General features: G+C 47.0%; 1 protein-coding gene across 1 annotated transcript; it reads left to right on the forward strand.

Annotated features, from left to right (window-relative positions):
• Positions 1-45,177: 45,177 nt before the first annotated feature.
• On the forward strand, positions 45,178-56,829 carry LOC140411260 (transcription factor Sox-12-like). Its single transcript, XM_072500386.1, has one exon. It carries the CDS (start codon positions 45,316-45,318, stop codon positions 46,345-46,347), a length of 1,032 nt encoding a protein of 343 aa, XP_072356487.1. The 5' UTR covers positions 45,178-45,315; the 3' UTR covers positions 46,348-56,829.
• Positions 56,830-72,089: the final 15,260 nt, after the last annotated feature.

Consider the following 72,089-nt stretch of genomic DNA (forward strand, 5'->3'; position numbering starts at 1 on the left):
GGTTAATGATATGCCAACGCATTTAATGTACAATTTGCATGGCCACGCTGGCATGTGGTGTGGAACACATACATACTGCTGTTGAGGCAGCGGAGCGTGGCATTCCATACCACGGCCAGTGACGGCCTCGATTTCCAGCGGACACGCTATTCTCCACTTGATCGTACTTTGTGATTCCAACATCGATGGACGGAGAACCCCACCATAAGTTTTACCCTGACTCAAGCTGAGAACATTTCTGTGTTAAGTTTCTTATTTGGAGGAGTTGATGATCTGGTGATCATGAAACTGGGCTAGTAACCTCAAGGCTCAGGCTGATTCTCTGGGTAGACAGCTTCAAATCACCACAGCAGCTGGTGGAATTTAAATTAAATCCATAAAATCTGGAATTGAAAGCTCGACTTGGTAATGGTGACCATGACATTATCATTGCTTGCCATTAAAAACCCATCTGCTTCACTGATGTCCTTTGGGGAAGAAAATCTGCCATCCTTCCCTGGTCTGGCCTACATGTGACTCCAGAGCCACAGCAATGGGTTTGACTCTTAACTACCCTCTGAAATGGCCGAGCAAGCCACTCAGTTGACAGATAATTAGGGATGGGCAACAAATGCTGGCCTTGCCAGAGACACCCACATCCTGGAAAAAGAGTAAAAAGAAAATCTGAATCTTGTAACTTCAAGGTTATGTGGTGGAATGGATGGCAGATGAAATTCAGCGCAGGAAGGTTTGAGGTGATAGGTGTTGGTAAGATGAATAAGGTGAGCCAATACCTGCTAAACGATACCGTTTCAGTATGTGTGCTGCCGAAGCGAGCACTAAACGGTACCGTTTTAATGCAGTTTTAGTAAGGGGGCAAAACTGAGAGAACGGAGGGCATTTGTGCACAAGTCTTTGAAGATGGCACAACAAATTAACACGGCAGTTAATAAAGCATCTGGATCCTAAGCTTTATAAATAGAGCCATACGTTATCAATTCCAGAAGGTGGTGTCAAACCTATCTCAAACAACAACAGGTGCAGTCAACGGGAAATCCCGTTAAAAATGGCGGGATCAGTAATTCCCATTGGCGAGTCACCTCCGCCACCGAAAAACACTTGATGGGTCGGTGGGTTAATCCCACCCTATGAAGGGTTTAGATGGAGTAAATAAGGAGAAATTGTTTCCAGTGGCTGACAGGCCAATAGCAAGTGATAACTAGTCTATGATTTGTGCTATGGTGATTAACTCTGTGTTAAGTCTATTTAGGGTGATTGGCAAAACAATCAGAAGTGAATGAAAGAAAAGCTTCTTCATGCAACAAGTGATCAGGATTTGTGATATATAATGCCTGATAGTGTGGAAGAGCCAATGCTGACTCAATGGGCCACATAGTCTCTCTCTGTGCTGTACTGTTCAATGATTTCATGACTTTAGATGCCAATGAATATGAATTAAAAATTAGCTTTGCCTAACTCTATTTTTGGGCCATAGAAGTCAACAGGACATTAAATTATTCAATGAGAATTAAGTGGCTTTCCTTATTGTTTGTATTCAGGAGCTGATTGTTAGTATATGTGAGATCTTTTTAGAAGCACTAATAGAAACAAATTTACCTGAGGAGGGGAATAATTTCATTATCTCTGGTAGATGACACATCGGGACAGTAATGATGGGAAGATATGTAATGGCTAGAGCTCAATACCTGTGACAGGAGAAGCTTATTTTGGCACAAAGATAATAAACAATTTTAATTTACTTGTTTAACTCCAGTTCAGTTTCTGGGATTGACACTTGAACTTTATATAGTGGACAGAATGTTTACTGTAGCCACTGACAAAGGTCACATTGTAAGATTATGAACTGTTTTATCCAAATGTCTTGCAAATAATCTACCTTTGTAAGCAAAGCACCCGGAAGAAAATACCTCCTGTAGACTCTGTGTTATATCCCCCATGGAGGCCATGGGGTTTGGACCATTCGTTTCCCCGTGACCTCCACAGAATATGAACTTTCCCGTTAATGGGGTGGGACTTTTCCTTAAACAAAGGAAGTTCTGATATTATGAAAACTCCGGCCTGAGTGCAGGTCAGGGAGGGAGGCGCTTCGGGGTGAGGAGATTTGTGTATAGTAAATAAAAGAGTATTGTTTGCATCCCTGTGTCTGCGTGGGTTTCCTCCGGGTGCTCCGGTTTCTTCCCACAAGTCCCAAAAGACGTGCTGTTAGGTAATTTGGACATTCTGAATTCTCCCTACGTGTACCCGAACAGGCGACTAGGGGCTTCTCACAGTAACTTCATTGCAGTGTTAACAGAAGCCTACTTGTGACAATAAAGATGATTATTATTCATGCTTATTCTCTTGCTGCAGATTCTACATTCTGTTTTTAGATTTTTTTAGTCTCTCTTGTGTTTCGTATTCCATTTTCCTTTCATGGCAAGGCCTACATTTGTTGCCCATCCCAAATTTCGCATGAATTGAATGGCTTGCTTGACCAATTCCATTTCAGAGGGCAGATTGCTGTGCATATATGGAGGCCAGACCAGGTAAGGGTGGCAGATTTCTTTTCCTGAAGAACATTAGTGAACCAGATGAATTTTTATGACAATTTGTCCTGAGACTAGTGCTATATTCCGGGAAACATTGTTTTTAAATTTTAGAGTATCCAATTCTTTCTTTTTCTAATTAAGGGGCAATTTAGCATGGCCAATCCACCTACTCAGCACATCTTTTTGGGCTGTGGGGGGGGGGTGAGACTCATGCAGACACAAGGAGAATGTGCAAATTCCACATGGACAGTGACCCGGGGCCAGGATCGAACACCGGGTCCTCGGCACCATGAGGCAGCAGTGCTAACCACTGCACCACCGTGCCATCTTTATACCAGCTAATATTAATTGAATTTAAATTCCACCAGCTGCCGTTGAGGGATTTGAACCTGTGTCCCCAGAGCATTAGCTTGAGCTTCTGGATTACGGGTCCAGTGACATTACCACTACACCACCATCTTTGCATTATTATTCTAAATAGTTAACTTGTAAATAAATCTGACTTTGATTTTCCTGAATAGGACAATTTTACAATGATGTATTCATGTGAGGCTTTATTAACAGGGGCATGAGAATACATGCAATGGGGTTATGGTGAACTTGTCTAGGACACTAGCTTGGCTTCAGATAAATTATTGCACCCAGTGCAGGGCACTGCACTTTAGGAAGGATGGGAAGGCATTGGAGAGAGTGAGGAAAACATTCACGGGAATGGTTCCAGGGATGAGGGGTTTCCGTTATCGGAACATAGGAATTAGGAGCAGAAGTCGGCAAATCAGCCCCTCGATCCTGCTCCGCCATTCAATCAGATCATGGCTGATCTCTTCCTTGGCTTAAATCCACCTCCCTATCTGGTCCCCATGTCCCTTTAACATGTTGTTTTAATCAGAAATATAGCTATCTCCTTGAAACCATTGAATGACTCAGACTCCACTCCACGATGGGGCAGCAAGTTTCACAAATTCATCACCCTCTGCGAGAAGTAGTTCCTCCGCATCTCGGTTCTAAATCCACCAACTCTCAACCTATATCTGTGACCTCTCATTCTAATTGCCTCACAAGGGGCAACATTTGGTCTACGTTTACTTATCAATCCCTCTCAGTATTTTAAATACCTCAATCAGATCCCCACTCATTCTTTTAAACTCCAATCTCTCCTCATCCGTCAACCCTTTCATCCCCGGAATCAATCTGGTCAACCTCCTCTGAACTGCCTCCAATGCCACCACAACCTTCCCTAAATAAGGAGAGCAAAACTAGACACAATGCTCCAGGTGTGGTCTCACCAATGCCCTGTACAGTTGCAACAACACGTCACTCCTTTTCTACTCCAGTCTTTTTGCGATAAACGCTAACATTGCATTTGCCTTTTTAATTACATGCTATACCTGCATAGCGACTTTCTGCGATTCATGAACAAAGGCACCCAGATCCCTCTGCCCAAATGCATTTTGAATCTGCTTTCCATTTAGATAATAATTAGCCTTTCTATTTTGTCGACCAAAATGGAAAACTCACACTTATCCACATTAAACACATCTGCCATTTTTGGCCCAATCTCCAGCTTATCTATATACGTCTGTTAGGTCTTTATCTCCTCTTCACTGCCTGCTTTCCCACCTATTTTAGTATAATCTGCAAATTTCGCTGTGTTACACTCTTTCCCTACTTACAAATCACTTATATAGATTGTAAACAGTTGAGGTCCGTAGACTGATCCCTGTGGAACCCCACTATTTACAGTTTGCCAGCCAGAGAAGGACCCATTTATCTTGACCCTCTGCTTTCTGTCAGTCAGCCAATGCTGAATCCAATCTAGTACTCTATTCCCAATCCCCTGCGATCTCATCTTCTGGATCAGTCTTTTATGTTGCACCTTGTCAAACATCTTCTGGAAGTCCAGATGTACCAAATCTTCAGGTTCCCCATTATCCACCTTGCTGGTTACATCCTCAAAGAACCTAAACAAATTTGTCAAGCATGACTTACCCCTCATAAAACCATGCTGATGGGCAGCATGCTGGTGCAGTGGGTAGCACAGCTGCCACATGGCGCTGAGGTCCCAGGTTCGCTCCTTGCTCTGGGTCACTGTCCGTGTGGAGTTTGCACATTCTTCCCGTGTTTGCGTGGGTTTCACCCCCACAACCCAAAGATATGCAGGATAGGTAGATTGGCCACGCTAAATTGAACCTTAATTGGAAAACAATTGGATGCTCAAAATGTATTAAAAAGTAAATAAATAAATAAAGCCATGCTGACAATGGTGGATTGAGCTTTACCTTTCCAAATGTTCAGTCATCTCCTCCTTAATGATTGATTCCAGCAACTTCCCCAACACAGAGGCCAGGCTAACCGGTCTATAGTTTCCTACTTTTTACTCTCCCTTTTTGAATAGAGGCGTCACATTAGCGTGTTTCCAATCCACCGGGACTCTTCCAGAATCCAGGGAATTCTGATATATCAAAACCAATGCATCCACTATCTCCGGTGCCACCTCCATTAATAACCTAGGGTCAGACCATTAGGTCTTGGAGACCCATCTACCTTTAATCCCATTAGGTTATTCAATACCATCTCGCCAGTGATGGCTATTGCACCAAGTTCCTCTGCATTAATTGCAGTTTTTAGAAATTTTTTATTATCCTCTATCGTGAAGACAGCTATAAAATATTGGTTCAGTGCCTCCGCCATAACATAGCAAAATTTGCAGATTATACTAAAATAGGTGGGAAAGCAGGCAGTGAAGAAGAGATAAAGATCTAACAGACATCTATAGATAAACTGGAGATTGGGCCAAAAATGGCAGATGAGTTTAATGTGGATAAGTGTGAGTTTTCCATTGTAGAGTGTTCCCTGTTATTACCTCATCAGTATCGTCCTCTAAAGGGCCCACATTTACTTTATCTTTTTTTTAAATAGATTTAGAGTACTCAGTTAATTTTTTCCAATTAAGGGGCAATTTGATGCGGCCAATCTACCTACACTGCACATCTTTGGGTTGTGTGGGCGAAACCCACGCCAACACGGGGAGAATGTGCAAACTCCACACGGACAGTGACCCAGAGCCGGGATCGAACCTGGGACCTCGGCGCAGTGAGGCAGCAGTGCTAACCACTGCGCCACCATGCTGCCCTCACATTTGCTTGAGCTATTCTCTTCCTCTTTATATACTTACAGAAGCGTATGAGAATAAATTGGAGAAGTTGGGACTTCCTTTAGAAAGAGACAGTTAAGAGAAGATTTGATAGAGGTACTCAAAATCCTGAGGGGTCTGGACAGAGTAGATAGGGAGCAACTGTTCCCCACGTGAAATGATCGAGAACGAGAGAACAGAGATCTAAAGTAATTGGCAAAGGTGACTTGAGGGGAACCTTTTTCACACATCAAGTGGTGCAGATCTGGAGTATGTACTGCCTGAGAGGGTGATAGTGACAGAGTCAACTGAGGCTTTCAAAGGAGAATTGGATGGTTTTCTGAAAAGGAAGATTGTGCAAATTTACATGGAGAAGGAGGGGGAGTGACACCAGGTGAATTGTCCATTTGAGGGGATAGTGCAGACACAATGGACTGAATGGCCTCCTTCTGTGCTGCAACCCATCTCTGATTCTGTAATTTATTTCAGAGTAGAAAGATGAACTCAGTGGGCATCCCGCATGATCTCCAAACCAGCGCACTGTAAGATAGGACCAGATTTTAACTCAAAATGAATGGATTTTGGGCAGCACGGTGGCGCAGTGGTTAGCATTGCTGCCTCACGGCGCCGTGGTCACAGATTCGATCCCGGCTCTGGGTCACTGTCCCTGTGGAGTTTGCACATTCTCCCCGTGATCGCGTGGGTTTCGCCCCCACAACCCAAAGATGTGCAGGGTAGGTGGATTAGCCTCGCTAAATTGCCCCTTAATTGGAAAAAAGGAATTGGGTACTCTAAATTTAAAAAATAAATAAATAAAATGAATGGATTTTGATTGAATTAAAATCTCGCTCATAGGAACATAAAGAGACCATTCAGTCCCTCAAGCCTGTTCCACACTTTGATTAGGCCATGGATGATCTGCGCCACTACTCTGTGGCAAACTCTCCTGCTCATAACTTGAATAAGGTCACAGCTTTTGAATTGTAAGATGCTCACTTTGCTTGTGGAAGCTCTCTCTTTCCTGTGAACACAAATTCAAAGAGTTGGGAACTTCTGAACATCACTGACTCTTTGATCTTGGACTGACGTTTGTGATAAGCATGAGGCAGGAGATTCTTACAAGGGAAGTAAAAATAACACACTGAGTCATTCCCAGGCTGCACTCACACACCTTCAAGTCACTGGTTAAATAACAACAACTTCTATTTATAAAGGTTTGTACAGAATAGAATCACTCCGAGAACTTCATATGGTGGAGAGCAGGATGATGAGCGTCAGGCAGGAAAGATTAAGGAAGTAATTAAAGATGTACGATTTGCTTTTGAACAGAGGGAGAGAGAGAGAGTAAAGCAGATTGGTTTAGGGAGGGAGGTGCAAGCAGCCACACGTTTAGTCCTGAAGCATCTGTTCCCGAAAGTAGAGTGGACGGATTTAAAGACATGTAGTAATTCAGAATCAGAGCAATGAAGAGTGAGGCCGAGGAGATAATGACATCAAGAAAGGCCTGGAAACTGGTTGTTTATCCAGCCAATGAACTTCAGTAATTCTGTTCTCGGGAATTTGAAGAGGATTGAAAGAAAGGTCGGGTTTCCTGAGGAATAATCTTGGGAAACCCTTTTGCATATTAGAATGTCATGCATGCTCATTAACAGCTACCTCACCAAAATTAAAATGGAAAGTCAGGAAGAAATTGGAACGTTCACTTTAACGACTGCATAAAAGAGGTGCTTAATATTCCATGATTCACAGTGAGTTGCCACTAAATTGTCCTCTTTGGGGGTGTCTGTAAATGGCAGCCTATACATCAGACCTACTTTTATCAGTGGAGGATGTCCAGGGAGGGAGAGTGCAGGATGTCCGGGGAGAGATGGTGCAGTATGTCTGGGGAGGGATAATGAAGGATTTCCAAGGAGGGACAGGGCAGGATGTCTGAGGAGAGATAATGCAGGTGTCCGGGGAAGAATAGTGCAGGATGTCCCGGTATGGGTAGCGCCAGGTGCCCAGGGAGGGATAGTGCCAGGTGTCCAGGGAGGGATAGTGCAGGATGTCCATGGAGGGACAGTGTGGGGTGTCCAAGCTGGGGGCTTTTGGGGGAAAACCTGGTGCCCCATTCAGTAAAATCATGGCTTATCTGTTTGTACTGAGTTCCATTTTTCCTGGTAAGCTTTGATTCCCTTTGTACCCAGTGATGCCCAAGGCTGCCTCCTGCACAGTTCAGTAATTCCTTGCATAACAGATGATGTGAGATAATAAATGGTGATAATAAAGGCTCACTTCATCCATTGGTGCTCAGCAATGAAGTCTGATGCCCTTAAATGCGCACGATCATTCGGCAACTGATAGCATGATGAAAATACAACATTTTTTTTTATTTTATAAATTTAGTGTACCCAATTAATTTTTTTCCAATTAAGGGGCAATTTAGCGTGTTCAATCCACCTACTTTGCACATCTTTGGGTTGTGGGGGCAAAACCCACGCAAACACAGGGAGAATGTGCAAACTCCACACAGACAGTGACCCAGAGCCGGGATCGAACCTGGGACCTCGGCGCCGTGAGGCAGCAGGGCTAACCCACTGCGCCACCATGCTGCCCTGAAAATAAATATTAACATGGTGCAATTATACACATATTGCCTCCCCATGTTTGCGTGGGTTTCGCCTCCACGACCCAAAATGTGCAGGGTAGGTGGATTGGCCACACTAAATTGCCCCTTAATTGGAAAAAATGAATTTGGTACTCTAAATTTATTTTTAAAATAAAAAAAATATTTACAATTGCGATAGTTATTTACATTGCTTGTACACCTTTGCCACCCCTTTTTACAATAAATTTAGAGTATCCAATATTTCTTTTCCAATTAAGGGGCAATTTAGCGTGGCCAATCCACCTACTCTGCACATCTTTGGGTTGTGGGTTGAGACCCACGCAAACACGGGGAGAATGTGCAAACTCCACACGGACAGTGACCCAGGGCCGGGATTGAACCTGGGTCCTTGGTGTCGTGTAGCAGCAGTGCCAACTACTGCGCCACCGTGCTGCCCTTCCTTTGCCACCTCTGTTTCCTTAATGTTTCTTTATCTTTCTTTTCACAACACCATGGTTGAGATTTTCTGTGACCAGGTGACATGGGGGCAGCAGGAAATTTAAGGAGAGCGTTTTGATGCATCCCTGACATCTGCAGCTGAGGTGGAGGCAGCCTGCTAACTGCTACACCCTGTTGACTGAGATGACTTTAATGGGTATCCTCTGGTGACCGGAGGCCCAGAGGGCCCTTGCCTGCAGATGGTCTCCATCTCGGATGTAGGTGCAACCTCCTTGGCCCGACCTGTTGGAGGCGATGGGGTTACTGGCAGAGGGGAAGCTAGGTGGAATTTCTGGGGTGAAGCCCTCAGGGTACCTGGCTTGAGCTCCTCCTCCCTGTGGATGCCTGATTGCACCTACCTGACACCCTGAGGAGAAGGGGCACCTGGAAAGAGGTCAAGGTGCCACGCTTTCCTCTCACTTAGCTACAGCTGCACAGCACCCATGGTTAGACATGAAGTCCACACAAGTCTGTGTGCATATCCGGAAGCCTCTGTGTGTTCTGCCGGACCTGGGTCTCCAAGGCGGCCGCAACCCTTTCCAAGCGCTCGCACCCCTGTGCCATGGCATGAGACAGAACATGGATGAACTCCTTTGGTCTTTGACCCATTTTGTGCATGGCCTCTGGCATCTCTGCCTGATGCTCCCCTGTCTGTCTCTGCACCTCCAACATGTCTCTTAGAGCCTGGTCCAGAGGCTCATCACCTCCATGGGGCTGAGCAGGGGCCTGGTCTCCAGCAGTCCTCCGAGACTATTATTTCTTCCACCAGCTGTGGAGCCCTGTCTGTGGTGTGTTCACCAGAGTGTGACCCCCGAGCCGACTCTAGAACATGCAGCCACCGAGGTGAGTGGAACTGTGCTGGTGGAGGTTGCAGATGAGTGCCGTGACAGTGCATCTTCTGAGGATTTGAAACATCTTCCCCGGAGATGAGTTTTGGGGCTGGGGCTGGGGCAGGTCTACGTTGATGGTTTTCCCACTTTTCTTTCTGGCACCTGGAATGGAGAGAAGAGAGATTTAGTGAATGACGAAACAGGTTCCTTCATTCAACATATGTGTTACTCAGTGAGTGCAGCTGACACATGCAGACTGGAGACATTCCCACTGGCTTCCTGAGGGAGTCCTATCTCACCTCCAGTACAGACACAATTCTGCTCTTCCCTGACTATCTCCACAGCCATTTCCTCACACGGGGCAAGGATTGTAATCTCCAGAGTTCCACCTCTGGTCTTGGAGCACTCACGCTTGTTGTGGGCGTTCTTCTCCTGAAGAAAGACAGGATGATTGATTGCCATCCCAATGTTTGCATGAGGAATTCAGGAGCATACATCCCTGTGGCAGCTGCTGAGCCCTCCCCAGTAAGTGATTAAGAGGCAAAGATCAGTCCTGCAACTGATATGAGATTGAGAGCATGAAGTGGCTGGCACACATTCAATGAAAATGTCCCATCTGCTGGTGAGTGCTGCAACCGAGACTTCTGTGTGATATTCCGGTGTACTCACACACTTAGATAGTGTCCTTATCAGTGTCAGTGTGCAGTGAGTGTATGGTGCATTTACCCTGGCGAAAAGAATGTTCTCGATGGTGGGGGAGTCCTGAACTTGGTGTCATAGTTTGAGGAGAAGGGGTGAAGCTTTTAGGACTGAGGTGAGCAGAAATTTCATCACCCAGAGAGTGGTGAATCTGTGGAATTCGCTGCCAAGAAAAGTAGTTGAGTCGAAAACATTGTGTAATTTCAAGATGGAATTAGACATAGCCCTTGGGGGTAAAGGGATCAAGAGATATGGGGGGAAGGTGGGATCAGCGTATTTAACTTGATGATCAGCCATGATCATAATGAATGGCGGAGCAGGCTCAAAGGGCCGAATAACCTCCTCCTGCTCTTATTTTCTATGTATGTTTCCATGAATGTTTCCAGCACTGCAGGGTATTTCTGTGCCGGACCTCATTGCCACTAACCTCCCATGCAACCTCTGTCCAGGCCGCCATGGTCACACACGAAGACCTCCTGCTGTCATCATGTGCTGGACGGACTGGAGGAAAGTCTCCAGGAAGTCTTCACTGAACCGCGTTTGTCGTTTTCTTCTCTGGGACATTATTGATATCTAAACTGAAGCTCCTGGCCTACAGTAAGTGAATGAGACTCAGGGTGCCTTTTAAATATGGTGCACCTGCCTCCTCCCTCCATGAGGGAGGACAGTAACTTCCTGCCTGCCATGCTAGGAGATCCAGCAAGCTCCTCGTGGGTGCATAGTCAGTGAACTGAGCAGCCTAAGACCATACATGATCAGCTGTCTGCCTCCCCAAGGGGAAATCATTCCTGCTTCCATGCCCGCCAGTGAACTTTGACTTGAGAAGCAAAGATGTCACCCAATATGTTTCGCTATCGAAAGTTTACATTTTCCATCAATTTGTCATTTTCTTTTTTAAAAATAAATTTAGAACATCCAATGATTTTTTTCCAATTAAGGAGTGATTTGGCCTGGTCAATCCACCTACCCTGCACATCTTTGGGTTGTGGGAGTGAGATCCACGCAGACACGGGGAAAATGTGCAAACGCCACACGGACAGTGACCTGGAGTTGGGAACGTACCTGGGTCTTTGGCGCCGTGAAGCAGCAGTGCTAACCACTGCCCCACCGTGCTGCCCCAATTTGTCATTTTCAACAAAGCTACACAAGTTTCTATGAAAACAAAAATTACATTTTGATAGATTTGTTTCTGCAATATATACACAGTTGCATCAAAACACACTGCATAATTTAAATTGTAATAGTATCAGAATGCAGTGCAGTATAATATTGAATATTTACAAACGGATACCCTCAAATTTGTGTGTTAAAATAATAAAGATCATTGGAAAGAATCAAGCAGCTTTATTGGATTTAATGTTTACAAATAATTTCATACTGAATAATTTTAAAATGCATTTGCTTGTAACATTTTACAATTTTTTTCGTATATTGTTTCCGAAGATTTTGAAATGAGGAATTCAATTTTCCTTTATTTACTTGATTTTGACAAAATCTGAATGTGAATAAACATAGTATGTATTGGTAGAAATTGTTAAAATATTTTATGCAGGTAAACCCTAATGTATACATTTTTATTTTTGTGCGTACCATGCCTTGCTAACACATTGAGTGAAGTAATTTGCATCACTCCGATGCCTAAGTGGGTGAGTATACATTTACTGTCGATGTTTCTTTCAGGCAGAAAAACAAGTTAAAAGGAATGAGGATGAAAGAGGAGACAAAGAAATGTAAAATTGTTTAATAAAGATGTAACTGAGAGAACTGAAGCTGAGTCAAGCTAGCGAGGATGTTGCTTTAATAGGTTCAGGTGCTACCTCGTAATGCCATGTTTATTGGTGCCTCTCGCTCTTTTATCGATGATTTCCACATGTTTGCACATTGCTGTCTTTGTCTGAAGGCTTTTTCATGTGGCTCAAACTGTGCTATAAAATCACCACGACATTCCATTTCCAGGCCATCCACCACTCCACCAGTTCAACTGAACAAAGGGAAGGTCAGATTCTGGCGCAAGGCCATGAAACATGCGATGCTAACACTTGACGCAAAGTTTTAGGTTCAGCATTTGGCTAATTTGGGGGACTTGAGTTCTACGTATACGGAGGACTGACAGAGAATTACATTAATGTGGAGAGTTGAAGAACCTCCCATGCAGGGTAACTGAAAGGTCGAAAAGACGTAAGGAGAGTATGTGTTTATCATGATGCATGTAGTGACAAGAAGCTGGTATTTAAAAAAAATATTTGCAGTCATTTTAGATAGTCTCCAATCCTTGAATTTGACATGATAACCAATTACAGGAACAAGGTGGTGATTAAACCTCCCACCACCATGATTTTTGCCATGCTATTCAGGTTATTATTTTAAGTGAATGAAAATTAAAGGGTTAAAAAGAGATGTGAAACATATGTGAAGAAGCTAGAAAGAAAGAGATTAAAGATTCTAAAAGTACTGAGGAGGTAAAAGAGTTAGGCTGAGAATTTCACATTGCCAGGGACAGGGATGAAAATAAACCTCTGTATTCTTTCCATTATTTTCCAACTGTAATAATGTAATGTTTCCTACTGGACAAACTTTGTTAATAGTAAAAACAGTAAATAGTATCGGATGCAGGCATTTATATTAAAAATATTGCTTGCTTCTTGTATATCCTTCCGGACATGAAATATTACCAACATATTCTAATAAGATTTATCAATGTTCAATAATCAAATATTCCCCAAGAAAGTACAATCATTATTTGTATTTTCCACAAGAAAAACGCTTCAAGCAAAATGGGCTTCAAGTCTCTCTGAATTTAGCAGAAAGAAAAATTTGATACGAATGCAACGAGCACAAAACTCACAGGCACGCTACCCACGGTTTCTATCCATTTGTATGCTGCGTACCTGAGACTTTGCCATCCTTGTGCGTTGTGTGGAAGACCCCACTGGACAGGCTGATTTCAAAAAGCTTACCCCACAGTTGCCAATAACACAGCGGGAAAATAAATCACCAAACTTATAAAAGGTTACGTTCGGTGGACGCCAAATATAACTTTCCAATAAAGAAAAGGCTGCATCCATCAGTGTTTTTGAAACTCATTTTACAAACTAAAGATGAAGTGACTTGTGTGCAGCGAGTAGGTATTTTAGGGATAGGAATGATAATTTAGCAAATGTGAAGTAATATATTAGATATCCCTCAACACAAACGATAAATATAGAATTATGCTGTTCAGCACAAGAGAGCTGTGAACACTCAGTCAGATTAAAACACAACTGTTTTGACCAGAATTTACATTAAACCATTTATAAATAATGTACTCCCAAGGCTGGATTTCAGCTATTTATTAAAGTATTCTGTGATGTAGCTGGGTTAAAATTTCATTCTCTGAGATTTTTTTATTTTTCCCATTGACATTTCAGGAAGTGCACATGTTCTACAATTTTGTTAATAAGTTAAAAATGTCAAAAAAAAAATGGACTTTTCTTTTGCTCTTTTCCAACCAGAGGGAAATCGAGCTTCCTCTAAAGTTTGTCTTTTCTACCACAAAACAACACATTGTGCTTGCACCAAATTTCAAGGAGTTTATTGGTCAAGTCAAACTCACCCTCACTCAGCAAATATCGTTTTCTCAGAGATCATTTCCTAAAATTACTCCTGCTTGTTTTCCATGTGAGATTTTGAATTTCAAATCCAATTTAGAATCCCTGCCTAACTGAAAATTTGTAACACACAGCTACTCATCCATAGGAAAATAGAAAAGCATTGATTTCTAAAAGTTACAAAAATAGGAAGATGTTGGACATTCTCAAGAACAGACCTAAAACCAATCTGACTCACCAAAATTCAGCTTGCGTATCTCCAGGTGAATAATGCACAATGGAAAACTATGCCACAACAAAACTCCATATTATTTGGCAAAAGTGCTGAAGTTTTAAACATTGAGCTTAACTTGGCTATTGAAGGAGCAGCAAAGGAGTGTGTGAAACAGCAACCCATCCTCCCCAATCATCCATCTCAGGGAACGGTGCAGAAGGAGTGGGGGAGGGGAGGTTTCTTATTCAAACCGCAAGTTCAGGCTGCAATAGGACCTGAAGCCATTATACCAGGAATGCTGCTCCTTTATCTCTATGTAAATTACTGACCAGAAGGGTCGTAGTGCAGGGTTACGAAGACGGAGGGCAAGTCATCCTGCTGTTGAGGGGCCATCCATAAATAGATATTCCCAAAAGTGGGTTTGGGATGTGAAAATCTACACTGAAATCCACTGGAGAAATCCAAGGACGACATTTGCCTAAAATTGTGAACAATTAGTCCAGTGATCTGAATATAACAAGTTTGCTTTTCCCCTCTACATTTTGCTGATTATATTTATATTCTTGTTCATTTTTCCACTTTTAGTTCTGGAGAAGGGTCTGCTAAATCTTCCTTCTCTTCCTCCCAATAGTTGCTGATTGATTTGTGCATCTTCAATTTTCTGTGCCTTTTTCAAATGTTCTACTTGAATTTTAATGAAAATTACAATGATGTATAAGAAGCACATTAAGAGGATTTAACTAGATTTTTAAAATAATCATTGTAAATATTGACTGCCTGATTTAGTCATCTATTCGCCGCCCAATCTCTATCCACTGAGAATGTTGTACTGTACATTTTCAAGCCCCAATTCTGCTATTGGCTGTACGCACTTTATAGATGGCAGACTGCAGAGAGGTCTGTGCCCCTCTGTGTTACTTACTCAGGTGGTCAGCAATTCACATGCATGGGCTCTTCATTCAGTTGCTCAGTTGCTTGACTCAAGTAAGTCAGATGGTTACTGAGTAAGATTTTGACTTAGTTGGATATCAATAGTAGCATTCAGATGGAAAAATAGGTACAACCGACTGGCAAAGGATTTAGTCTGTCTTCTACTTCTCAAAGGTCTCACAAAATTCAAATAAATCACATTGTTTACCCATACTACATTTTCACAAATTAGTTTCCTTAATACAATGTGATATATATTTAAGAATGGATTTTAATATTATGTACTAAGTATTACAAAGGCTGGGGCACTCAGACATAGAGGTTCACTGTCTGCATCATGTCCAGTCTATTCTCCCACAACTCCAACAGAATGATTCAGAAGTGCATGTCAAATAACATGTTAGATATCCCTCCACACACTGGATAAATCTAGAAGCTGCTACCCAAATCAACCTTTTCTTGTTAACTGCTTGCCTACTACTTTCACTGCTAGATTTAGTTTAATAGGTTTAGTTATTGATTATTTATTTGTGCAATGAAACATCACAGAATCCACACCCACAATTTAAAGGTAAAACAATCAGGGGATACATTTAACTGTACAGTCAACTTTTATAATCAGGTATTCATCATCAAGTACTAAATTGTATTGATAATTGATTTTACATCATTTTAATGTTATACTTTCTCCGCAGTGAGTGAAATTTATATGATGGTGATTATTTTCTTTGCAACTTAAGAGTTCTATGATTTTTCAGTGAACAATTAAGATAAAGGTTACCGTGACCTTCATATCCTAATGGACCTTACCACAGACATAAGTATGCATGGCTCATATATCTGCCCTGCATCATCACCATTGCCATGACTGAGTGCTTTGTGGCGATGTATATATTTAAGTTCAGGATTCTGTCTCAATTTTATGATTTTATGATTTTAACGTAAGTCCAACTTCTTAAACACCTGTTTTCGGTGGTGCAGTGGCTAGTACTGCTGCCTCACGGCGCCGAGGTCCCAGGTTCGATCTCGGCTCTGGGTCACTGTCTGTGTGGAGTTTGCTCATTCTCCCCGTGCTTGCGTGGGTTTCACCCCAACAACCCAAAAGATGTGCAGGGTAGGTGGATTGGCCACACTAAATTGCCCTTTAATTGGACAAAATTAATTGGGTAATTTATAAAAAACAAAATACCTGTTTTCTTCTTTCTGAAATCTCGGGAGGGTTTTTAAATTTTTAAGACAGTTCATTGATTAAGAAAACATATGAATTGCTACCAAGCTAGTTTATCCAATATCTCGAGTGGAAAAGAACTGCTCAAGGTCATTTAGGAGTAGGCTTCTCTTTTTGTCCTGGAAGCCAAATGGAAAATTAATAGATGAAATGAAAATGAAAATCGCTTATTGTCACAAGTAGGCTTCAAATGAAGTTACTGTGAAAAGCCCCTAGTCGCCACATTCTGGCACCGGTTCAGGGAGGCTGGTACAGGAATTGAACCGTGCTGCTGGTCTGCTTTCAAAGCCAGCGAGTTAGCCCTGTGCTAAACAGCCCCTCGGAATGAAAACAAGGAACCAGATAATTCTCAGGAGGTTTGATGAGCTTTTATTTAAGTGATCCAATCCTATGAAACCCAATTCTGGAACCTGATAATTCAAAATACCATCCTCTTTATCTTTTTAATTTTAGAAACAAAAACGTGCCATGTTTGGTCCCTAACATGTGCTGAGTTAGTGGCTGTTGGATGGTGTGACACGGTGGGGCTATGTCAGCATCCTGACATTAGGGAGGAGAAGATCAGTGAGGGTTTCCACTTCAGAATCTTATCCAGTGACCTTTGATGGAAGTGGGTATTTGCAGGAGCTGGTTGAGGACAGGACAGGTTTTACCGCGATGCCCCATGCGATTGAATAGCCTATAGGTGTTCACTCACAAGGTTCAAGTGCGTGTGAGTGTCAGCAGAAGTATACCTCAACAAGAAAAGATAAAGTTGGGAATTAGTGAGGGAGAGCAAAATCTTTTCATCCTCCTGCTCCATTGGCAACACTTTGTCTCAGCTCAAAGGTTGTTGATTCAAGTCCCATTTAGGGTCTTGAGCACAAATATGGGGATTCATGTGCTTTTGCTGTGCTGAGGGAGTTCTGCAGTGCCAATGCCATGCTGAGAGAGTGCTGCAGTGCCTGTGCCATGCTGAGGGAGTGCTGCAGTGCCAGTGCCATGCTGAGGGAGTGCTGCAGTGCCCGTGCCATGCTGAGGGAATGCTGCAGTGCCAGTGCCATGCTCTGGGAGTGCTGCCGTGCCAGTGCCATGCTGAAAGAGTGCTGCAATGCCAGTGCAATGCTGAGGGAGTGCTGCAGTGCCAGTGCCATGCTGAGGGAGTACTGCAGTGCCCGTGCCATGCTGAGGGAGTGCTGCAGTGCCAGTGCCATGCTGAGGGAGTGCTGCAGTGCCAGTTCCGTGCTGAGAGAGTGCAGCAGTGCCCGTGCCATGCTGAGCAGAGGGAGTGTTGCAGTGCCCGTGCTGTGCAAAGGGAATGCTGCAATGCCAGTGCCATGCAGAGAGAGAGCTGCAGTGCCCATGCCATGCTGAGAGAGTGCTTCAGTGCCAGTGGTGTGCAGAGGGAGTGCTGCAGTGCCAGTGCCATGCTGAGAGAGTGTAGCAGTGCCCATGCTGAGCAGAGGGAATGCTGCAGTGCCTGTGATGTGCTGAGTGAGTGCTGCAGTGCCAGTCCATGTTGAGGGAGTGCTGTAGTGCCCATGCTCAGCAGCGAGAGTGTTGCAGTGCCCGTGCCATGCTGACAAAGTGCTGCAGTGCCAGTACCATGCTGAGGGAGTGCTGCAGTGCCAGTGCCATGCTGAGAGAGTTCTGCAGTGCCAGTGCTGTGCTGAGGGAGTGCTGCAGTGTCAGTGCCATGCTGAGAGAGTGTAGCAGTGCCCATGCTGAGCAGAGGGAATGCTGCAGTGCCTGTGATGTGCTGAGTGAGTGCTGCAGTGCCAGTCCATGTTGAGGGAGTGCTGTAGTGCCCATGCTCAGCAGCGAGAGTGTTGCAGTGCCCGTGCCATGCTGACAAAGTGCTGCAGTGCCAGTACCATGCTGAGGGAGTGCTGCAGTGTCAGTGCCATGCTGAGAGAGTTCTGCAGTGCCAGTGCTGTGCTGAGGGAGTGCTCCAGTGCTGATACCGTGCTGAGTGAGTGCTGTAATGCCAGTGCCGTGCTGAGAGAGTCCTGTAGTGCCAGTTCTATGGTGAGGGAGTGCTGCAGTGCCAGTGCCATACTGAGGGAGTGCTGCAGTGCCAGTGCCATGCTAAGAGAATGCTGCAGTGCCAGTGCCGTGCTGAGAGTGTGCTGCAGTGCCAGTGCCATGCTGAGAGAGTGCTGCAGTGCCAGTGCCATGCTGAGAGAGTACTGTAGTGCCAGTGCTGAGAGAGTGCTGCAGTGTCAGTGCTGTGCTCAGGGAGTGCTCCAGTGCTGATACCGTGCTGAGTGAGTGCTGTAATGCCAGTGCCGTGCTGAGAGAGTCCTGTAGTGCCAGTGCTATGGTAAGGGAGTGCTGCAGTGCCAGTGCCATGCTGAAAGAGTTCGGCAGTGCCAGTGCCATGCTGAGAGAGTGCTGTAGTGCCAGTGCTGAGAGAGTGCTGCAGTGCTAGTGCCATGCTGAGAGAGTGCTGCAGTGCCAGTGCCATGCTGAAAGAGTGCTGTAGTGCCAGTGCTGAGAGAGTGCTGCAGTTCTAGTGCCATGCTGAGAGAGTGCTGCAGTGCCCATGCTGAGAGAGTGCTGCAGTTCTAGTGCCATGCTGAGAGAGTGCGACAGTGCCAGTGCTGAGGGAGTGCTGCAGTGCCAGTGCCATGCTGAGAGGGTGCTGCAGTGCCAGTGCCATGCTGAGAGAGCGCTGCAGTGCTAGTGCCATGCTGAGAGACTGCTGCAGTGCCAGTGCCATGCTGAGAGAGTGCTGCAGTGCTAGTGCCATGCTGAGAGGGTGCTGCAGTGCCAGTGCCATGCTGAGAGAGTGCTGTAGTGCCAGTGCTGAGAGAGTGCTGCAGTGCCAGTGCCATGCTGAGAGAGTGCTGTAGTGCCAGTGCTGAGAGAGTGCTGCAGTGCCACTGCCATGCTAACACACTCAGTGGTCTTCCTTCTATCTGGTGTTTTTACCACATAATTCACCTCACTTAATTTCCTTTCAATCTGATACGGTCCACAAAGCCTAGCTTTTAAAGGCTCCCCTGCCACTGGTAACAACACTAAAACTTTATCCCCACTGGCAAAACTACAAACTTTGGATTTCTTGTCCGCCATCCGTTTCATCACATTTTGTGCAACTTTCAAATGTTGTCTAGCCAATTCACCTGCTCTATTTAATCGTTCCCTAAAATTTGACACGTAATCCAATAGTGTAATTTCTGATTTCTCACCCACCAATTTTTCCTTAATCAATTTAAGTGGTCCTCTTACCGCATGACCAAAAATTAGTTCGAAAGGACTAAATTTGGTAGACTTATTAGGTGCATCCCGAATTGCAAACTATACGAATGGGATTCCTTTATCCCAATCCTCTGGATAATCTTGACAATACGCCCTCATCATTGTCTTTAATGTGCCGTGCTGAGGGTGTGCTGCAGTGCCAATGCCGTGCTGAGGACATGCTGGAGTGCCAGTGCCATGCTCTGGGAGTGCTGCCGTGCCAGTGCCATGTTGAAAGAGTGCTGCAATGCCAGTGCAATGCTGAGGGAGTGCTGCAGTGCCGTTGCCATGCTGTGCAATGGGAGTGCTGCAGTGCCAGTGCCATGATGAGGGAGTGCTGCGGTGCCCATCCCATGCTGAGCAGAGGGAGTGCTGCAGTGGCAGTGCCATGCTGAGAGAGTGCTGCAGTGCCAGTGCTGTGCTGAGAGAGTGCTGCAGTGCCAGTGCCGTGCTGAGAGAGTGCTGCAGTGCCAGTGCCATGCTGAGAGAGTGCTGCATGTGTTGGAGGTGCTACCTCTCAGGTGAGATAGTGAAACCAGGGGCTGTATTCTCCGGTTCCCTCGCTGCTTGTTTCTCTGCAGCACCCCATTCGCTGTTAACGGGATTCTCTTGTTGTGCTTGTTGTCAATGGGTTTCTCCTTGATGCCACCCCACTCCCCCGAGAAGTCTGCAGGCGGGGTTGCACTGACAGTGGGAAAGGTGAATCACAACAGCCGGAGATCGGTTGTCCTCTCAGGTGGATGTAAAAAGATCCCTTGGCATTGTGCTGAAGCAAAGCAGTGGAACTATCCTGCCTCCCTGGCCAATATTTATCTGTCATTCAACATACTAAAGCACAACCTCTCATCATAATACTGTTGACTGGAGTTCACTGTATGTAAACTAGCTGCTGTGTTACTTATATTACAAAAGTATCTACACTCAAAAGTAATTAATTGCCAGTATAGTGCTTGCGGAGGTTCCATGATCATGAAAGTCGCTGTAGAAATGCAAGTCTTTTTTTCTTGATAATCACTCTCATAATTATGTATGTGGCATGTAATGTAAACTTGTAAAAGAGGTTTTCTTTAATAAATTTAGAGTACCCAATTCATTTTTTCCAATTAAGGGGCAATTTAACGTGGCCAATCCACCTACCCTGCACATCTTTTGGGTTGTGGGGCGAAATCCACGCAAACATGGGAGAATGTGCAAACTCCACACGGACAGTGACCCGGGGCCGGGATCGAACCTGGGATCTCGACGCCATGAGGCTGCAGTTATCACTGCGCCACCGTGCTGCCCTTGAGGTTTACCTTTTAGCCTGTTTTTTAGTCATGTTCATTTCAAATTTCTTTACAGTAATGTCACAGTGATAGTATTGAATGAATTTTCCTGAAGATTAAGTAGGACTAATTATCAAAAGCATCATTCTTCAAATTGCGAGTAAATGATTTGAAGCGTGGCAGACTAATTTTGAAATTATATCCTAGTCACTAATACTGAAATTAATTCTCTATGAATTAACAAGTTTACTCCCAGGCATTATTTTCCTCAATAATAGGGAAAAATGTGTTGGTAGAAAGTTAAAAAAAAACTTCTGCATTATCAGACCAATCATCTGTAATTAATCCTGGCTGATTTGAATTTCGGCGGGAGCGGTGCGCAGGGGCCTTCTGGGAGGTGAGTAGTGAATTTAAAAACCCTTACCTGGTCCCGTGTCTGTTCTTCTTTTCTGTTTTATTTGTTTTTATATAAGGCGGGAACCGGAAGTTCGACCCGCGGACCTCTGGGACGTCCCCCCCCTCCCCCAACCAATAAATTCTGGTGGAGAGGAAACCCGAGACACTACACGTGTAGTGTCTCCCACCCGCCCTCCTCCTCTAACCTAATAATAAGACCCATTGGTGTGAGGTAAGTGCCATATTATATTATTATTATATTATTAGCATTGTGCAGGTCAAGGTTCGGAGGTGGAGGAGCAGTCTCTGTCAGCGAGAGAACCTGAGAACATCTAAGACACTCAGAAGGTAAGAAGGTAAGTAAGTGATTTTTACTTATTTTTACTTTTATACCTTTTTTCAAATTGTGTGTGTTGGGGGGAAACTGAAGTGACATCACAGAAAAGCTGTGGCCAGAGTGGCTAGTATTTGGTAACTAATTAAACATAATAACTTAATTATAATTTAGAGGGATATCTAAGCCAGAGATCGGAGAGTACTATAGTTAGCTATCGCATTTCTATTACAAATCTAGTGCTAAGAAACAGATAGTTGACAGTAACTTTGAAATTTAAAAAAAAATATTTTAAAAAAAGACAAATTTTAATTTTAATTAATTGACGCAATGTCAGTTAGAGGGGTGCTGTGCTCTGACTGTGAGATGTGGCAGGTCCGGGAGGCTTCCAGCGTCCCGGATGGCTTCATCTGCAGAAAGTGCACCCAACTGGAGCTCCTCACAGACCGCATGGTTCGGTTGGAGCAGCAATTGGATGCACTTAGGAGCATGCAGGTGGAGGAAAGCGTCATAGATCGCAGTTATGTAAATGTGGTCACACCCAAGGTGCAGGCAGAGAAATGGGTGACCACCAGAAAGGGCAGGCAGTCAGTGCAGGAATCCCCTGTGGTTGTCCCCCTCTCGAACAGATATACCCCTTTGGATACTGTCGGGGGGGATAGCCTATCAGGGGAAAACAGCAGCAGCCAGAGCAGTGGCACCACGGCTGGCTCTGATGTTCAGAAGGGAGGGTCAAAGCGCAGAAGAGTAATAGTAATAGGGGACTCTATAGTCAGGGACACAGATAGGCGCTTCTGTGGACGTGAAAGAGACTCCAGGATGGTATGTTGCCTCCCTGGTGCCAGGGTCCAGGATGTCTCCGAACGGGTAGAGGGCATCCTGAAGGGGGAGGGCAAACAGGCAGAGGTCGTTGTACATATTGGTACTAACGACATAGGCAGGAAGGGGCATGAGGTCCTGCAGCAGGAGTTCAGGGAGCTAGGCAGAAAGTTAAAAGACAGGACCTCGAGGGTTGTAATCTCGGGATTACTCCCTGTGCCACGTGCCAGTGAGGCTAGAAATAGGAAGATAGAGCAGCTAAACACGTGGCTAAACAGCTGGTGTAGGAGGGAGGGTTTCCATTATCTGGACCACTGGGAGCTCTTCCGGGGCAGGTGTGACCTGTATAAGAAGGACGGGTTGCATCTAAACCGGAGAGGCATAAATATCCTGGCCGCGAGGTTTGCTAATGTCACACGGGAGGGTTTAAACTAGTATGGCAGGGGGGTGGGCACGGGAGCAATAGGTCAGAAGGTGAGAGCATTGAGGGAGAACTAGGGAATAGGGACAGTGTGGCTCTGAGGCAGAGCAGACAGGGAGAAGTTGCTGAACACAGCGGGTCTGGTGGCCTGAAGTGCATATGTTTTAATGCAAGGAGCATTACGGGTAAGGCAGATGAACTTAGAGCTTGGATTAGTACTTGGAACTATGATGTTGTTGCCATTACAGAGACCTGGTTGAGGGAAGGGCAGGATTGGCAGCTAAACGTTCCAGGATTTAGATGTTTCAGGCGGGATAGAGGGGAATGTAAAAGGGGAGGTGGAGTTGCGCTACTTGTTCGGGAGAATATCACAGCTGTACTGCGAGAGGACACCTCAGAGGGCAGTGAGGCTATATGGGCAGAGATCAGGAATAAGAAGGGTGCAGTCACAATGTTGGGGGTATACTACAGGCCTCCCAACAGCCAGCGGGAGATAGAGGAGCAGATAGGTAGACAGATTTTGGAAAAGAGTAAAAACAACAGGGTTGTGGTGATGGGAGACTTCAACTTCCCCAATATTGACTGGGACTCACTTAGTGCCAGGGGCTTAGACGGGGCGGAGTTTGTAAGGAGCATCCAGGAGGGCTTCTTGAAACAATATGGAGACAGTCCAACTAGGGAAGGGGCGGTACTGGACCTGGTATTGGGGAATGAGCCCGGCCAGGTGGTAGATGTTTCAGTAGGGGAGCATTTCGGTAACAGTGACCACAATTCAGTAAGTTTTAAAGTACTGGTGGACAAGGATAAGAGTGGTCCGAGGATGAATGTGCTAAATTGGGGGAAGGCTAATTATAACAATATTAGGCGGGAACTGAAGAACATAGATTGGGGGCGGATGTTTGAGGGCAAATCAACATCTGACATGTGGGAGGCTTTCAAGTGTCAGTTGAAAGGAATACAGGACCGGCATGTTCCTGTGAGGAAGAAAGATAAATACGACAATTTTCGGGAACCTTGGATGACGAGTGATATTGTAGGCCTCGTCAAAAAGAAAAAGGAGGCATTTGTCAGGGCTAAAAGGCTGGGAACAGACGAAGCCTGTGTGGAATATAAGGAAAGTAGGAAGGAACTTAAGCAAGGAGTCAGGAGGGCTAGAAGGGGTCACAAAAAGTCATTGGCAAATAGGGTTAAGGAAAATCCCAAGGCTTTTTACACGTACATAAAAAGCAAGAGGGTAGCCAGGGAAAGGGTTGGCCCACTGAAGGATAGGCAAGGGAATCTATGTGTGGAGCCAGAGGAAATGGGCGAGGTACTAAATGAATACTTTGCATCAGTATTCACCAAAGAGAAGGAATTGGTAGATGTTGAGTCTGGAGAAGGGGGTGTAGATAGCCTGGGTCACATTGTGATCCAAAAAGACGAGGTGTTGGGTGTCTTAAAAAATATTAAGGTAGATAAGTCCCCAGGGCCTGATGGGATCTACCCCAGAATACTGAAGGAGGCTGGAGAGGAAATTGCTGAGGCCTTGACAGAAATCTTTGGATCCTCGCTGTCTTCAGGGGATGTCCCGGAGGACTGGAGAATAGCCAATGTTGTTCCTCTGTTTAAGAAGGGTAGCAAGGATAATCCCGGGAACTACAGGCCGGTGAGCCTTACTTCAGTGGTAGGGAAATTACTGGAGAGAATTCTTCGAGACAGGATCTACTCCCATTTGGAAGCAAATGGACGTATTAGTGAGAGGCAGCACAGTTTTGTGAAGGGGAGGTCGTGTCTCACTAACTTGATAGAGTTTTTCGATGAGGTCACTAAGATGATTGATGCAGGTAGGGCAGTAGATGTTGTCTATATGGACTTCAGTAAGGCCTTTGACAAGGTCCCTCATGGTAGTCTAGTACAAAAGGTGAAGTCACACGGGATCAGGGGTGAGCTGGCAAGGTGGATACAGAACTGGCTAGGCCATAGAAGGCAGAGAGTAGCAATGGAGGGATGCTTTTCTAATTGGAGGGCTGTGACCAGTGGTGTTCCACAGGGATCAGTGCTGGGACCTTTGCTCTTTGTAGTATATATAAATGATTTGGAGGAAAATGTAACTGGTCTGATTAGTAAGTTTGCAGACGACACAAAGGTTGGTGGAATTGCGGATAGCGATGAGGACTGTCGGAGGATACAGCAGGATTTAGATTGTCTGAAGACTTGGGCGGAGAGATGGCAGATGGAGTTTAATCTGGACAAATGTGAGATAATGCATTTTGGAAGGTCTAATGCAGGTAGGGAATATACAGTGAATGGTAGAACCCTCAAGAGTATTGAAAGTCAAAGAGATCTAGGAGTACAGGTCCACAGGTCATTGAAAGGGGCAACACAGGTGGAGAAGGTAGTCAAGAAGGCATACGGCATGCTTGCCTTCATTGGCCGGGGCATTGAGTATAAGAATTGGCAAGTCATGTTGCAGCTGTATTAAAGGGGCATCTTGACAAATATATGAATAGGATGGGAATAGAAGGATATGGACCCAGGAAGTGTAGAAGATTGTAGTTTAGTCGGGCAGCATGGTCGGCACGGGCTTGGAGGGCCGAAGGGCCTGTTCCTGTGCTGTACATTTCTTTGTTCTTTGTTCTTTGTTGACGTACTCAGAAGAAGGAATATATTTAATAAATAATCGTCCTTTTGTTGGGCAGCCCAGGACAAAATGGAAACTTTCAAAGCAAACGATAAACAGTGAGTGCGGGAACAGAGAGACCTGGGGGTGAATGTACTGAGATCCTTGAAGGTGCAAGAAGAGAGAGGCTGTTAAAAAAGCATTTGGATTCTAGTCTTTATTGATAAAGATATAAAGTATGACTACAAGGAGGTTATCTTAAATATTTATTAAACATTGGTTGGGCCTCAGTTGGAGTATTGTATTCAATTCTGAGTGTTCCACTTCAGGCCATAGAGACAATGCAGAAGAGATTTACTTAGAATGGTGTCTGGGATGAGGGACTTCAGTCATGTGAGAGAACAGAGAAGCTGGTTTCTCCCCTTAGAGTAGAGAAGGTTAAGAGGTGATTTGATAGAGGTATTCAAAATGATGAAAGGTCTGAGTTTCCACTGGCATCCAGGTTGGCAGCCAATAGTAACAGTCATAAGGTGTTTGGAGAAAATAATCATAAACAGCAGAAATTCTTTCACAGAGTGAATTGCTGTGAACAAATTCACTGCTGTGATGACAGTAGTTTTCTAAAGGGAATTGGACAAATATATAAAGAGAAGAAAATTACAGAGCTATGTGAAAAGAGTGGGGAACTGGGGCAAGTTTAATTGTCCTTTCAAAGAGCCAGTAAAGGCATGATGATGGGCTGAATGGCCTCCTTATGTTCTTTATCATTCTCAGATTCTATTCCCCCCAGGATTAATGGGGCATAATGCTTTATCCGCTAGTGAAGAAGATTGCATAATCAATAATAATAGGATATAAAAGTCTATCAGAATCCATTGCTTCCCATTTATTCACTCTATTTGAATTTAAAGGCAAGAAGAACCTTTGATTAAGTTGCAGCAACTTTGTGGCAATTGCAACCTCCAGTGTTTCATGTCCCACACAATAGTCACAGATTACCTACAGATACGAGGAGGTCAAGGTCTCTTTTTATTTGATGGATTGAGGTGTGGCAGGTCAGTCTTTTGGGCAGATCCATTTTCTGTGTAGCATCTGTGCTCAAACAGCACAGGTTCTGAGCCAGAACCCATGAACCCTGATTTAAAGATGTGCCTCATCTACCTAAACCATTTGTGTTTTGCCAGCTTCCCCAATTGATCAAGAGCAGCTTGTATCAAACCTTTAAGGTAGGAAATACAAGAAGGTGCTTCATGGAAAGGGGAAAAAAAGTGAGGGAATAAAAGAACTGTCTGTAAGACATGAGGCCTGATTTTAATCTAGATTGGAGTGGGTGAGGAGAGACATGCGGACAATGTTCCTGAGCAGAGCAGTCTGATGTCCGGCATATTTTAACCTCCAGTCTGGTGTCACCCAAAGCAAAACTGGTAGTAAGGCAGCAGTGGCCTGTTTAGCAACAGGAGGCTACCACCCAGGAAATAGAGAGCAGTCGTTGACAGTGAGTCACGGGGAAGGGGATTCCCGAGGGTCTTACATTCAGCAATGGGAGGGGAGTTTGGCACGGTCGCTGGGAATGTGTAAATGTTTTTTGCAGGACCCAGACAAGAATATATCAGGCGCGATATGGTCGCGTGTGTCTGGCAAGGATCCATGTGGGCCTGTTTGATCGCGGGAGAGGCCCAAATTGGGAACAGCGTGTGCACCGAGTGTTTGGTAATCTAGTCGGCCTGCTCCCATTGGTGGGATCCGGCTCCTGCCTAGACTCAGCGCGAAACTAATCGAGGACAATTAAGTACAATCGCCATCTCCTTAGTGAGATGGAAGCACGATCTAATGGCCTCCCGTGATCTAACTGGCTCCCCAGTGGGAGGTCATGCAGGCAACGTTTAGTACTAGTCCACATAAACCAGGTGTGGACCAGGTGGCATGGCACCTGGGGCTACTCCCTGACCATTGGATACCTCTAGGTGGTCAGGGACAGGGCAGGATGGCATCCAGGCTCTCCGTCTAGCACCCAGGCACCTTGGCAATGTCAGCCTGGCATATTGGCACTGCCACCCTGGCACTGTCCCGGATGCCACTGGCAGGATGGCAGGGACACTGTCAGGATGGTAGTGCCATGGTTCCTAGGTACCAGACAGAGAGCCTGGGTGATCTCCCCCCATCCCCACCCCGAACACTGTGCCAGCTACCCCAGTGCCCCAGGGCTGATTGGCCGATTTTGACGATGGTTACTCACCTCCTTGGATCCCCACAGCAGCTATTCTGCCAGTTTCACGTTTTTAAAAAGGTGTACTGATCGGCGCCCATGTGACCTCTTCCTGGGGAGGCGGTTAGATCACAGGACGCCATTCGATAGGGGGTTGTTCCCGTTAATTGTATGGAGATTGGCATTAAGTGGTGATTATTAGTTTCTCACCATGCCATGGCGGGATCCTGATTTCGTCAATGGGAGTGGGCTGGTTAGATCACTGGCACTTTCCCGATTTTGGTCTCTCCCGTGATCTAAGAACCTCGTCGTGCTCAAGCGACAGTGCGACGAGGCCGGTAGATCTAACCCTAAGTATGGGCTGACCTGGAAAGAAGCTCCCCAGGGCTCACGTAATTGACTAAGTGGTTAAATATCAGTGGGGAACTCACCAACAGAGATAGGGAGAAATACCCAGCCAAACCCAATTGAAATGACACTTAGAAATAATTCCATTAGGTCATGCCCCTTGCCCTTCTATTCCCATAAGGAGAATTAAAATTTGTAGAAGTGATTTATATGTTGATGCCTTAATTTTCTGCTCTTCAACATCGAGGGCCGAAGGGCCTGTACTGCGCTGTAATGTTCTATGTTCTATGTTCTAATTCCTGCTGCCATTGCCTCATGTGAAAGACACATAAGTTCACTGCTCAGATCAGAAGTTAAAAATGCATTCGAGGCTCAATGGTGTCAATGAATGATTGAGACATGGAGATGGTCCCAAGCTGCAAGGTCAGCCAGGAACGTTCTTCAGTGTTAGGTGGGCAAGAGAGACGGAGCGTGGCAGCTTTAAAAGCTCAGCACTAATCAGGATGGGAGTCTGCTCATCGTTGGTTGCCAGTGGGTTCTTCTTTTTAAAATGTATTTTATTACAAACGTGTATCAAAAACGTTACAACACATAACCACCCCAGGAAACATGCTTCCCAACACTCAACTATACAGTCTGTACAAATGTTTCCCTTCATTCACCCTCCCCCTCCCTCCCCATTACCCCCTTCCCTCCTGCCCCCCTCCCCTGTGACGAACAGCTCCTCAAACATGGCCATGAACATCCCCCACCTTGTCTCAAACCCCTCTGCTGAGCCCCTTAGCTCATACTTTATCTTCTCCAACATGTCACCTAACCAGGCCGCTGCCCCCAGTGGCAATGCCGACCGCCACTCCAGCAAGATTTGCCATCGGGCAATCAGAGAGGCGAAGGCCACGACATCAGCCTCACAAGGTTTTCCGAAACCCCAAATATCACCACCAAAGGATCCAGGTCCACCTCCTCGCCCACTATGCCAGTGGGATCTTCTGGTCCTGCCGCTGTCAATAGGATTTCCCATTAAATCAACCCAGGAAATCTGTGGCAGGGTTTCGCCGTTGACAGGACCAGATGATCTCACTGGCGACAAGGACCAAAAAATCCCCCCCCCCCCCCCCCCCACAGCCAGTCACAAAAAGCTTAATACTGTAGAAAGCTTAGAGGTGTATAGAGGTTAGAGGGGTGAAGTAAAAAAGGGAATTAGGAAAGCAAAGAGAGGATATGAAAAAATATGAGCAGGCAAAATTAAATAAAACCCTAATTTGTTTTGCCAGTACATTAAGAGAGAGAGAATAACTCAGGAAAGAGTAAGGTCTACCAAAGATGGACATGGTATCTTATGCCATGACAAACTGGCCAGCAGCCTAAAAAGCTAGGCCAGATACAGAATTGGGCAATCTAACTTAAACGGCAGCCAACAGCTTGAACCGCCAGCCCGGATAGGGATTCGGGCAGGCCTAATAAGCACAGACACTAATCAGAAGTGAACAAGGGCACGTCTGAGCTTGTCCTGGAAGTCGGGACCGGAGGTGATCGACTTTGGCCAGTTAAGGCCAATGTTTTGTATATTGGATGGTATCAGCCAGACTCACAGGCACTTCAGGTCAAGTATCAATCAGACTCAACACCATATATGGAAAAGGTTATGTGCACTCCATATACCTGAGAATGGACCCCTAGGAGTCTCCTGGCGTTTTCCATATATGGAATCAACAATCTCATTGGCTGCTGCCCATCTTCATTAACCTAATTGGCTGGAAGCCAGAGAACGTTCCAGAAAGGCGTGAAAGAGAGAAGGGAGGGGGTATAAGAAGAGTCATCTGGGAGTCACCTCCAGCAATGACTTCACCCCGAGTGGTGACTCCACCCCAGTGAAGAGTGAGAGTGACTTCCCTTGACATCAAGGCAGCATTTGACCGAGTATGGCATCAAGGAGCCCTAGCTAAACTGGAGTCAATGGAAATCAAGAGGGAACTGTTGGCTATCTGGACACAGTTAGCTATATGGATACAGTTAGCCTTCTGGACACTGTTAATAATGGCACTGTTAGCTATCTAGGCACTGTCAGGTATCTGGGCGCTGTTGTCTATCTGGACACTTAGCTATCTGGACACTTAACTATCCGGGCAGCGGAGTAGCCATGGTGACCAGTGTGCCTGTACTGGTTCCTGCAAGAGCTTTCCAATTAGCTACATTCCCCATCTCTTTCCTCATAGCCCTGCATTTTTCTACTTCAATTCTGTGTTAATCAAGACGTTCAATGGAGCATTAGTTGATTATTTGCATAGAAATAATGTGCAGAGGTACGGGGAAAAGACAGGAGAATGGCACTAAGTCATGATGTTCGTTTGAAGAGTTGGTGCTGATACGATAGGCACCATAACAAATCTGTGATTACGATTCTGCATCTAATGCTCTCTTGAAAACCTGGGGCATGATTCTCTGTCCCGCCAGCCTCGTTTTCCGGCAAGGCACACCCTGCTGGCAACAGGATTCTCCATTCCCGCAGCCAGCCAATGGGGTTTCCTATTTTGCGCTACTCCATGCCATCGGGAAACGTGCATGCGTGGGTGCGCTGCCAGCAGGGCGGAAGATCCTGCCGATGGAGAATCCCGGAGCTGAGCTTTCACTAAATGAACTGACCATGTTTTAACACTTTAGGCAAGTCAGGCATGTTGAAGGCTTTAGCCTCCCCACCTGATGGGCTGTATTTAATGTATTTGATGGGGGTCTTACCCATTGGGTGAAGCACTGAGGGAAAATTTCCAGCAGGTCCGTGGTGTTGGTCTGATGCAATTAATTTCCCATCAGGCACTTAACTGGCCATCATCAAATCTAAACTGGGATTGAAAATCCCAGGGATTGAATGCCCACTCCTCCATGAGCTGCTGTCCAATGAGATAAGGGCAGGGGAGTGCCTTTCAGAGCCCAGCCTTCAATAAGGCACAAAGTACCTACCAGCAATGAACAACCCCCCGGCCCTCGGCCCCGCCCCAATCCCCAAGTTCGGATGGTGAGCGGCTTGGAGGGGAACTTGCAGGTGGTGATGTTCCCAGGCATCTGCTGTCCTTGTCCTTCTAGTGGTAGAGGCCTAGAGTTTGGAAGGTGCGAAGGGCAGCACGGTGGCGCAGTGGGTTAGCCCTGATGCCTCATGGCGCCGAGGTCCCAGGTTCGATCCTGGCTCTGGGTCACTGTCTGTGTGGGGTTTGCACATTCTCCCCGTGTTTGCATGGGTTTCGCTCTCACAACCCAAAAAAGATGGATTGGCCACACTAAATTGTCCCTTAATTGGAAAAAATGAATTGGGTACTCTAAATTAGTTTTGTTTTTTAAAGATTTTTTAAGGTGCTGTCAGAGAAACCTAGGTGAGCAGCTGCAGTGCACTTTGTAGATGGTACTCTCTTCTGCCACTCTTCATCAGTAGTGGAGGGAGTTAGTGTTTAAGGTGGTGGATGGGGTGCCAATCAAGCAGGCAGCTTTGTCCTGGATGGTGTTGAACCTCTTGAGTGTGTTGGAGCTGCATTCATCCAAGCAAATGGGCATTATTTCATCAAACTCCTGACTTGTGACTTGTAGATGGTGGACAGAGTTTAGGGTGTCAGGAGATGAGTTAGTTACAACAGCATTCCCAACTTTCGGCCTGCCATTGTAGTCGCAATATTTATATGATTGGGGGCCAGGTTAGCACAGTTGGCTAGACAGCTGATTCATGATGCAGAGTGAAGCCAACAGTGCGGGTGCAATTCCCATACCAGCTGAGGTTATTCATGAAGGCCCCGCCTTCTCAACCTTGCCTCTCGCCTGAGGTGTGGTGACCCTCAGGTTAAACCACCACCAGTCAGCTGTCCCCTCAAAGGGGAAACAGGCTATGGTCATCTGGGACTATGGTTACTTTACTTACTTACATTATTTATATGATTGGTCCAGTTCACTTTCTGGTTAACGGTTATCTCCAGGATGTTCATAGTGGGAGATTCAATTGTGGTAATGCTGCTGTATGTCAAGGGATGATTCTCTCTTGTTGGAGGTGGTCATTGCCTGGTACTTGTGTGGCATGAATGTTACCTGCCACGTATCTTCCCAACCCTCAGTGTTGTCCAAGTCTAGTTGCATGTGGACGTGAACCGCTTCAGTTCATGTTGGGAGTGGGAATGTGTACTGATCACTTTTTGTAACCATCAGCAAACATCCTCATTTTTTTGCCGATAATCTCCGGTCATTGCGATTCACATTTCCCACCAGCATTGCACCCCGCCCATGGGTTTCACAGAAGTGTGGGATGGTTACAATGGGAAACCACATTGACAAGCGGTGGGAAGTTAGAATCCCGCCATCAGTGAATGGTGCGTTGCCGCGAAACACACGGCTGAGAAATCGGAGAATCCTGCCCCTAACCCCTTAAGTTAGAGAAAATGGGCGCAATTCTCCCGAAACGGCGCGATGTCCGCCGACTGGCGCCCAAAACGGCGCCAATCAGACGGGCATCGCGCCGCCCCAAAGGTGCGGAATGCTCCGCATCTTTGGGGGCCGAGCCCCAACATTGAGGGGCTAGGCCGACGCTGGAGGAATTTCCGCCCCGCCAGCTGGCGGAAACGGCCTTTGGTGCCCCGCCAGCTGGCGCGGAAATGACATGTCGGGGCGGCGCATGCGCGGGAGCGTCAGCGGCCGCTGACAGTTTCCCATGCATGCGCAGTGGGGGGAGTCTCTTCCGCCTCCGCCATGGTGGAGACCGTGACGGAGGCGGAAGGGAAAGAGTGCCCCCATGGCACAGGCCTGCCCGCAGATCGGTGGGCCCCGATCGCGGGCCAGGCCACCGTGGGGGCACCCCCTGGGGCCAGATCGCCCCGCGCCCCCCCCAGGACCCCGGAGCCCGTCCACGCCGCCTTGTCCCGCCGTTCAAAAGGTGGTTTAATCCACGCCGGCGGGACAGGCAATTTATCGGCGGGACTTCAGCCCATCCGGGCCGGAGAATCCAGCGGGGGGGCCCGCCAACCGGCGCGGCCCGATTCCCACCCCCACCGAATATCCGGTACCGGAGACTTCGGCAACCGGCGGGGGCAGGATTCACGGCAGCCCCCGGCGATTCTCCAACCCGGCGGGGGGTCGGAGAATGACGCCCAATGTCTTTGATGCTTGTCCTCCAACAGCCACAACCACCTTCCTTTTTGCTAGGTATGTGTCATAACCCCCGTAGAGGTCACAGTACAAGGACTATCAGATTCCCCATCACCTCCACAGAATATGAATTTCTTGGTAACGGGGGAAGGGTTTTCCCCCTTAACAAGATGAAACCCAAGGGCAGCATGGTGGCGCAGTGGGTTAGCCCTTCAGTCTCACGGTGGCGAGGTCCCAGGTTCGATCCCAGCTCTGGGTCACTGTCCATGTGGAGTTTTCACATTCTCCCCGTGTTTGCTTGGGTTTCGCCCTCACAATCCAAACATGTGCAGGTTCGGTGGATTAGCCTCGCTAAATTGCCCCTTAATTGGAAAAAATGAACTGGGTATTCTAAATATTTAAAAAACAAGGTGAAACCTCACCAGTATATAAATCCCAACTTGTGTACAGGTCTGGGAGGGAAACCCTTCGCGGAGTGGAAGTTATTGTACATTGAAATAAACTCAGTCTTTGTTTTCTACTTGCTTGTCTATGTGTGTGACTTTGGCGGATTCTACAGTATGACTCCAACCACTGAAGAGATCTCGCCCTGATTCCCATCAACTCCAGTTTTGTTAGGGTTCCTTGATGTCATTTTTGGCCACATGCTACCTTACCTTCAAGGGCAGCCACTGTCACCTCACCTCTGGAGTTCAGCTTTTTGGTTCATGGTTGAGCAAAGGCTGTGGTGAGATCAAGAGCCGAGTAGCCCTGGCAGAATCCAAACTAAGGGTTATTGCTTATTAAGTGTCATTTGATAGCGCTGTTGTTGACCCATTCCATCACTTTGCTGATGATCAAAATTAGACTGATGGCTCAGTAATTGTCTGGGTTGGGGCCATCTTTCCAATATGCTTCACCATTTTTGGTTTTATGTCATCTGCACTCTGTTCCCACCACCCTATGTGCTGCGCTCTGGGCCAGCCATCACCATGTTCTGCTACAAAAGCTGCCACCGCACACACCAGAGGCTGAGGCCGAAGGGAGAGAGCAAGGCCTGAGATCCAGGAGCAGGAATGTGGGGTGGCTGGAAAGCTGCTGGCCACCGAGCAAGTGGTGAAGTGTGAGTAACTGCGGTGGAAAGGGAAGGATCTACACCCCCAACACTCACGACTCCATCTGCAACCAGGGACAGAGAGTCAGCACCTGAAGACTGCCAGGAAAAGATCCAGGCTCCAAGGTCAGTTGCAGCCTTGCACAAGGAAGTGGACAGAGCCTTGAGTTGTTGAGTCACTGCTCCCGGCTGGGGTAGGGATGAGCATGAGGAATGGGGACCATTTAAAAGGTCACTGTCTGTGGTGAGGTGAGTACAGATTAACTTGCTTACCTTGCAGGTCAGCTGTTGAGTTCGGGAGTGAGAGCTGGGACCTTAGAATCAGCGCGGGAATTTTGAAAAAGCGCGGGGGCTGCGAGGCAGAGGGGACCAGTTAAAAGGTCGCTGTCTGTGGTGAGGTGAGTACAGATTAACAACTTACTTACCTTGCAGGCCAAGTCGATTTCAGCAGGAGCGGAGCAGGCTAGTCCATTTCAGTGGGGGCAGTGCGGAAGTGATTTCTGGGAGGTGTGTCTACTTCAATGCCAGGAGTATACGAAATAAGGTAGGGGAACTGGCAGCATGGGTTGGTACCTGGGACTTTGATGTTGCGGCCATTTCGGAGACATGGATAGAGCAGGGACAGGAATGGATGTTGCAGGTTCCGGGGTTTAGGTGTTTTAGTAAGCTCAGAGAAGGAGGCAAAAGAGGGGGAGGTGTGGCGCTGCTAGTCAAGAGCAGTATTACGGTGGCGGAGAGGATGCTAGATGGGGACTCATCTTCCGAGGTAGTATGGGCTGAGGTTAGAAACAGGAAAGGAGAGGTCACCCTGTTGGGAGGTTTCTATAGGCCTCCAAATAGTTCTAGGGATGTAGAGGAAAGGATGGCGAGGATGATCCTGGATAAGAGCGAAAGTAATAGGGTAGTTATTATGGGAGACTTTAACTTTCCAAATATTGACTGGAAAAGATATAGTTCGAGTACATTAGATGGGTCGTTTTTTGTACAGTGTGTGCAGGAGGGTTTCCTGACACAGTTTGTTGACAGGCCAACAAGAGGCGAGGCCACATTGGATTTGGTTTTGGGTAATGAACCAGGCCAGGTGTTGGATTTGGAGGTAGGTGAGCACTTTGGGGACAGTGACCACAATTCGGTGACGTTTACGTTAAGGATGGAAAGGGATAAGTATACACCGCAGGCAAGAGTTATAGCTGGGGGAAGGGAAATTATGATGCCATTAGACGTGACTTGGGGGGGATAAGGTGGAGAAGTAGGCTGCAAGTGTTGGACACACTGGATAAGTGGAGCTTGTTCAAGGATCAGCTACTGCGTGTTCTTGATAAGTATGTACCGGTCAGGCGGGGAGGAAGGTGCCGAGCGAGGGAACCGTGGTTTACCAAAGAAGTGGAATCTCTTGTTAAGAGGAAGAAGGAGGCCTATGTGAAGATGAGGTGTGAAGTTTCAGTTGGGGCGATGGATAGTTACAAGGTAGCGAGGAAGGATCTAAAGAGAGAGCTAAGACGAGCAAGGAGGGTACATGAGAAGTATTTGGCAGGAAGGATCAAGGAAAACCCAAAAGCTTTCTATAGGTATGTCAGGAATAAGCGAATGACTAGGGACAGAGTAGGACCAGTCAAGGACAGGGATGGGAAGTTGTGTGTAGAGTCTGAAGAGATAGGCGAGATACTAAATGAATATTTTTCGTCAGTATTCACTCAGGAAAAAGATAATGTTGTGGAGGAGAATGCTGAGCTCCAGGTAAATAGATTAGATGGCATTGAGGTACGTAGGGAAAAGGTGTTGGCAATTCTGGACAGGCTGAAAATAGATAAGTCCCCGGGACCTGATGGGATTTATCCTAGGATTCTCTGGGAGGCCAGGGAAGAGATTGCTGGACCATTGGCTTTGATTTTTATGGCATCATTGGATACAGGAATAGTGCCAGAGGACTGGAGGATAGCAAATGTGGTCCCTTTGTTCAAAAAGGGGAGCAGAGACAACCCCGGCAACTATAGACCGGTGAGCCTCACGTCTGTAGTGGGTAAGGTCTTGGAGGGGATTATAAGAGACAAGATTTATAATCATCTAGATAGGAATAATATGATCAGGGATAGTCAGCATGGCTTTGTGAAGGGTCGGTCATGCCTCACAAACCTTATTGAGTTCTTTGAGAAGGTGACTGAACAGGTAGACGAGGGTAGAGCAGTTGATGTGGTGTATATGGATTTCAGCAAAGCGTTTGATAAGGTTCCCCACGGTAGGCTATTGCAGAAAATACGGAGGCTGGGGATTGAGGGTGATTTAGAGATGTGGATCAGAAATTGGCTAGCTGAAAGAAGACAGAGGGTGGTGGTTGATGGGAAATGTTCAGAATGGAGTTCTGTCACAAGTGGAGTACCACAAGGATCTGTTCTGGGGCCGTTGCTGTTTGTCATTTTTATCAATGACCTAGAGGAAGGCGCAGAAGGGTGGGTGAGTAAATTTGCAGACGATACTAAAGTCGGTGGTGTTGTCGATAGTGTGGAAGGAAGTAGCAGGTTACAGAGGGATATAGATAAGCTGCAGTGCTGGGCTGAGAGGTGGCAAATGGAGTTTAATGTCGAGAAGTGTGAGGTGATTCACTTTGGAAGGAAAAACAGGAATGTGGAATATTTGGCTAATGGAAAAGTTCTTGAAAGTGTGGATGAGCAGAGGGATCTAGGTGTCCATGTACATAGATCCCTGAAAGTTGCCACCCAGGTTGATAGGGTGGTGAAGAAGGCCTATGGAGTGTTGGCCTGTATTGGTAGAGGGATTGAGTTCCGGAGTCAGGAGGTCATGTTGCAGCTGTACAGAACTCTGGTACGGCCGCATTTGGAGTATTGCGTACAGTTCTGGTCACCGCATTATAGGAAGGACGTGGAGGCTTTGGAACGGGTGCAGAGGAGATTTACCAGGATGTTGCCTGGTATGGAGGGAAAATCTTATGAGGAAAGGCTGATGGACTTGAGGTTGTTTTCGTTAGAGAGAAGAAGGTTAAGAGGAGACTTAATAGAGGCATACAAAATGATCAGAGGGTTAGATAGGGTGGACAGTGAGAGCCTTCTCCCGCGGATGGAAATGGCTAGCACGAGGGGACATAGCCTTAAACTGAGGGGTAATAGATATAGGACAGAGGTCAGGGGTAGGTTCTTTACGCAAAGAGTAGTGAGGCCGTGGAATGCCCTACCTGCTACAGTAGTGAACTCGCCAACATTGAGGGCATTTAAAAGTTTATTGGGTAAACATATGGATGATAATGGTATAGTGTAGGTTAGATGGCTTTTGTTTCGGTGCAACATCGTGGGCCGAAGGGCCTGTACTGCGCTGTATTGTTCTATGTTCTATGAATCTGGGTGAGGGAAGAGTAGGAGAGGAGACAGTTAAAGAGAGAGAGAGAGACAGAGTGGTGAAGGGGAGAGAAAGAAACTGTGGGAAAGGGAAGTGAGAGAGAGACAAAGTGGGACATGAAACTGAGAGAGAGAGACAGAATGGGAAAGGAAATAGAGAGACAAAGTGGGAAAGGAAAGGGAGAGAGAGAGAGAGACAGAGTGGGAAAGGAAAGCAAAAGAGAAACAGTGGGAAAGGGAAGCGAGAGAGACAGAGTGGGAAAGAAAACCAAGCAAAAAGTTGAGCTGAGTGTCAGGAGTGCTGTGGGTGAGACACAGAGGTTGTGTTTCTCAGGATGATTTAGTGTTATCTAATTTGAATTTATATAGCATTCCTTTTATATTCAGTGATTTATTTTTATTTTGCAAGCTACTCTAGCTGGGAATGCACAGTACTGCATATGTACAGTATAATATTTCAACTTGTACACTGTTTTTATCTTGGCAAAAAATGTTCGAAGGAACTTAACTCCATCTTTAACATTGATTCCTATGGGAACTGATGATTCACTTAAAGTTGTTTCACTTAAAATCATGATTTTCAGGAATGCAACCAAAAATTCAAATGAGGATTTACTGTATGTAACCTGATCATTTACTTGTAAAGTTTGATTAAAGACAACCTTTATTCCTACAATAACATTTACCAAGCCTGAGTGGTGGCAGTTCATGTTGAAGACAGCAATATATACAGAGTATACAAAAAATGGCATTATCTTCACTCAAATGGTGGATTGTACATTATATTCCTGGCATTGTTTTCAAAATAACTGCATTTTTAATTAAATCAGTGAGTTTCTCATATGTTCTAAAAGCTATGTCCAACTTTTGTTTCTTACTGTTTCCTTAATCTTGCACAATGCACATTCTCCATAATTATCTCATCCCTGCTTTAATTTTTTTCTGCATCCCATTTCTGTAATTTTTTAATGTTACATGTTCTAATCTCTTGTGTTGTTCTGTGTTCAGTGTTTCTGATTTCTCTTGCATGTGTATATCAGAGCTTCTCCAATACCAGCTTTAGCAAAGTTTTAATTAACATTCTTTCTCCAGATTTCTTTCTTTTCTCTCCTGTTTTTGTGCATTACTCTTTGGTTGTCGAACTAGTTTGAATGTTTCAGTTTCTATTGTTACTTGGCCTTGCAATGTGTATTTTGATTTTCATCCCATTATCAAATCTGAAAGATATACCTTCCCCAGCTAAAGATTGTGCAATTTTATTCAAAGATCAGTCTCTTTCAGCATCCTGTTTAAGTTTCCTTTCCCCTCTATGTAAATGTATACCACAGGTCACTCACCCTCACAGCCTGCTCTTTAGTTCCATTTTCTGGCCCATTCACCAGTACTGAATTTCTGGAATTTATCCTTCCCCGACTGTTTTCTGCCTCAAACGTTATTGACATTTTTTTCTTGATCCTGACTCTTCATTCAGAAAATTGCTTGGAATAAACACAACAACTGACTGAGATTGCTGAATATGGAATTATTTTATTCACATGAACAGCTTCCATACTCACTCATGTAAGAACCATTGTATTAATACACGCAATTAAAATATGTCATCTTATTATCTATCATCAGTGCTGTCTAGCAGTTTCACATTTTTTATTTTATATAGAAGTTAAAAAGTCTGGGTTTTTTCAATTGCATTGGAGCAACGGCAGCACCAAAAGAGTTGAAGCTGCATCTCTAAAGTGAAAAAGGAGCTTGGGCCTCTCTGATTCATGACGATATGATTTATGCTATACAGCTCAATGGATTCACCGACTGGAGATATGGCAGATGTGGTTGAGGCTGAAGGAGGAGGAGGAGATTCCCCATCGGGATCCCACTTAATAGGTTGTTTTATGCGGGGTACCGTGCCCTTGATATTAAAAATCCAGTCATCAAAGCATCTCCTTCTAGCCTAGAGCAGGCTCCTTGAATAATGAGGGAGCAATTACACAGGACAGACAGAATTCATCTGTAGCTTAGCCCAGGCATAAAGATTTTGGGTAAGAAGACATTTTTAGAGACCGGAAGAAACATTGGAGATGTTTATATAGATGGAATCTAAACATCATTTTCTAATTGTCAGATGAGATTTGAAATACACAAAGTCCATTTTCTTTATACCTGTAAATCCGATGCTGTATGTTGCATCTCAGGGAAGAAATGCAATATTAATGAGAATAATATGAATAGATATAATTGAGAAAAGCAAAACACAAGCAAGAGCCCCATTCCATGTTCAGGGCTAATAACTTTTAATGTCAATAATTCAATGGCTGATGGCAATCTAGTCAGTCTCTGAAAATATTTTTCAAGTTACAATTGAGCCCCTGCTATTGGGTAAAATACATGTCTATCATCACAGAAAACCAAAGGCTCAGCCAATCAAAGATTCTAAAAGTGTTTATTTGACTCTCCAACCTTCTATTCACATAAAAGTTATTTTTAATTCATTTTCAAGGTGTGATCGTCAGTGGCTAGGTGAGTATTTATTGTCCATCTTTTATTGCCCCTGAGAAAGTGGTGGTGAATCACCTTCTTAAACAGCTGTTTTTGATGTGGTGTAGGTACACCCACAATGCTGTTAGGGAAGTTATTCAAGTTTTGACTCAGTGACAATGACGGAACAGCGATACATTTCCAAGTCAGGATGGAGTGTGACTTGATGGAGAACATGTTGGTTGTGGTGTTCTCATGCTCTTGCTGCCTTTGTCCTTCTAGGCAGTAGAGGTCATGGGTTTGGAAGGTGCTGTTGAAGGAGCTTTTACAAAGTGCTGATGTGAATCTTGTTAATGGTATACCTCTTCCACTATGCATCAGCGGTGGAGGGAGTGAATGTCTAGGTGATGCATCGAGTGCCAATCAATTGGATTGTTTTGTCCTGGATGAAATCTCAATATATCTGTTGATGTTATCAAGCCAAGGTAAATAAACATTTGCAGATGCTTTGGAAATATTCTGTTCCTGTGCCTTACTGGTGAATGTGTTGAATGGATTTCATATGGTAGAGTTGTGTTCTCTGTCACCCTAGAGCTTATATGTTGGGAGAATAGTCTCAAATACCAACCTTCCAAATCCCAAGAAATATTCCATTGCTCTACCTTGTTAAAGTTAGGGAAATATTTGCTATGTTACTGCACTTGTGGAGTCAAACATTCCAAAATATCCTGGACTTTCATGATTTTCATGTCACTCACATTATAAGTGATGCTGAAATTGCCATTAGAGAGTTACTACTGCTGACTGTGATGTTCAAACAGGCTCAGAAAATGTTAAAGTTGTATATAGCTCAGCAGAAATCAGGCCATTTTCAAAATATCCATTCTTCATTCCCCCAAAATATTACAATTGTTATCCACAGAGTGTTCTGTGCTCTGTTCAATGAACAAAAATACACCATCACCTTCAAACAGGCAGAATTATCCAGAGATGGGTACGAAGAGGTTTTGGAGGACACAGACCGGGAGGGATGTAAGCACAAATATTATGACTATTTGAAATACGAAAGACAATTTGTAACATGTGACACATTTAGTGAAATAATTGTAATTTAATTTTAATCTTTATTATATTGTAAGCACTGATTGCCACTGGTATAATCAAATTGTTATGAAGACATTAAACAGTGGCATACATCCAAAGAAACAGTATGATTATGTGGTTTATGTGTACATCTGAAATTGTGTTTCTTCTTCCCTCTGGGCCAATCTGTAATTAAACAAAGTCCTATAAAAAAAATAATTGAATGGAGAAGTACCACATCAGGAGGAAACTAGAAAATAACTTCAAATAGAATGGCAAACTTCACAGATTCCATTTTTCCTGCTAATTTTCAATCAGACACAATCCTCAGAATTGAGTCCCACTCGTGCTTGAGTCAACACACAGTTCACAAACCGTCAGTAAGTAACAACATCCTATTTTTATTTAAAGAAAAGCAGTTTTTTAAAATTCCAACTGCCAATTATCCCTTTGGTGATGCTTCTGTCAGTTGGCAGCACTCTCACCTCCGGGTCACCCGGTTGTAGGTTCAAGTCCCATTCCTGCGCTTGAGCAGAAAAGTCAAGGTTGACACTCCAGTGTAATTGATGATCAAATAGTGCTCTTTTTAAAACGTATTATTTCATTGGTTGTAGGCATTGGTGGCTCGGCCAGCATTTATTGCCCAGCCCTTCTTGTCCTTGAGAAAGTGGCAGTGGGTGGCCTTCTTCAACCACTGGAGTCAATATATCCACAATGCCATTAGAAAGGAAGCTCTAGGATTTTGGCCTGGCGACAGTGAAGGAACAATAATACAGTTCCATGTCAGGGTTCTGTGGGACTTGCAGGTGCTGTCTTTCAGAGGAGAAGTAAAGTTGAGACTCTGACATTATCTCAAATATATGCAGAGGGGTTCTTTCTAGTTAATATTTATCTCTCATTCTACATCGCCAGAACAATTTACCTGGTCATTGTCACATGACTATTTATGGGAGCTTGCTATGCACAAATTGGATGCTGTTTCCTACATTAGACCAGTGGTTGCATGTCAAAAATACGTCATTGTGAAGAGTTTTGGGATGTCCTGAGGTGAAGTTGCTACATAAGGCAAGATTTATTTATTTCTTGATTCATGAAGCTTTGGCTATAATTGCTGGGGCACAGCCTAACTGGTGAGATCATCCTCTGCAAATTTACAAAAAATTGCCAAATTTCCCACCCCTCACTTAGATATTTGTTTCTAAATGACCTCCGTATGTGTTTATGTCCCCACATTTTGCCACTGGGCAGAGCTTAACTTGACAGACTAGTTTAAGTAACACTTCATCTTATCAACTAAACATCGTCAATCAAGTTCAGATTTTGGTAATGCTCCATGAAGCACCTTGGAATGATTTTCTGCCTAAAGGATGCTACCTAAATGCAAGTTGATTTTGTTCTGGTCCAGACTACCCAAGAGCAAGATCACAGAAAATGAGCTAAATATCTTCTCTCTGTGGGACTAAATATCCAAGATAGTGTATGTCAGCGAATTTGCAGTGTTCATATCACATTTCACCCATCGCTTCTCAGAACTACTGCCCTCTTCTCCCCACCCCCTACCTCATCTCGTCAGCCCCACTCCTTTGGGAGCAAACAATTCAGAGAAAACTGAGTGAATGGAAGCTGAAGGCTGAGTGATCTCAAGCTCCTTCAAACAACTCTTGGAAATATTCTGCAAGCAAACCTATTCTTGAACAAACTTATAATCTCTTCTGCGTTGACAACAACAGAAAATTTTAATTACAAAGTACCTCATTCTGCAAAACTCCATGCAATATTCTTTCAGTGAATAAATTGTTAATCAATTATATCACATGTTTATTTCAATTCATTTTTCTCTGTTAGGTGTCATAAGAAAAGAGGATAGCCGGACAGCAAGCAGAAACTTTGAGAAGGACAAACAACTCATTTATTTGGCATTTTGTGTTTGCTGGAAGCACAGAAAGACTTCAAAGCGAACTAAAAATGAGCAAGTCAGAGATCTCCTAAAGCCTAGCTTATTTTCATTTAATAAATGATGGTTAAATCTACACCTAAAACTCCACTTTATAATAATAATCGTTATTCGTGTCACAGTAGGCTTACATGAACACTGCAATGAAATTACAGTGAAAATTCCCCAGCTGAAACATTTGCAACTGTTCCTGTACAATTCTGCTCACAACCTCAATGAGGACTGATAGCTAAAACTGCAATTCACAAATGTTTGAAAGGATGGTCTCTGTGGTCATTCTATACTTCAGGTATACAATTTACATTAATGTTACATTTGAACTAGACCTTCTGACCATGTGGTGTTTGCCACTACACTCGTAAGTCATGTCACCACCAGTGGGCACCACAAGGCAGAAACTGTCAGAGCAGTCATGACACTGACATCTTCGTTCAGTTTGACTTCATGCTTCTTTTTTTTGTCTTTTGGATCAGAAGTTCCCAGGCAGCAGTAAAATATGGTGTGACATGCTGCTGGTGGGATTAGAGTTTTAACTGTTGCTCAATAGGTTGCACTCTCATCTGAGAGGTAAAACGTTGTGGGTTCAAGTGTCACTCCAGGGACTTGAGCACAAATTCTAGGCTGACACTCCTTTTCTTTGGCTGCCCCTTAAGGTTGAGGATGACTTGCTTCCACTCCGGGGGTGGCTGAATAGATCAATCCTGGAACTGCAGTGGCGGCACGGTGACGCAGTGATTAGCGCAGCTGCCTACGGTGCTGAGGACCTTGATTTGATCCCAACCCCGGGTCACTGTCTGTGTGGAGTTTTCACATTATCCCCATGTCTGCGTGAGTTTCACCCCCACGACCCAAAGGTGTGCAGGTTAGGTGGATTGGCCCTTAATTGGAAAATAAAACCCTGGAACTGCGGACTTTGCCACAGGTGGGGCAGGTGGTGATCGATGAGGCAGATGGGAGGGACAATTTGGATTCTGTACCCTATTTCCAATGCTTACGCTTGGCAAGGTTGTCCATAAGGGTCCTGATGTTCCAGGTCCCAATATTCAATCGGGTGGATGGGATGAGGTTGGGTTGAGCGATGCCTGTGCGTGGATTCTTTTAATGTGGGTGGCCGTTGCAAACCAACCACCAGGCGGTTCCAACGGAGCGAGGTCCTGGGCCCAATGGCAAGGCAACCAGTCTCTGCTGCAGGACAGGGACCAGCAAACACTCATCATCCATGAGTCACATGCCTGTCTGTCAGCGACATCATGTTTGAAGTGCGATATCGCTCTCGGCGCACAGCCGGCTGTGGTGATCTCCGATGCTCTTTTCTGCTCCCTCGACGCTCTCTCTCCTCTCGCGGCTCCTTCTGGGACTTTTGAAGGCACTGTTTGCCCCCATCCAGGTCGGGACCTCAGTGCTCCCTCACCCCCTTTGCACACCCAATCCAACCTCATCCCACCCACCCAAAAGGGTGCTGCACTGCCATAAAAGCAAATTACTGCGGATGCTGGAATCTGAAACCAAAAGAGAAAATGCTGAAAAATCTCTGCAGGCCTGGCGGCATCTGTAGGGGGAAAAAAGAGCTAACGTTTCGAGTCTAGATGGCCCTTTGTCCAAAGAGTGCTATCTACCCTTGCAGGTGGATCAAAGAAATCTCTGGACACTCTTTTGCAGATGATCAGATGAATTTTCTAAAATGTCCTGGGATCAATACTCAGCCCTCAAACAACATCATATAAAACATCATCTGGTCATCACGGTGTTGTTATAGTGGTGTCTTGCTGTGTGCCAACAGGGTGCCGTGTTTGCTACATTGCGGCAATGAGTGCAGTCGAAGAGTACTTCATTGGGATGTCCCAGTATGGTGGAAGGTGCGACATAAATGCAAGTGTTTATTTGAATTGTGTGTAACACTGATTGGTCAATGGCCCTCTCAGATTGAGGGGGCAGTCCTGGTGACATTCGAGGGTGCCTAGTCCCACCTTTCCTTTCACCTTTGGTCCAATTGAAATGGCCAGAGCCCAGTGTTATTTATTGTTGTTATTTTTTGGCCGTATATTTTACATAAATGACCCATTCATTGATTCAGTCCAGATGAATCCGCCAATGTGGAGCGTTCAGTTAGCGAGCTCTGATTGGGTAAATTTGGGAGTGATGTCATTGAACCAGGGCGAAGCCACGCCTCTGTGCTGTGAGTGGTGGAAACAGGGCGTTGTGATTGGCTAGGGGAAATGTCAATCAGTGAAATTGTATCCATCCCGCGCGGCCGCGATGTGGAGACAGAAATTGACGCAGAAATTGATGAGGGGATGAGCTGTGAGCAGCTGGAGTGAGGCTTCGCTGCTGCAATCAAGGGGCTTTTATACAGAACATTTATTATTTTTTAAAGTTGCAGGATTTTGTTCTCCCCTTTACAACAAAAAAAATGGTGCAACAGACAAAGAGTTCGGAAAGTAAAACCAGCAGCAAGAGCTGTAGGGAGGCGGCAGATAGCGGCATCAGTGACATGAGCGCAGCTTCCAGCCCCAATCCAGGCTTCTCCGCTCATTGTGGGGAAGCTCCCTGGACCAGTGCCTCTGTCAAAGCCGAGGAGGAGGCGAGCTGCAACCCAGACTGGTGCAAAACCCCTACCGGCCACATCAAAAGGCCCATGAACGCTTTCATGGTCTGGTCCCAGATCGAGAGGAAAAAGATCATGGAGCAAGTCCCCGACATGCACAACGCCGAGATCTCCAAGCGCCTGGGGAAGAAGTGGAAAATGCTGAAGGACAATGAAAAGACCCCGTTCATCAGAGAGGCGGAGCGCCTGAGGCTGAAGCATATGGCAGATTATCCCGATTACAAATACCGACCCAGAAAGAAAATCAGGTCCGAGTCCGGAGCAGGAGCCGAGGAGAAAAGCTGCAGAAAGGAGGTGAAATCTTTCAAGAAGCACAGCCGACCTCAGAAGGCGAAACTACACCTGGAGAGGTCCAAGGCGAAGAAAGCGAAGATAGTGAGAGTGGCGGAGTGTGCGGACTCGCAGTCCGAGTCGGAGCCGGAGCCGGAGCCGGCCAGTCCTTACAATCCGGATTGCAATGACAGTGACGGCTCCTGCACGGATGTCTCGGGTTATTCCAGCAAGGACACCAGGCTGCCTTCTCCCGACCCCAAGCGAAGCGCCCAACTGACGGCCGCTGTCTCCATGTCCACCCGTTCGATCCCGGGGAGACCCCCGGAGGAATCTGACCATGAACTCTTACTTTTCGACTTGAGTTTGAATGTGGCGGCCGGCGCTGAGCTGCTGGAGCTGAGCGCGGCTGGAGCGGGGAACCTATCACTGGACAAGGACATTGACCCACTGACCAGCGGCTCCAGCCCCGTCTCCCACTTCGAATTCCCAGATTACGGCACCCCGGAGGTGCGGAAAATGATCTCAGGAGACTGGCTGGAGATTGAATCCAACATTTCCTATTAGAAATAGCGGTTCCCGGGGAAATGCATCTCCTCCGAGGGATATTTTAGATTACAAAGGATGGACCGACTCGAATATATTGGATGCAAATCTTATCTTGGGGGAAGCGAGGCTGCCTCCTCTTATAATCAACCTTTCCTCTGGCAAGTGGGAGTTGATCTTATCAGGGTGCTTTAGAGAAACGGCATTACTGGTTGTCACTGATGATGACGAGCACAATTAGTCAATGGAAGTGAAGAATTTCCTAATTTTAGTGATTGATGAAAAAGGTAGCAGAGAATATTATTGAATGTGACTGGTGGGTGGGTGGGGGGGGAGTTAAACAAAATCCCAATTTAGAATCTGAAGGGGCTGGGGCGAAATAATAAATCGGTCAATAAAAAGGTTTATAAGGAACTGAAGGAATAGGTGACCCCAGAAATGTTTATCCTCGTTGGGCTGAGAAAAAAAATAAGTTTAGGATAACAAGGTTACAGCTGTAGTATCATGTGGTTTGTGCAGTGATTATGGAAAAGAGCGATAATAACTCATTGTGGTTCTAGTTTTACGAGTTAGTGTCATGTTGCTGGTTTTAGACCGTTTACGCTACACAAGTAGATTCATTTGGGGGCGCGCCGCCCTCGATCCAGATCAAATGTGAATTTACAAATGGGGTGGGGGTGGGGGGGTTGAAGGGCTTTTATAGTGTTGGCCTTGCCGTTAGCCTGTTTAGAAAGCAACTAATAAAGTATTGATTATAAACTGATTTTTTTGTTATGTATTGAGACGAGCTGGTTACAAAACGAAAATGTGCAGACTGATATATCTTGTTTAAAATGTGTCTAAATGGTTTGCGGATTTACATGAGCTGGGTTGTAAGGATATTACAATATGAATACAATTAATGTGGAACTTTTAGTGAATACCTAGATGAAGTTGAGGAAGAAATAGAGTTTTATTGTGCCAATTTATTACAGTGTATCTATTATGACAGGGATGATTCTGAAGAAACTAAACTAACACGCTGTGGTCTATCAGTACCTCAATAAATCTTCGTGGCATTCTGAAGTCGAAGAATTGTGATTGCTCGGAGCTGATTGACACACAACGTAGCTTTCTGTATTCAGTTTAAAGACGAACATTCGTCTCAATGGGCTTTAGATCATTGTACAAAACTACTGTGAATTTGAAACCCTATGATTAGTCTCAGCTTCTTACCGCTCAGGACTATAGAATCCAGAGAATGGGATTGCCACCTTCAGGGTTTCTCTGAGCTTTTATGGTTAAGCTTGCTTTGGAGGCAATGGTGCCGAACGCCATAGCATTCCCTCAGGTTTTGTCGTGTCTGACTCTGTGTTGGTCGTCAAGCATTCACATTGGATTCTAAATTAAAGGTTTACAGGGAGGTCTTACTAAAGGAAGTATAATTTCCTGCATTATGCACAGTGTAAAATCCAGTACAGTTTTGTGGTACTGAAAATGTTCAATGCCCACCATTATTACTCCACTCGTTAAATCATTTACTCTAAGAATTGTGCTGGCGGTGGCGCAGTGGTAGCACTGCAGTCTCACGGTGCCGAGGTTCCAGGTTCGATCCCGGCTCTGGGTCACTGTCCGTGTGGAGTTTGCACATTCTCCCCGTGTTTGCGTGGGTTTCGCCCCCACAACCCAAAGATGTGCAGGTTAGGTGGATTGAACACTCTAAATTGCCCCTTAATTGGAAAAAATAAATTGGGTACTCTAAATATTTTTAAAAAAGAATTGTGTTGGGTTATTTATTTGAGAATCATCAATCAAAAAGGGAGGGGCCATTTTTGTTTCATTTATAATCGATGCAGCACAATCGAAGGCCCCATGAACGCAGCAAAACAAAACAATCTTCCTTTTTCTGTAGCCCAGCAACAAGGTGGATTTTAATATTTCTCAAATGGAAGAAAAGGCACACGCTTATTGTTTGATTTATGCTATCCTTGAGTCAAGTTATGGTGCATAAATTTTAAATTAAACAACAAAACAGATGTTTCTTATCTTGAAATAATTGTAAGGTTTTATTTTAATTTGTGGGAAAAGATAAGATATTGAAAGGATGTTTCAATGCTTTGAAATTTTAAAACACAGCCCATAAAGGGGGAAAATAAAAGGAATATTGTTTCTGCTGTGTGCCAGCTTGGCAATGCTGTAACATGGATCTGTTATCATCAGTACCATTTCATTCATCTGTACAGCATGCTCAGCAGGTATTGTATCATAGGGTTTCCTTCTTACTAGGAAGTGAATGGGAGTGGGAAGCTGAGTGCCATGATACTGCCGATTGGACCTTTTGCCGGAGTCTGGTACAATGTCAACTTCCATGCAAACTATAGAAAAAGAAAACGAACAGACGTCCCTAAACTGGAGATAGATGCACAAAGGGATGATCATTTTTCAATTCTGAAAAATTTACAGTACAAGCTATGAAAGTACCCATCTTGTAAAAACATTTCAACAAATCATCATTTGGAGTAACTGCTTTTGCAAGCTGGTATTGTTCAGTTTTTCAAATTTAAATTACTCTAATGCAATATTTAGATATTTGCAGGTTTGCATTGTGAAGATTACTGGTCACAGACAATTAGAGGACAATTTGACCAAAAACACAGGGCCTAAAGGAAGCAATGTCAGCAGTGAATTGGAATGATGTTGTAATACTTCCTGAGTTTTCCCCTTTTTTGAAATGTAATTCTTTCCTCCGATTGTAACAAAAAATGAGTAGTCATTTTTATATGGAATTATTGCAACATCACTCCAATTCAATGTGATGAAATGGTTATCCGTCCAGTAGTCTTCATAGGTAACAATGTCACATTGTACCAGCCTGTGGAAGTCAAAAGGTTCCATCGAACTGCATTTTGTGTTAATGGTTTAGAACTCTATCCAAAGACCAGCACATCATTCCTCAAACAACTGGCCTAAAATGGGACCATGCTCATTGATTTCAGGAAAAAAGCCTTTATATTGTGAATTTTCTGATGTGATTTTATTTTAATCCAAATATTTCCAATACCAGCATTTTTTAGTTAACTGGTTGGTTCTGTGTGGATTTTAATTTATTTTTGCAGGGTGTGCTTGTTTAACTGCATGCATGTGTATAAGTATGTATAGAAATATGGTCGCACATGTATATGTGTACCAGTGTATGTAGGTATATTTATACATTATAGCTTGACTGTTTAGACTTATTTTAAAAAGAAAATTGTGATAGATTAAAACTAGTACCTTTTTTAACTAGCCTACATGTGCTCCAGGGCCAAAATGATTCAATGTTCAGGGGAAATAGACAGCTCAGAGGATTAAAAGGTCAGTCTCGAGGCTCCCTACCACAAAAGATTTAGGCTGCTATCCCAAAGTAGGGAAATTAATAAAGGTTGCCTCTCAATGTTGATCGAAAAGTTGGCTAAATTGGCTTGGAGAACACCTCTGTGTAGCAAAGAGCCTGTTTTTAGACTGTTACAACAAATGGCATTATTTGGATTCTTCCATATGTCTCTCCCATAAGTTGTGGAATTTATTTCTAGTACCTCGATCTCTTCAGTTGCACAAATACATTGTGGATGCAACAAACATCTTCCATGATGACTTTGTTGGTTGTGACTTCTAGTTCAAAAGTATGTTTGTTTAGGTTCTGCACTCCAGACAATTTTCCAAATATAAAACTTCTGCAATATGTCAGTTTGCATGAAAGTTATACCAGATTTTAAGTTGGCTGAATATTCAGTGGGGGGGGCGGAATGAAAATATCACCCCATGTAATAATATTGCAAATATTAGTCAAATGATTTGAAAAATATAATGATCTTGTCCATGATTAAACCTTTCTTATCACGTCTGATTAACAAAATTAGTTCAGCATCGCAATTTAACTGCTTGTTTGGAAGATTATTGGCTAACCTATGTAAAAAAAAAAAAAAAAAACCCTCAAAAGTAATTAATTAAACATAGATTCCCAAACTGCATCAAGCTTGACAGTTGCCGAACCTTGTTTCATATATGGGGAAAAGATTGGAGTGTGCGATGAATTCTATTATTTTCACATTGAAGGATGGGTGCTAATTTAAACTTGTGGTGATTTGTTTAATTGAGATATGTGATTGGGTTGCTATTACACATCTCTCTTGATTCTAGCTAAAATTAAGGAGTTCTGTAATGGGCGGCTGATCTGATATTGTCTTGTTAGCACTATTGCCAAAAGATTACCCCTCACCCCCATGGTCTTTCTGAGAACCAGGATGGGCTAAATGGCCTTTTTCTTTGCTGACATTTCTATATTTCTAAGCACCAGACGTGATCTAGATTGCCTCAAATGATCTCTGACTAGAAGGTAGATTCTCGAACAATCACTTGCTTCAGTAAATGGGAATTGTGTCCCATTTAAAATAACTTTTAAAATAGAAAGCTCATGTGTAGACCAGTTGAAATAGATGCTATTGAAACAAATGAACTGTACAACAACATGGCAAAATATAAGTAAAATGCCATGAAAAATATTTGATTAGAAATACTGTCATGATTACCATATATCTTTGGAAAATAATAGAAGTTCAAGTTTTAGTTGTGGCTTATTCTTTAGTATGATTGCTCCATGTGGGTTGTATTACAAAAATATTTCCATTTGTTACACTTAGAAACTTTTAAAATGAGACTGCGTGATATTTCTGATGCAGACATTGCCAGTGATCCCCATGGACTCTTAAATGCTATGGTGCAACTGTGTTGGCTTCTTTTTCTGACACAGTGATGTAATTGTAGACAGAAGTATTCTGTTGCTAGCTCTTCCTGTACTAGAGACAATAGGCTGAAACTGTGAAGAATATGTTTTTGACAAGGTGTTCTTGCCCATTAGAGGTACTGAGAACAAAATGATTCTTTACATGTGTAGGCGCATCCCACTAAGTAAAAATCTAGTATTTCCATTTATTGACAGAAGGATGTTTTAATACTGCAGTGTTGGTACTATCATACCACTGGTGTGTTTGGTCTTAAGAAAGCCTATGTCACCCCATATGCCTAAAAATAGAAGTAATGTACATGGCTTCAGTGAATTTTTGCAAAAAATAAGTCACCAAATGACTTTACTGTTCTGTACTTCTGAAAAACCTGAGTGCCAGTACAATGCCTTTTTTCTGTCTGCCAACACAGGGTTCAAATTTAGCTGTCTGTTTTGACTGGCGCGAATTTATGCCAAATTCTATTGTGTGAGCAAGTGTGAACTAAATTCAGTAAAAACTGTCAGTCAGTCACTGAGGAGACTGGACCAACTAGATTGCTGAAGGGGCTTGAATCCAAGGGTGCCTATCCAAGAATATTTATTGAAATATTTATTGTCAGGTATGATCTTCCTATTTGCAGATGCAGGTGTGAAAGGTTATTGCTGCTGATACAGCATTGAGTTTGGCAACAATATAGACGGATTGAGTTTATTCATTCATTAATTAAACCTGATAAATCTATACAATTGGATTTATGATTGGATTAGGATGGTCATAAACACAGGTAATTGGTGAACCTGTGCCACCTCCTACTTGAGTAAAACAAACTACTGGGCAGCACGGTGACGCAAATGGTTAGCACGATTGCCTCATGGCGTCGAGTCCCAGGTTCGATCCCGGCTCTGGGTCACTGTCCATGTGGAGTTTGCACATTCTCCGTGTTTGCGTGGGTTCCGCCCCCGCAACCCGAAAGATATGCAGGACAGGTGGATTGGACACGCTAAATTGCCCCATTAATTGGAAAAAATGAATTGGATATTCTAAATTTATTTTTAAAAAGTAAAACAAACTACTTAAAACTTGTGTGAATAGTTCTAAAATGTGTGACCATGACAGAGTGAAATTTCTCAAAATGATTATCTATATTTAATGACTCAACATTGCAAATAGATAATTTGAGGAATGTTTCTCATCCCAATTAGGACTTTTTAGGAAAAGAACATCACTGCCTTAGTAGAACCATTTTGTAAGCCAACTATACAGTTTCAAAGCCCCATAAGATTAGTTTCTTTTGTTTTCAATTCTGATAAAGTGTCCCGATTGATGCTGCGTCAAGCACCAGTACTCTTTTCAAAGTGCTACCTCAAATCAAAAGTTAGAATGGGAGTTAATATGAAACAGTTGGTACATTGAAAAAAAAGCTGTTTATGTATCAGTTGGATAGTTCTTCAAAGTTGACCGGATGATAAATAAAAATTGCGATGATATTTGAATAAGATAATTTCCATTCTAAATCTATACAAAATCATGTTCATTTTGAAATCACAATTTCTTGTTCAATCAGCATTTCAATTATTACTAAACAGGTGCTATATTAAGCAGCAGGAACCTTTTTCATGTTTCCATTTCTGACAAATATGGAAGTAGGTGACTCAAGGGAATTAATGAATAGTTATGGCAAAGATATTCTACCCATTTTACCATGAGTGAATGGGAAGTGTAGGTGCAGGTGACATGATGAAAATGCCTGAGTGACTTATCTTATTAAAATTAATCATATTCACTTGCAGAAATCTTGGCAGTAGGACTTTCATGCCTGCGAATTGAATTGGTAGATAATGGCTCGGTAACGGTGTAGTTTCTGTAAATAACTTCACTTTACCAATGGCATTGTCCTACCCCAGGTATCAAGGCCCCTTCAGTTTTGCTCCTAATGGCTATGTTTGAAGGTTCAAGTTGTGTTTTTACCAATGTTACTAGCATAATGTTTTATCTAGTGGCTTGGGTCATACTGGGGTGCCTCATCCAAGTGAAGGGCATTTTTAACATGAGGCTGCAAAAGACAGGTTGTGATTTGAGCAAGGTGACCTGAACAGACAGGTTAGTTCAACTGCTCCTTTGTCTCATGGAGCAGCACCGATCCCATAAAGTTCAACCAGTAAAACATCCAGTCGTCTTGTGGCTGGTGCTTGTAATTAATGTGCCTTACTGGCAAAAGAAGGAGGCTTCCAATTCTTGGCTTTCATTATCCATAACGCTGATAACAAGATTTATATATGTTTACAGGACCCATCATGACCCTAAATAAATCACACATTTTAAGATATGAAACCAAAATAATCAGGGCACATTTCAACATGGCAATAAGACATACAAAATATTTTCAGTAGTTGCCTATCATTGTAGATTGCCTCACGATAGATACTTTACCTGGAAGACAGTTGCCTCCTAGTTTTGTCAATAAGCTTTATTCGCGTGCATTTATGGGTTGCTTACTGTTAAATTCAAACCCTGCAATAGACTGTTAAACCTCTTCTCAGCTCAGAATTTAAACACAACCGACCTCAGACTGTTTTCTAGACACTTTCTATTTTCATTAATAATTTTCTACAGTAATGTGTAGCAGTACATAATAAAGCTATTGGAGTTTTGCTCCATTCCTCTGTCTTATACTGAGAATGTAACATTCCTGATCTACTTGTCAAAATAAGAATGCAATCATTATAAAAATCTGTATTTAATACATTGTGGTGTGTAGCTGGTTATTATAGTTATTTCTGAACTAATTACTAAATTACCAATTCCTTGCATTTTCTTGTTCAGGGAATTTTAAGCAAAGGGGAAAGGTCCACTGCCCAAGTGATGGATGATAACTTAAAAGGGGTAACTGCCCATTAAACCATCAGAAATAGCCCAGGATAATCCACATATCCAAAGTGTGCAATATGATTGCTGGATGTGGTGGCTTTCATGATGATGTAATTATCTACTAGATATTTTAGCTAACTGGGCATTTGATATTAGAAAGACTTTGTTTTATTCTACTGTGTTGATTTGTCACAATTTTTAATGTTGCGATGGTGTCAATATTTTGGATGTCATGGTATCATGATATATTGGGATGTGTAAACCCGTAAAAACATTGAAAACATCAATTTTGTCTTTATTATGATGGTTCCAAATCATGATAGGTTGCAAAATGGGCACGAAGAAACCCTTAAAATAGGAAAGATTAAATACAGAATGAATGGTGATCTGTTCTATAATATAGTATTACAACTTCTGACACTTTGCTTACCATCAAGATTACTCATTATATTTGTCCTCCAAAGTTGTTAGACTGTGAACGCAATCATACAAGCATTTTTATAGTAAGCTATGCCCTATTCGAGATTATATTGTGGTAGGCATTTTTGACAAACAGTACAGATGCTAGATGGGCCAGCACATCAGCCATTTTGACATTTTCTGTTACAATTCCACCATTTTAAAGATGCTCAGTAAACTATAAGTGAGTGTGTCATGTAACTTGACTGAATCCTTCACAACAGATTGTGAGCATGCAAATTAAATGATGGTTTATTAACATATTGTCAACAAAATTATTTCCATTGAAAAGATAATGTGTTAGGGGTGGTCTTCCTCCTAATTTCTGATCCTGTTTGGTAGCTCTCTATGCTGTACATTTTCCTCCAGACAGGAGATGCGAATGGATTAAATTATGGAGTTGCCCATTGTCAATGCCACTGGATAGTTAGTGGACAGAAGATGTAAAGCAAGTAGAGTGGAAGTTTTTTCCCGTCAGGGTAAAAAAACCTCCTAGTGCCTGAATTTATGACCAGCCTGAGAACTAAAATTAACCTAAATGAGGCAAATAATTGAGACTTTTAATCGCAATAAAAGTTTTGAGTAATATGGTCATTATACAATTTTCCCCTTCAGCTCTTGAAAAGCAAGTTTAAAAAAACTTTCAGGAACAATTGAAAATCACAGCTCTTCATCAACTGTAACAGTTTAAAAAAAAAATTCTGCTTTGTCAACTTTATCTTCTCTCCTGAGGACATGGGACTGTACCTCAGCAAGAAATCCATGTCCAGCAGTGTTGCAGTGCATTGTGTATGGTGGCTAACCGGAGTTGGCCATCATTCATAGCTGAGCATTGGAGTTGAAGGTTGACAGTTTATTTAACTATTTTGGGCATCAATGCCAATCCCAGTCCTGTCCTTACCTGCCATTGAGAGCTTTGGACAGGAACCAGTAGATTAGGAATTCTGGCTGGGGTTTTTTTCCCACTAAATCGGGCAGGGGCCTTCTGCCCGCGATCAGATAATTTGATCAATGGATAAACTTGCTGAGTCATTAAGGATCAGCTTTCTAATTTATCCTGAGCACATTTGATTTTTTTTTTTCTCCTTTTCCTCTTGAAATTCTACTTTCTTTTGCACAACATTGTTTTTTTTAAAGCATTCAATTTCACAAATTATCTGAAAGAGAGGTAGTTTATAATCTAATCCTTTAAGAAAAACTAAAACAAAACATTTATTTCTCTTTTATCATTTGGTTCCCTCGCCCCTTCGTTTTCCTCTTAACTGGGATCAATTTTCAAACACACAAGACTCACCAACAGACTGCTCAAGGTTAGACAAAGAAGGCATTGAGAAGACTACCCAAATTACAAAGAAAATCAAAACTACAAAGGTACAAGCCTATCAGTGGATGTGATATTAGCAGCTAAACTCTTAATACAATCATAGGAAATTCTTTGCTGTTTTAAACAAAAAGAAGTAATTTGCGATTGAAGTCAAATGAATTATTACCTCCATTTGAATAATGGATAAATGAATGTAATACAAATACATTTAAGTGTTCCTCTGCTAATATTACAAATAGTCATGAATACCACTTAAGGATCTGAGCCACAAATGAGCAGAGTTCTAGCACTCTCGAGTTGTTCCATAATACACACGTCCATGGAAAAAGTTAAATTGTCAGGCCATAAGATACTTTCCTATTTCACACTGTTAGTCCAAACACATTCATGGTGATATTATCACTCATAATGGGGAGAAAGGTGGGCAGATATGAATTTACTTGCATATTCTCCAATAGAAATCATGGCATCTACACATCTTTTTATTAACAACCAGGGGCTGGGTTTTACACTCCCCTACTGGTGGGTTTTAAGGCAAGTGGACATGTGAAATCCAGTCCCAGGTTTACAAACTATTTGAAAATACACAAAAGTTTACTTTGCAACAATAGATTTGTTGTTTTTCTACCAACAAAATTGAATAAAACAATATCCAGAAAAGCTCTATCGGCACTTAGTGGCAAGATGATGTAAGCCATGTTTTATCTTTTATTTAATGATGGTTCCATCCCAATACATCAATGTAAAAGAACTGGAATAGTATTCTGCAATGGTACATCACTCTCAACTACTAATTACATTTTAAAGATCCTTTCTGATATAGTTTTGAATTTCGGGGAGATAGGAGTTAATACTTCAGAACAATACAGAGGGATCTGTCTGACATTGAAATGTTTGTATAAAAGATTTTTATGTGTACAGTGTAGACGTCCTTGTATGTTTAGAGGAGAAGTGTTGGTGTGTACTGAGTTATATTGATGTGTTCATAATTTATTTTGTGCCATAATAGATTTTTTAAAAATTTGTAGCAGATATACAATTGAACTGTTATTGAATTTTAAGCCTTTTGTTTGACTTTGAATATCTTTAATAAAATACTGAAAAAATGGAGTCCTTTGGAAAGTAAATGAGCCATATTTTTATGTATGCGTGTGTGTGTATTTTATTTGTATGTGTGTGTATGTATTATATTTACAAAACTTACATTAGAACTAATCCCCAGGAAGAAGGTGGAAGTATTCTTGGGTTTCGATGACTATCCAAAAGCACAAAATTCTGATCAGTTTTGTGGTGGGGAGGCCCACCACTTTGTCAACTCTGTCCCGATGAAGTCTGTGACGGGAAGGATCGTGGATAACCTTCCTGCCTGACCACCAGAGGCCTCAAGTAGGCAATTAATGACCTTGACCCTGGGGAAGACCTGCTGCTGACCAGTTAAGTGCCTCACTGGCACTTAATGCAGTGGGGCCTTACCGAAAAGATGCGATGTGCTGCTCTCACCAGTTCTCCAGCTGAGGGGAGAGATCCCTGTCTCCCACATCAAATTCTGCCCAATGAGGACAAATGTTACAGTGTTAGCAATCTTTTTCTTGTCACCTACAGAGTTGTACCTACATTGATGGAGAAAGTAAATGAACCAATTTTGTATTATCTCATGTAGATTTAGTAGGGATGCCGAGAGCTGAATCAACCATTCCCTAATTCTCTTCATTCAAAGTTGCCTCATTCAGATTATTTGAACATTCATTCTTTGGACTCTACCCAATTTCTATAACTTTGTGTCCCGTAATACATATTGATTGCATAAACCCAACTTTGGCCAGTTGGAGATGATGCTAACCTTTTAAAATAATATTTTTCACATTATGGGACTTGACCCCATTTTCAAAAGATTTGTAGGTATTTTGTATTCACCTTTATAAATAAGAGCAAAACATACCATCACCCTTTGCAGGATGTTATTTATTTACCATTGGTATTGCTAAGCATTTATCTAACATATTAATCATACCTCACTCGCATTCAGCCATAGTGACAAATGCAGTTTATCCACAAATCATTGCCAGACAGGTAGAAAGGTAACTGGCTGACTTACGATTCACATTCAAACACCTGGTCCAGTCAAGTTATCAGATTGCTTTTAATCCACATTTGGACTGGGAAAACCAAATTTGTAATAATACCATGGCAGATAAATTCTTGGAGATGGTCTCTTAGAGCATACATTGAGGAACCAATGAAGGTAGACTGATCGTAACATGATAGAATTCTTAATTAGAATGGAAAGTGAATGGGCTGGATTCTCCAATTTTGTGGCTATGTCCGGAGGAAGCGTCTGGTTTTACGACCAAAAAGTCGGCGTCACCCCCACACCGATGCTCCACCCGGTGGGGGGCTAGCAGGCGCGTCACATAAAGCCCCCAGCTTTACCTGCAAATATGGACGCAGAATGGCCGGGACCATGGCCTTCCCGTACCAGCCTCCCCGAACAGGCGCCGGAATGTGGTGACTAGAGGCTTTTCACAGTAACTTCATTTGAAGCCTACTTGTGACAATAAGCGATTTTCATTTCATTTCATTACATGCGCACGCCGGAGACTTGCGGCAGCCCCCTGTAGCGCCCCTCACCACCCCCGGACCAGCCCCCACCAGTCACCCCAGCCCCTGCCGAAGCTCCCCCTGCCAACGGAACGAATCCCCCCTCCCCTCAACTGTGGCGGCACTGGACACAGTCCGCAGCCGCCATGTGAGGTCCCCGGAAATTGAGTGGACACGTGACCGACACCGTCAGGAAGTCAGCCCACCGGGGCGGAGCATCTGGGGAGGGCCTAGGGTGACGTCCTGAGGCAGTACCAATGGCGTGCGGCGTACTCGATTCTGCCATTTTTGAGGGGGCGGAGCATCTGAAAAATGGCGTCGCCCCCGATTTTGCCGTAAAAACATATTTTCCAGGCAATCGCCGAACGCGATTTTGGCGTCGGCAATCGGAGACTCCTGCCCAATATGTCTGATCTGAAACTAGTGTCCTAAATTTAAACAAAGGAAATTATGGAGATGACTGGTGTAAGTTGGCTAAGATAAATTGAGGAACTTCAGTAAAAGGCATGATGGCGGATAGGCAATGGCTAATATTGAAGGATTAATGTATGCATTGCAACAGTTATACATTCCTTTCTGGCGCAAAACCACAACAGGTAAAACAGCCCAATCATGGTTAACTAAAGAAATTAAGGATGGTATTAGATTCAAAGTGGTGTGACATATTAAGGAAAAGCAGCAAGCCTGAGGATTAGGAGCAGTTAAGAATTCAGCAAAGGAAGGGCAAGAGATTGAATAAGAGGGGAAATAATGAACTTGCAAGGAACATAAAAGCGGACTGCAAAAGCGTCTATCAGTATTTAAAAAGAAAAAGATTAGTGAAGACAAATGAATCGGGAGAATTTATAACAGAAAACAATTAAATGGTTGAGCAATTAAACAACTACTTTTGTTCTGTCTTCATGGAAAAAGGCACAAATAACTTTCCAGAAATGCTGGGAAACAAAGGTTAATTGAGAAGGAGGAAGTGAAGGAAATTAATATTGCTGAAAAATAATGCTGGAGAAATTAATGGGACTGAAAGCTGATCAACCCCCAGGGTCTGATAATCTACATCTCAGGGTACTAAAGGAGGTGGCCATAGAAATAATGGATGCATTCGTTGTCATCTTCCAAAATTCTGTAGATTCTGGAAGAGTCCCGGCAGATTGGAGGTGGCAAATGTAAACCCGCTATTTACAAAAGGGGGAGAGAAAACAGTGAATTACAGACCGGTTAGCCTAACATCAGTAGTAGGGAAAATGCTAGACATTATGATAAAGGATATGTACCAGGATTCTTAGAACATTTCAACAAAGTCAACCTGGATTTATGAAAGGGAAATCATGGGCGGGATTCTCCGGCCCCACGCCGGGTCGGAGAATCGCCGGGGAGCGGCGTGAATCCCGTCCTGGGGGGGACGCAGGGCAATCTGGCCCTGGGGGTTGTCCCCACGGTGGCCTGGCCCGCGATCGGGGCCCACCGATCCGCAGGCGGGCCTGTGCCATGGGGGCACTCTTTTACTATGCGTCGGCCATGTAGGTCTCTGCGATGGCCGACGCGTAGGTGACCCCCCTGGCGCATGCGCGGGGATGACATCAGCGGTCGCTGATGCTCCTGCGCATGCAGGACGGCAACCACTGCGGTGTGGGCCTCGACCCTAAAGATGAGGGCTTGGCCCCTAAAGGTGCGGAGAAATCCGCACCTTTGGGGCAGCCCGACGCCGGAGTGGTTCACGTCACTCCATCCCGCCGGGACCCCCCGCCCCACCGGGTAGGGGAGAATCCCGCCCCATGTTTGACAAACCTACTGGAGTATTTTTGGATAAAGTCCCACATTAGAGGTTAATGTGAAAAATGAAAGCACATGGGATTGGGGGCAATATATTGGCATGGATTGAGAATTGGTTCGCAGACAGGAAACAGACAGTAGGAATAAATGAGTCTTTTTTGGAGTGGCAGGCAGTGACGAGTAGGGTACCACAGGGATCAGTGCTTGGGCCCTAGCTGTTCACAATACACATCAATCATTTGGATGAGGGAACCGAATATAATGGGTGGGATTCTCCGCTCCCGGGACTAAGTGCCCGCGCCGTCATGAACGCCGTTGCGTTTCACGATGGCGTGAACAGGGCCCGGGCACAACCTATTCTGGCCCCACAGGGGGCCAGCATGGCGCTGGAGCGGTTCACGCCGCTCCAGCCTCCTGCGCGCCGTGCCAACCCGCGCATGCGCAGTTGGGGCCGCGCCATCCTGCGCATGCGCGGGGAACTTCTTACGCGTGCCGGCCCCTCACCAACATGGCGCTGGGGTTCTGGGGCCGTCCGCGGAAGGAGGTAGGCCGGGGGGGAGGGGGGGAGGCTGGCCCGCCGATCGGTGGGCCCCGATCGCAGGCCAGACCCCATCGGAGCTCCCCCCCCCCCCCCCCCGGTGAAGGAGCCCCCCTCCCCACAGGCCGCCCCCCAGTGTTCCTGCACAGTTCCCGCCGGCAGCGACCAGGGGTGAACGGCCCGGCGGGACTGTCATTTTTTTCGCCGCCCATCCGGGCCGGAGAATCGGCGCTCGCCGTTTGCGGCGATTCTCTGACCGGCCCGGCGCGATTCTCGCGGCGCTGGTTTCGGGAGGGGGTGGAAGAATCGCGTGCAGGTGTCGGGGCGGTGTGGCGCAACTAGCGCGGTGCCCCACCGATTCTCCCACCCGGAGTGGGGGGGGGGGGAGAATACCGCCCAATATTTACAAGTTGCGGATGATACATAACAAGGTGGGAATGGCGTGAAGGATGTTAAGAGGCTTCAAGGTCATTTAAACAAGCTCAGTGAGGAGGCAAATACAGTGTAATATGGATAACCATGAAGTTATCCACTTCGGATGGAGAATCAGAATGGCAGAGTATTATTTAAATGGTGACAGATTGGGAAATGTTGTACATCAGTCACTGAAAGCAAGCATGCAGTTACAGGAATCAGTTAGGAAGGCAAATGGTATGTTAGCTTTCATTGTGAGAGGTCTTGGTGAGACCACATTTGGAGTATTGTGTTCAAATTTGGTCTCCTTACCTAAGAAATTATATACTGGCCAAAGAGGGAGTGTAGTGAAGGTTCATCTGACCGACTTCTGGGATGGTAGGATCACCAAATGAGGAGCGATTGGGCCAATTGGGCCTGTATTCAGTGGCAGAATGAGAGGTGATCTAATTGAAAGGAACATGGGTTGGATTCTCCATTTGGGAGACTATAGGCGGGATTCTCCAATTGCCGACGCCAAAATCGCATTCGTCAATTGGCTGGAGAATCCCCCTTTTTAAATACTTTTAGAGTACCCAATTATTCATTTTTTCAATTAAGGGATAATTTAGCATGGCCAATCCACCTAACCTGCACATCTGAGTAGCTGCCACCTGCCCCTCTGCATCCCTCTCCCCTGCTGCAGCCTCCGCCTCCTCTCTGAGTCTCCCCCGCTCACGCTGCCACAAGGCTGCATGCAGGGTAGCGGCCGCCGCCATGGCGGCAACATCGCTGGTTGATGACCGAACATAATTATCTGCAGGGGGTGAGGGGAAAACATGTCATTGTGGCGCATACACCCGTGCACAACCAGGTGCCATGGGCTACACAGGGCCCCAATTGTCACCACGCGCCTCAGCCACGCAGGCCCCCCCCCCCCACCCCAGCACCCCGGCCCCATCGCAGACCCAGTCCTGGCGCCCATCACACCCAGGGCCGGGATTCGAACTCGGGTCCTCAGCACCGCAGTCCCAGTGCTAGCCACTGCGCAATGTGCCGCCCTCAGGAGAATCCCTTTTGATGGTGAAATCGTGGGCGGCACCTGTTTTTGGATGCTCCGCCCCTTCCAAAACATCATCATCGGTAAGTACGCCGCACGCTGTTGGGACAGCCTCAGGACATCACCTGAAGGCCCTCCCCCGATGCTCCGCCACTGTCTGGCAGGTTGGGTCCGTACGAGACTGGTGCCATGTTGTACGGCACAACCACTGCAGGTTGCCACTGTGCACATGCGCAGCCACGGACACAGCATTTCTCCATCCGTATCTGCAGGGAAAGCCGGGGGGGGCTGGATTCTCCATGACATCATGGCGAAATCACGAAACGCGATCGGCCGGAGAATTGGCTCTGATGGCGAAATCGGGCTTGACGCCGGTTTTGCGCCGATTCGCCATTCTCCGGACCCCCGAAGTTGACGAAAATGCGGGCCCGCTGCGCGGTCCGGAAGTACAGTACGCATCTCGTTATCTGCCATTCTCCGGGGTCTCAGCGGCTCTGCGCCTCAGGTGGGCCGATTTCCCGACACCGTGTTTCTAATGTCCGATAAAAAAATCGTGGTGCTGGCTGAGGCAGCTGCGAGAGGAGGTAGAGGTTGGCGTGGGGGGACTGCAGGTTCCTGTATCGGACACCGGCTGTGCTTTCTGCGGGGGTGGGTCGGGGAGGGGTAGGGAAGGGGGGTGTACAGGCTGAGCAGCCGCGGAGCCCCCGACAGGACAGGGGCGGTTCCCACGCAACGAGCGCCATTACAGCGGCCATCGTGCTGCCCTGCATGCAGCCTTGTGGCAGCGTGAGTGGGTATGCCTCAGAGAGGAGGCGGAGGCTGCAGCAGGGGAGAGGGATGCAGAGGGGCAGGTGGCAGCTACTCAGGATGGAGGGCTGGCCGCCCATCAGGCTGAGGAGTAGGAGATGGTGCCAAGGAGGCTCCGGAGAGGCCATGCATCTACCGCAACCGCATGTCCTTTGAGGACCTCCCGGACAAAGCATGCAGGAGGAGACTGCGGATGAGCAGGGAGACTGTCAGATATATCTGCCACATGATGGCACACCTGGCACCGCATGGGTATGGGGGAGTAGACCTGCTCCCTGTGGCCGTCAAGGTTACGGTCGCCCTGAACCTTTACGCGAAGGGGTCTTTCCAGTCGCCGAGTGGCGACCTGTCCGGGTTCTCACAGGCATCGGAGCACCGGCTCACAGGTGCATCCCTGTAAAAGGGGAATCCCCCCACAGAGATCCCTGTCATCGGGGGACTCCGACCAGGGTCCCCTGTAATAGGGGGACTCCCACCAGGGACCCCTGTAATAGGGGGACTCTCACAGGGTCCCCTGTAATAGGGGTACTCCCACACGGTCCCCTGTAATAGGGGGACCCATCAGGGATCTCTGGACCAGGGGGACTCCCATCAGGGTACCCTGTAATATGGGGACCCCCCACAGAGACCCCTGTAATAGGGGGACTCCCACAGGGTCCCCTGGAATAGGGGGACTCCCCACAGAGACCCCTGTAATAGGGGGAGCCTCCCACAGACCCCTGCAATAGGGGGAACCCCCACACAGAGACCCCTGTAATAGGGGGAGCCCCCACACAGAGACCCCTGTAATAGGGGGAGCCATCCACAGACCCCTGTAATAGGGGGGCTCCCCACACGGCCCCATTCACAGACCCCCTCCCCCCACACACACAGACACCTCCCCCCCACCCCACAGAAAAGAGACCCTAGCTGGAAGCTGGACAACAGTCCAGACAGGGGCAATGGTAAACATACCTTGCAGCTCCATGTCCATTCCTGGAAGGAGAGCAGCTGTGCCTGCGCCTGGTTCCCATAGTTCCACTCTGCAGGCCATTCATAGCTTTAGAGTAGTGGGTAGTGGTCTGTGATTGACACCTCGTAAAAACCATCTGCAGCTTTGATCCATCCATACACTTTCACTCTTCATTCGCTAAAGTGGTGAAACCCTAATGTTTGTAAATATTGACCACGTCAAAGAAAGGTTATCCCCGCACTTGAGGGTGTGTGGGGGGGGGGGGCACCCAGGAAATCCAGAGATTGGTGGCTGCTGCGCAGTGTAGGGGGGCGTCGGGTCGATGTGCGTTGCGGCAGGGTGGGGGGGGGGGGGGGGGGAGGGCGGTGGTAGTGGAGGGGGTGCATTTTGACCGAGGGTGGTCTCTACCTTTATGGCCTTGGTGTGGTGGACCTCATGATGGGCCAAGGGTGACAACTGTTGGACCACCGCGAGGTCCACCACGCCAGGGCCACGATGGTAGAGACCACAAGTGAACTGTGCCCACATGATTTCCAGCATTAAGACCCATTTGCATTTATTTTCCTGCTCCCCCCGGTGTGCGGCGTGGAACTCGTTCACACAACCAACGGGGGTCGGAGCATTGCATTGTCGCCAATCCCGATTTAGCTCCGCACCCAATTACCGGTCCCATCGGGAGCATATTCCGGACATCCCGGGTCGGAGAATCCAGCCCATAAAATTCTGATCGTCAGGGCTGGACAGACTGCATACAGGGATGTTGCTTCCTCTGGCTGGGGCTCTGGAACAAGGGGCCACAGTCTCAGGATACAGGGTCGGCCATTTGAGATGAGGAGAAATGTGCTGCCCACGGAGGAACACCCATGATCATACTGAATGGCAGAGCAGGCTTGAGGGGCTGAATGGTGTAATCCTGCTCCTATTTTCTATGTTTCCACCTGGAATTGATTTTTAAAATCTGCATTTCACATAAAGGGCATTCAACAGTACGTTTAGAGGGGTGATTCTTGGCAGCTGCAGTGCCGAGAAACATGCCGCTATCGAATGGCATTTTGCCTTGCTTTGGCCTCGGGGAGCTTCTCCCCACAAAGGCCGCACTTAAAATGTATGTCCTGCCGGCAAGCTGAAAGGCTCCTCGCAAGTCAGGCACCACATTTTGGAAGGCTGCCGTGATCTTTCCACTGGCCCCGCCACCCCCCACCTTTCAGGCCCCACCCCTGCTCTTTGGGTGCCCCCTTCACCTCTCCAACCTTGATGAGGCCCTCGGGAACCGTCCCCCCTCAACCCCTCTACATGGCAAGGCCCCCGCAGGCCTGTCCACTGGCAGTGCCAACCTGGCACTTGGGAACCCTGGCACTGGGTTGAGGGGGGGGAACTGTCAGTTCCCCTGGCTGTGCCACCCTAGGATGGCCAGGGTGTCCAGGTGGCACCAACATGGGGCGAGATTCTCCGTTATCGGCAGAAAGTCCGCCGATCGGCGCAAAAAAACGGCGCAAATCCAACTTGCGTCACGTCGGAAAAATTGGTCGAAAGTCTCTGGCCCGAAATGGGCTAGCAGCGACGTAACGGGATCCGCGCTTGCGCAGTGGTTCACGCCGTGCAGCGTCATACGCGCCGCACGGCGTGACGGCTCATAAGGCCGCGCTGCTCCCCCCCACCCGACCGGAACACCCGACCGGAACACCCGACTGGATGGCTGGCCGCCGCTCAGCCCCGAGGTTCGAGTCACGGGATGTGGAGGCACTCCTGGACGCGGTGGAGCAGAGGAGGGACGCCCTGTATCCCGGGCACGGCCGCAGAGTTGCCCCACGCCACAGCCGGCGTCTGTGGAGGGAAGTGGCAGAGGCCGTCACCGCTGCGGCCCTGACACCACGGACAGGCACCCAGTGCCACAAGAAGGTGAACGACCTCGTCAGAGCAGGCAGGGTGAGCCTCCCCATATCCCCCCTCCCCATATCCCCCCTCCCCCATATCCCCCCTCTCCCATATCCCCCCTTCCCCATATCCCCCCTACCCCATATCCCCCTTCCCCATATCCCCCTTCCCCCATATCCCCCTTCCCAAATATCCCCCATATCCCCCTCCCCCATATCCCCCCTCCGCCATATCCCCCCTTCCCCTATATCCCCCCTCCCCCATATCCCCCCTCCCCATATCCCCCCTCCCCCATATCCCCCCTTCCCCCATATCCCCCATATCACCCCCTCCCCCATATCCCCATCCACATATTCCCCCTCCCCCATATCCCCCCTCCCCCATATCCCCCTTCCCCCATATCCCCCCTTCCCCCATATCCCCCCTCCCCCATATCCCCCCTCTCCCATATCCCCCTTCCCCCATATCCCCCCTGCCCCATATCCCCCTTCCCCATATCCCCCCTTCCCCCATATCCCCCTTCCCAAATATCCCCCATATCCCCCTCCCCCATATCCCCTTCCCAAATATCCCCATATCCCCCTCCCCATATCCCCCCTCCGCCATATCCCCCCTTCCCCCATATCCCCCCTCCCCCATATCCCCCCTCCCCATATCCCCCCTCCCCCATATCCCCCCTTCCCCCATATCCCCCATATCACCCCCTCCTCCATATCCCCCATCCACATATTCCCCTCCCCCATATCCCCCCTCCCCCATATCCCCCCTTCCCCCATACCCCCCTTCCCCCATATCCCCCCTCCCCCATATCCCCCCCCCATATCCCCAAGTGAATCCAGCCCTAACCTTAACCTCTGCAATGCACGCGCAACCGATGGCGTGCATTCATACACCTGCCTAACAGTGTTGCCTTTTACCCCTGCCACCCCCCCCCCCCCCCCCCCCCACAGGATAAGCGCGCACACAAGGGCCCTGGAACTGGCTGGCGGACCTGACGACCGGAAGGTTGCTGATGCAGAGGTCGAGGGCGTACTAGCAAGTGAGCCACCGACAGCCCGTCCCCATATCCCCCCTCCCCTATATCCCCCTCCCCCATATCACCTGATCACTGCCTGATGTCTAACCATGCATGCTTCATTGTGTATCGCAGGACCAAACGTCCAGGCACCCATCCCCGCAGATGCACACCGCCCGCAGGATGCCCCTCGGAGGCCACGGGAGACGGAGAGACACGGACCCTCCAGCATGCGACGCCCGCAGGATGCCCCTCGCACACCACGGGAGACGGAGAGACACGGACCCTCCAGCATGCGACGCCCGCAGGATACCCCTCGGAGGCCACGGGAGACGGAGAGACCCGGACCCTCCAGCATGCGACGCCCGCAGGATGCCCCTCGCACACCACGGGAGACGGAGAGACCTGGAGCAACAGGGAGACGACACCCCCGTCACGTGCGGGAGCGACCACCCAGCGACGAGGGGGGCAGCCACAGGCCCCCGTCACATCCGAGCCAGGACACCACTACCCAGGACACCACTACCCAGGACACCACTACCCAGGACACCACTACCCGGGACACCACTACCCGGGACAGCACTGCCCAGGACACCCCTACCCGGGACAGCACTACCCAGGAAGACGAAATACCGGACAGTGACTCAGAGTGGATGGGTGGAGACGAACCCCCCACCCCAAAGTGCCATGGACTCAGAGTGGGACGAAGAGCACGACACAACGCCACTGCTGTCACCAACACCCTCCACCATTGCAGAAACACTCACCTCGGTTGGGCACTTTAGTGATGAGGCGTCTGGTACACTCACTGGTGCGCACAACACAGCCGTCCCGGTGCAGCAGGTGGAGGTAGGAGCAGCAGAGGGGCCGGGCGGTCGGAGGGCAGCCCAGCCCAAGCGAACATCTGCCGCCCAGATGGATCCCGGGTTCCTGGAGTTACCACACCCACACATAGATCCGTTGCAACCACCGGCCCAGAGACGAGCGAAGAGGGTGACGGCCGGCTTGCGGCGGCTGCAGTCGCAGGTGGAGGAGTCCACCCGCGTCCAGGAGCTGGGAGTGGTGCCGGTCATGCGTGCCACCCACGCTGACACCGCACGGGTGGCGTCCGCGGTGGAGGCAATGGGTGCGACGGTGTCAGACATGGGGAATGGTTTGCGAGGCCTGGGGCTTTCTGTGCAGGCGGCGTCTGTGGCCCAGGACATGGCTGCCCTCTCACAGGAGGCCATGAGCCAGTGCCAGCGCCAGGTGGCAGAGGCGCTCAACGCCATAGCCCAGTCTCTGCAGGCCATGGCCCAGTCTCTGCAGGCCATCGCTGAGGGCATCGGCGCCAGTGGCCATGTGCGAGCCGGCGTCGCACTGTCACAGACAGGGTTTGCCAACCCCCTGGGCTCCATGGCTGCAAACCTGCAGACCCCTGTCGATACCAGCACGGGCCACCAGGACTGGCAGTGCCAGATGTCGGGGGGGGCGTCGGATGGCCAGTCCGTTCGCATCCCCCACCCATGTAGAGGCCTGGGGGCCATCGGGCACCCCGAGGGAGGAGGAGGTGGTGTGGTCTGTCCCGGCTCCCCCTGTAGGGGAGGTCCCGGTACACCGCGACACCTCGGACTCCCCCCCCTTCCGTCCCAGGTGCATCGGGTGGGCAACGGGCAGGACAGGCTGGCAGCTCGCCATCCCAGTCGCCCGGGCCGCAGCCTGGCCCATCTAGGCCAGGACGCCCCAGGAAACGGCCGCCAAAGGGATCCAGTGTCAGAGGGCAGGAATCACAGGAGTCCACCTCCAGTTCTGCTGTATCATCTGGGGAACCACGTAGACGTAGTCAAAGGGCCCGTAAGGCCAAACAATTAGACACTGAATAAGTTGGCACGGGTGCAGGGCACAGATGAGTTTTAGGGGCTAGGGCACGTGCATGAACTCCTTTGGTTATTAAAGTCAATGTTACACCTACAGAAGCTGCCTTTGTGCTCTGTCCAAAGCGTGCGGGGGTGTCATGTACGTTGAGCGCAAGTGTGTGTGTGAGGGGTGGTCTTACCTCAGCCCCAGGTGAGTCTGCCCCCTTCCCCCTGGGCCGCCATCAACATCCCCGGGCAGAGGACGGGACCGTGCGCTGCAGTGTCACAGCCGCATGCAGGGATGGTCCGGGTGGATGGTGGTACTGTGGCCATGGGTCAGACATAGTCCAATGATGTAGAGCCAGGAGCTCACCGCAGGGCGGGTTGTCATCATCCTCCATGGCCTGCAATAGAACACGCGTCCACCCGCAACTGTGTGAGCCCGGCTCGTTGTGCCGCAGGTGGATCGGCAATGGGGGGGGGTGTGCATGCGGGTGGGGTGGGTGGGGTTGGGGAGGGGGGTGAGGGTGCTGGGTGGGTGGATGGGTGGGGGGGTGTGGGTGGTCGGCTGTTGCCATGGTGTGCGGTCTGTGGCCGTACTACCCGATTCCCACGCCCATCTAGTCAGTGAAGCGGGCGGCTATCAGTCTGTCCCGTGCCCGCTGGGCCAGCCGGTAACGATGGACAGCCACCCGCCTGTGTCTACCCCGTCTGCCCTGACCATTACCCCCATCGCCCTCATCTGGGGAGGACTGCGCCTCTTCCCTGCTGCTCCTCCACTCCGCCCTCCTCTGCCTGCAGCACATCGCCCCTCTGCTGGGCTATGTTGTGCAGGACGCAGCACACCACAATGATGCGGCCGACCCTACCTGACCGATACTGGAGGGCGCCCCCAGAGAGGTCCAGGCACCTGAAACGCATCTTCAGCACGCCAAAGCACCTCTCTATCACTCCCTTGTCGCTACATGGGCATCATTGTAGCGGTTTCTCCGCCTCATTGCGTGTCCTCCGTATAGGCATCATCAGCCACGATCGCAATGGGTAGCCCCTGTCGCCCAGCAACCAGCCCCTCAGCCGGGGATGGCGTCCCTCGTACATGCCTGGGATGGATGACCGCGACAACACGTATGAGTCGTGTACACTGCCTGGGTAACGGGCGCAGACGTGCAGGATCATCATGCGGTGGTCGCAGACCACCTGTACGTTCATCGAATAGGTCCCCTTCCTATTGGTGAACACGGCCCTGTTATCTGCAGGTGGCCGCATGGCGTCGTGCATCCCATCAATCGCGCCCTGGACCATGGGGAACCCGGCCACGGCAGAGAAGCCCACGGCCCGGGTATCTTGGGCTGGCCCGGTCCACGGGGAAGCGGATGTAGCGGTGCGCCATGACATATAGGGCATCTGTCACTGCCCGGATGCACCGATGCACCGATGTCTGCGATATGCCGGACAGGTCCCCACTCGGCGCCTGGAATGACCCCGTTGCATAAAAGTTCAGGGCCACCGTAACCTTGACGGACACGGGGAGAGGGTGTCCCCCGCCAGTGCCACGCGGTGACAGGTGTGCCAGCAGGTGGCAGATGTGTGCCACGGTTTCCCGCCTCATCCGGAGTCTCCTCCTGCATTCCCGGTCCGTGAGGTCCTGGTATGACTGCCGGGGCCGGTATACACGGGGCGCCCTCGGGTGCCTCCGTTGCCGTGGGGCCGCGACGTCCTCCTCCCCCTCCTCGTCCTGTCGGTCAGGTGTCCCTCCAGCCTGGGCGGCTGCCGCCTGTCCCTCTGCGGCAGCCTGCGCCGCCTCTCTGGCACGCTCCTCCTCCTCCTCCTTCTCCTCCTCCTCATCCAGGGCAACATAGACATTAGCGGCTGCCGCCACGTCGGCCAACATCGCTGGATGATCGGAAAACATGACGGCCTGGTGGGGGGAGGGGAACGATGACATGTCATCATTTCCCATATCCCCTCTTCCCCCCAGCCAGGTGGCATGGACCGCATGGGTCCAACTGTTGGAGGCTGGCACCTGGCCAGGTGGACCAACTCACTTGCCCTCGCATCCCCCTCCCCGGCATGGACCCCCCCCCATCCCCCTCCCCGGCACGGACCCCAACATCCTCCCCGGCATGGACCCTCCATCCCCTCCCCGGCATGGAACCCCCCCAACCTCCACCCCTGCACGGACCCCAACCTCCTCCCCGGCACGGACCCCCCCCCCCCATTCCCCCCCCCGGCACGGAACCCCCATCCCCCTCCCCGGCACGGACCCCCCCCCAGCCTCCACCCCCGACACGGACCCCAACCTCCTCCCCGGCAAGGACCCCCCCATCCCCCTCCCCGGCACGGACGACCCCCCCAACCTCCACCCCGGCACGGACCCCCCCCATCCCCCTCCCCGGTACGGACCTCCCCCCAACCTCCACCCCGGCACGGACCCCCCCCCCAACCTCCACCCCGGCACGGACCCCAACCTCTTTGCCGGCACGGACCCCCCATCCCCCTCCCCGGCACGGACCCCCCCCCGAACCTCCACCCCGGCACGGACCCCAACCTCCACCCCGGCACGGACCCCCAACCTCCTCCCCGGCACGGACCCCAACCTCCTCCCTGGCACGGACCCCCCCCCATCCCCCTCCCCGGCACGGACCCCCCTCCCGGCACTCCCCCGGAGCCCAGCCCACTCTAACCAACCCCCCCCCCCCCCCCCCGCCACACACACACACACACAACCCGAGACACACCTCTCCTCACACATTCAGACTGCGGCCACGCCATCGCCTGCCCAGAGCCAACCCCCAGGCCATCACTCACCTCCACGCTGGCCGGCGTGAACCTGGAGCACAGGGTCACGCCGATGAAAAGGAGGTTTAATTTACGTCGACGTGAACGGTCATCACGTCGACGGGACTTCGGCCCATCCGGAAGGGAGAATATCGGCAGGCCGAAAATCGGCTGCCTTGCGCAGACCCGTGCCATTCTCCGACGGCAGCGGCGACATTAACGCCCCGCCGACTTTTCTCCCTTCGGAGACTTCGGCAACCGGCGGGGGCGGGATTCACGGTGGCCAACGGCCATTCTCCGACCCTCTGGGGGGTCGGAGAAGGACGCCCATGATATCATACTGGCAGTACCAAGGTGCCCAGGAAGTGCCAAGGAGCCACCCTGCCCTGAACATGCGGGGAGGGTCTCTAATAGCCTATGAGATTCCCCCTACCTGCCATTACTCCTGGTCCAGATTTGAGTAGACCAGTACTAAACGGTACCCCTGGCGAGGTCTCGCAGACACGCCCGGTGAGTCCTGGGCGCCGGGTGAATCTGGTGTCCAGGTATTTAAATGAGCTGTAAGGCTCATTTAAATATTCAGAACTGGATCTTACCCAGCGAGATCCAGATCGCGCCAGGTGGAGCGAGCCATCCCGCCCGGCACAGAGTCTGATTTGGGACGCTCATGTGATTCACCCGTTGCGCCTGGATCTGCAGCAGGTTCAACTGAATCCTGCCCAAAATGTTCAGATAATTCTATCCATGTC

This window comes from Scyliorhinus torazame, chromosome 1 (genome assembly GCF_047496885.1).
Source record: "Scyliorhinus torazame isolate Kashiwa2021f chromosome 1, sScyTor2.1, whole genome shotgun sequence".
Classification (NCBI taxonomy): domain Eukaryota; kingdom Metazoa; phylum Chordata; class Chondrichthyes; order Carcharhiniformes; family Scyliorhinidae; genus Scyliorhinus; species Scyliorhinus torazame.

Coding starts and splice junctions, on each gene's coding strand:
- LOC140411260 (XM_072500386.1), top strand. CDS start 45,316: ATGGTGCAACAGACAAAGAGTTCGGAAAGTAAAACCAGCAGCAAGAGC.